Source organism: Pteronotus mesoamericanus, unplaced genomic scaffold (assembly GCF_021234165.1).
Source record: "Pteronotus mesoamericanus isolate MK-2021 breed Mesoamerican mustached bat unplaced genomic scaffold, CSHL_Meso_final contig_226, whole genome shotgun sequence".
In the NCBI taxonomy this organism is placed as follows: Eukaryota; Metazoa; Chordata; class Mammalia; order Chiroptera; family Mormoopidae; genus Pteronotus; species Pteronotus mesoamericanus.
The window spans coordinates 894,378-966,466 of record NW_026555093.1 but is presented as its reverse complement, the minus strand read 5'-3'; the positions used below and the strand labels follow the sequence as shown (position 1 = coordinate 966,466).

Sequence of the window (72,089 nt, the reverse complement as noted above, 5' to 3'; positions counted from 1 at the left end):
AGGGGCAGGGGATGGAGCTGGATTAATAAACCTCTCTGATTAGAGCCAAAATGAACATCGATCCATGATTTGGGCACCTTTGTGACCCTCTTTCTGCAACACCAGACGTCCCCCATGCTCATGCGGGCTGTACATGCACTGGCTATTGACTTCATGTAAAGAATTTACAGAATAAGACGCTTTCAGCAAAACCTCATCTGTGCCACACCTGCAGGTTCTAGGCAAGGAATGGCTGACATGAAAATGGGTGTTCTTCAGGGTATGGGATCTGATGATTTCCCAAATGGCTGATAAATGAGAGGGAAATTGTGATAGACATCTGCTGAGCCAGCCCTGAGGGTGAGTTTAGGACTGGCTGTTTGGCAGGACCTGGGGAGCGCTTTGGTCATATTTTACTCTGTTCATTCACTCTTTTACCAAAGACAATCAATGAATGCTTACTCTGTGCCAGGATGCTGATCCACTCACTGAGACGGACAGCACAGGGGACTGTACCTTTGGGAGGACAACAGGAATTCAACTTTAAGCACGCTAAGTCTGAGGCATCCTCACTCTTCCTCATTCCCTGTATCTAATTAGTACAAAATGTCACTTCTGCATCCTGGATATTTTTAAAATCCATCCACTTCAGTTTGCCACCCCCTGCCCTGCTATTCCAGATTTCAAGCCAGAATCCTTCTTTTTCAGTGATTTTTACATTTTAATTTTAAAAGACCCAAATCATTGCTTGGCCCTCAGCCCTCATGGGAAAACCACCACTCCTACCACACAACAGCAGCAGCAGCAACAACATACAACAGCCTAATGAGCTTTGTATGATACACAGTCTAAGAGATGAACTTTCTTTTTTCCTCTCTTTTTCAAGTTGCTTTAAAAATTTTATTTTGAGATATAATTCACATGCCATAAAACTGACCAATTTTAAGTGTACACAGCAAGGATTTTTCGTGAATTTGAGCGGTGCAACCATCACCACAATTTTAGATATTTTCATCACCTCAATTATATGTCTCTCTTATGTACCTGCAGTTAATCCCCATAACCATCCCCAGCCCCTGGCAACAACTAATCTGCTTTCTGTTCCTATGCTTATTCTAGACATTTCCTATAAATTGAATCATACAGTATGCGGTCTTCTGTGACTTGCTTTTTTTACTCATGATGTTTTCAAGGCTCATGCATGTCGTAGTACGCATCAGTACTTTTGATGGCTAAATAATGTTCAGCCATATGTATATATCACATTTTGTTTATCCGTTCATCAGTTGATGGATATTTGGGTTTTTTTCAATCTTCTGGTTACTGTGAATAAGTGCTGTAGTGAACATTTGTGGGCAAGTTTTTGTTTTAACACCCATTTTCAGTTCTTTTGAATATATAGCTAGGAGTTGAATTGCTGGGTCATATTATAAGTATATGTTTATTCCTTTCCCAAATTATTTTCCAAATCGTCTGCACCATTTCACATTTATATATTTATATGAGCCACCAGCAATATGTGAAAGTTCTCATCTCTCCACATCCTCGCCAACACTTTTCTTTTTAAAAAAAATTATAGCTACCCATGTAGGTGTATAGTAATATCTCATTGTGGTTTGGATTTTCATTTCCCTAATCGTTAATGATATTAAACATTTCATCTGCTTTTTGGTCATTTTTATGTGTTTTTTGAAGAAATGACAAATATTTTACACATTTTTCAATTAAGTTGTTTCCCTTTTTATTATTGAAATGTAAGAGTTCTTTATATACTTTGGATACAAGTTCTTTATCAGGTATATAATTTTAAAATATTTTTCCCAGTCTGAAGCTTGTCTTTTAATTTGGGTTTTTTAATTGAAGTGACATTAGTTTATATTATTTAAATTTCAGGTGTACAACATTGTAATTCAGTATCTGTATGCACTATAGCATGATCAACACTAAAGTCTAGTTTCCATCTATCACCATGCATTTGAACCCCTTTACCCATTTTACTCTCTTCCCATGTCCCTTTCCCACTAGTCACTACCAATCTGTTGTCTGTATCTATGAGTTTGTTTTGTTTGTTTCTTTTTCTTTAATAGCCCACATGTGAATGAAATTATATGATTTTTATCCATTTCTGTCTGACTTGTTTCACTTAGCATAAACCCATCAAGGTCCATCCATGTTGTTGCAAATGGCAATATTTCATCTTTTCATGTCTGAGTAGTATTCCATTGTATAAATATATATTATATATTCATTATCCATTCATCAGTAAATGGACACATAAGTTGCTTCCATATCTTGGCTATTGTAAATAATGCTGCAGTGAACATAGGGGTGCATATATATTTCCCACTTGACAAATGTGTAGTGCACTTGAGTCATGCACTACACATTTGGTTAACAACAGACTACACATTCAAAGGTGGTCCCATGATTTTATAATGGAACTGAAAAATTCCTAGTGATATTGTAGCCATTGTAATGTCATAGTGCAATGCATTATTCACATGTTTATTGTGATGCTGATGTGAAGAAACCTATTGTACTGCCAGTCATATAAAATTATAGCACACAGAATATGTACAGTACATAATTTTGATAACAAAAACTATGTAACTGGTTTATGTATTTACTATATTATACGTTTTATTATTATTTTAGAGTATATGTTTTCTACTTATAAAAAAAGTTTGCTGTAAATTGGTATACCTTGTTAATCCGGCAGCAACCTCATATATGTTGCATTTACTACATCTCTTGATTGCATCATTTTGTCTTGTGCTTGATTTATTCTTGTGTTATTTTGTACAGTAACATACTGTAAAGGTTTGTAGCTTAGGACCAATAGACTGTAATACTTAGCCTAAGTGTATAGTAGGCTATACCATCTAGGTTTCTATAAATACACTCTAAGATGATCACACAACAATGAAATTGCCTAATGACACACTTCAATTTTTATTTTTTAATTTTAAAATTACAGTTGAGATACAATGTTATATTAGTTTCACATGTACAGCATAGTGGTTAGACATATAACGTACAAGGTAATCCCAATAAGGCTAGTACCCATCTAAGATCATAGTTTTAATAGTTTTAAATACTGTTAAACTAACTTTACAAAAGTTAGTTTAAAATAACTTTAAAACTAAGATAATAGTTTTAAAATATTACTGACTAAATTCCCATGCTCATAACTGTTGTTTTTTTAAAAATGTTATTTATTTACTTTAAGAGAGGGGAAGGGAGGGAAAAAGAGAGAAACAACAATGTACAGCTGCCTCCCCTAAACTCCCCACAAGGGGCCCAGCGCACAACCCAGGCATGTGCCCTGACTGGGAATCCAACTAGCAACCACCTGGTTGCAGACCAGGGCTCAGTCAACTGAGCTACAACAGCCAGGGCCTATGACTATTTTTATAACTTGCAATTTCTCCTTCTGTTTTTATTTTATTTTTTAATTTTTTTAATTAATTAATTTCTTTTTTCAAATACATTTGTCTCTGCCTACCCCCCACCACTTTCCCTTGCCCCCACCCTCCCTCCCTCCCTCACTCCTTCAACTCTTAACCTTTGGTTTTGTCCATGAGTCCTTGCTATATGTTCCTTGACTTTCCCGTTCCCTTCCTTTTCCCCCACCCCCCTCCCTCCTTCCCTCTTGTCTCTGTTGGTTTCTTTTCCTTTCAGTGTTGCTGGTCTTATTTTCCTTGCATCTTGCATTTGTATGGTTGGTTAGGTTCCACTTATAGGTGAGATCATATGGTATTTGTCTTTTGCCCCCTGGCTTATTTTGCTTAGATAATGCTCTTGAGTTCCAGCCATGCTGTTGTGAAGTTTAGTAATTCTTTTTTTCTTTCTGCTGCGTAGTATTCCATTGTGTATATGTACCATGACTTTTTGATCCAATCACCTACTGATGGGCACTTAGGTTGCTTCCAACACTTGGCGATTGTAAATTGTGCTGCTATGAACATTGGGGTGCATAGGTTCTTTTGAATTGGCATTTTGGTGTTCTTAGGGTATAGTCCCAGCAGGGGAATCACTGGATCAAAAGGCAGTTCCCTTTTCAGCTTTTTGAGGAAATTCCACACTGCTTTCCACAGTGGCTGCACCAGTCTGCATTCCCACCAACAGTGGACTAGGGTTCCCTTTTCTCCACAGCCTCGCCAGCACCTGTTGTTTGTGGATCTGTTTATGATGGCCATTCTGACCGGTGTGAGGTGGTACCTCATGGTGGTTTTGATCTGCATTTCTCTGATGGCTAGTGATGCTGAGCATCCTTTCAAATGTCTCTGGGCCCTCTGTATCTCCTCCTTGGAAAAGCGTCTGCCCAGGTCCTTTGCCCATTTTTTGACTGGATCGTTTGTCTTCTTGGAGTAGAGTCGAGTGAGTTCTTTATATATCTGGGAGATCAAACTTCTATCTGATGTATCATTAGCAAATATATTTTCCCATAGGGTTGGCTCCCTTTTCATTTTGCTGATGTTTTCTTTAGCCGTGCAGAAGCTTCTTATTTTGATGAGGTCCCACTTGTTTATTCTTTCCTTTATGTCCCTTGCTTTAGGAGACATATCAGTGAAAAAGTTGCTGCGTGGGATATCTGAGAGTTTCCTGCCAATGTTCTCCTCTAGGACTTTGATGGTGTTGTGATGTATATTTAAGTCTTTTATCCTTTAAGTCTTTGTGTATAGCGTCAGCTGATGATCCAATTTCAATTTTTTGCATGTAGCCGTCCAGCTCTCCCAACACCATTTGTTGAAGAGGCTATTATTGCTCCATTTTACGCTTCTGCCCCCTTTGTCAAATATTAGATGCCCATAGACCTGGGCTTCTTTCTGGGCTTTCTATTCTGTTCCACTGGTCTATGGGTCTGTTCTTCTGCCAGTACCAGATTGTTTTGAGTATAGTGGATTTGTAATACAGTTTGATGTCCGGTATTGTGATCCCTCCTACTTTGTATTTCTTTCTCAAAATGGCTGCGGCTATTCGGGGTCGTTTATGGTTCCCTATAAATTTTTGAAATGTCTGTTCTATTTCTGTGAAATACGTGTTTGGTGTCTTAATAGGGATTGCGTTGAATCTATAAATTGCTTTGGGTAGTATGGACATTTTGATGATATTAATTCTTCCAATCCATGAGCACGGTATATGCTTCCATTGATTTGTGTCTTCCTTAATTTCTTTCTTCAATGTTGTATAGTTTTCTGCGTACAGGTATTTTACCTCTTTGGTGAAATTTATGCTTAGGTACTTTATTTTTCTTCTTGCTATATCGAATGGTATTTCTTTTTCTGATTTCTTCTTCTTCTATTGCGTTGCTGGTGTACAAAAATGCCTTTGATTTCTGAATATTGACATTGTATCCTGCTGTTTTGCCAAATTCACTTATAAGGTTGAGTATCTTTTTGGTAGAGTCTACAGGGTTCTCTATGTACACTATCATGTCATCTGCAAACAATGATAGCTTTACTTCCTCCTTTCCTATTTGGATGCCTTTTATTTCTTTTTCTTGTCTGACCGCTGTGGCTAGGACTTCCAATACGATGTTGAAAAGAAGCGGTGAAAACGGACATCCTTGTCGTGTTCCGGATCTTAGGGGGAAAGCTTTTAGTTTTTGCCTGTTGAGTATGATGTTGGCTGTAGGTTTTTCATATTTGGCCTTTATTATGTTGAGGAATGCCCCATTTATTTCCATTTTGCTGAGTGTCTTGATCATAAATGGGTGCTGTACCTTATTGAATGCTTTTTCTGCATCTGTCGAGATGATCATGTGGTTTTTGTCTTTTCTTTTATTTACGTAATGTATTACGATTATTGACTTGCATATATTGAACCATCCCTGCATCCCTGGGATGAATCCCACTTTATCGTGGTGGATAATCTTTTTAATGTATTGCTGGATGCGATTTGCCAATATTTTGTTGAGGATTTTACCATCTATGTTCATCAGCGATATTGGCCTGTAGTTTTCTTTCTTCGTAGGGTCTTTATCTGGTTTTGGGATCAGGGTGATGCTGGCCTCAGAAAAAGTGTTGGGGAATATTCCCTTTTCTCTGATTTTTTTTTTTTTTACTATTCTGAGAAGGATAGGGGTTAGCTCTTCCTTAAATGTTTTGTAAAATTCTCCTGTGAAACCATCCAGGCCCAGGCTTCTGTGTGCCGGGAGTTTCTTGATTCCTGCTTCAATTTCCCCAGCTGTTATTGGTCTGTTCAAGCTTTCTATTTCTTCCTCCTTCAGTGTTGGAAGATTATACTTTTCTAAAAATTTGTCCATTTCATCAAGTTTTTCAAATTTCTTGGCATATAATTATTCATAGTAGTTTCTGAAAGTCCTTTGTATTTCTGTGGTATCAGTTGCTATTTCTCCTCTTTCATTTCTGATATTATTAATTTGGGTCCTCTCCCTTTTTTTCTTGATGAGTCTGCTTAAAGGCTTGTCAATTTTATTTATCTTTTCAAAGAACCAGCTCCTGGATTGGTTGATGCTTTGAATGTTCTTTTCGTCTCTATGTCATTCAGTTCTGCTCTGATCTTGACTATTTCCTTCCTTCTACTTGCTCTGGGATTTATTTGTTGTTGTTTCTCCAGTTCTTGAAGTTGCAGTGTTAGGTCTTTTATTTGAAATGTTTCTATCTTTTTAAGGTACGCCTGTATTGCTATGAACTTCCCTCTCAGGACCGCCTTTGCTGTGTCCCATAGGTTTTGGACTGTTGTCTGTTCATTTTCATTTGTTTCGAGAAATTTTTTTATTTCTTCTCTTATCTTAGTATTGACCCATTCATTGTTTAATAGTCCTCTGTTCAGTCTCCATGAGTTTGCAAGTTTTTGAAGTTTCTCTTTGAGGTTGATTTCCAGTTTCAATCCCTTGTGGTCCAAGAAAAAGCTTGGTATTATTTCAATTTTCCTGAATTTCCTGAGGTTTGCTTTCTTTCCTATCATGTGGTCTATCTTTGAAAAACTGCCATGAGCATTTAAAAAGAATGTGTATTTTTCTTCTTTGGGATGTAAGGTTGTGTACATGTCAGTTAATTTTCTTTGATTCAGTGTGTCATTCAGCTCCACAATATCTTTATTAATGTTTTGTTTAGAAAATCTGTCCATTTTTGACAGTGGGGTGTTGAAATCCCCTACTATCAATGTGTTGCTGTCTATATATTTTTTGAAGTCGTCCAACAATTTCCTTATATAGTTGGGGGCTCCTATATTGGGAGCATATAAGTTTACAATGTTGATGTCTTCTTGATCGATTCTTCCTTTAAGGATTATAAAGTGCCCCTCTGCGTCTCTTTTTATGGCCTTTCTTTTCAAATCTACTTTGTCTGATACAAGTATGGCAACCCCGGCCTTTTTCTCTTGCACATTTGCTTGAAATATTTTTTCCATCCCTTCACTTTCAATCTGTGTAGATCTTTTAATCTGAGGTGGGTCTCTTATAGGCAGCATATGTGTGTCATCTTTTCTTATCCGTTCAGCTTCCCTGTGTCTCTTGATTGGGGCATTTAGTCCATTTACATTGAGAGGTATTACTAATAGAAATTTATTCATTTTTTTCTCTTTGTACCTGTGTTTTTCTCTTTGTCACTCTTTTATTTCATCTTCTTAAACCAGTCCCTTTAGCATATCTTGGAGTGCTCGTTTGGTAGAGATGTATTCTTTTAGCCTTCTTTGTCTGGGAAACTCCATATTTCCCCTTGTATTTTAATTGAGAGCCTTGCTGGGTAGAGCAGCCTTGGTTGTGGGCCCTTGCTTTTCATGACTTGGAATATTTGTTGCCATTCCCTTCTGGCTTGTAGTGTTTCTGTTGAGAAGTCAGCTCCTAGGCGTATTGGGGCCCCCTTGTATGTTACTTTCTCCTTCACCCTTGCTGCCTTGAGGATTCTTTCTTTGTCTTTGATAGTTGTCATTTTAATGTGTCTTGGAGTGGACCTCCTTGAGTCCCTCTTGAGTGGGGTCCTCTGTGCCTCCTTGATCCATGAGACCCTTTCTCTCCTCACATTAGGGAAATTTTCCATCATTACTTTTTCGAGGAGGTTCTCCATCCCTTGCTCCTCTTCTTCTCCTTCTGGTATCCCTATTATACGGATATTATTGCGTTTCAGGTTGTCCTGCATTTCCCTAAATGCCTCTTCATTCTTTTTGAGTGTTTTTTCCATTTCTTGTTCTTTCTGGGACCTTTTTTCTACCTTATCCTCCATTTCACTTATTCGACCCTCGGCTTCATCCAGCCTGCTTTGGATTCCTTCTACTGTGTTCTTCAATTCAGAAATGGTATTCTTCATATCCTCTTGTGTCTTCTTGATAGTTTCTGTGTCCTTTTTCAGGCTGATATAGTTTGCTGTAAGGTCCTGATAGTTTCTCTGCAGTTTCTCATAGTTCTCTTTGAGCTGGCTGAGCTCATTGAGCTTCCTTAGCACCATTGTTTTCAATTCAGTATCTGATAGTTCCCTTGCCTCTATTTCATTTAGCTCTCTCTGTGAGGAGTCCCCTTTTCCACTCATTTGGGGGGAACTTCTTTTTCTTCCCATTTTTGTGAGAGTCTGTTAAGTAATTTACTTACTTATTTATTTATTTTTGCTTCTGCTTCCATTGAGCCATCTAGATTTCCTGACTTTGTGGATTAAACTTCTATGGTAGTAGGTGGGTCTTTTTATTTATTTTTTTCCTGTTACTTTTGTTTCTGGGCCTGCCTCTGATGATGTCAGTTGTTGACCCTATATGACCTTGGGTTGTTTGTTTGAGCCTCCCAGGAGTCTACTGTCTGTGTCTGACTCCTGGTTTCGGCAGCTGTGTGACCCCTTCAGCCAGGGATCCACTATTTCTGTGGATCGCTCTGCACTCTCCTGTCGGCTCCTTGATCGCGCTTCCCAGCCCGGCAGGGTCCCCCGCCTGCTTGTGTTCGTGCATGCATACCCCAGCCCAGGGGGCTTCTTTGCGACCTCGCGTACTCCTCTCACCCCCCTGGCCAGTGGGCACCCCGGCACTGGTTCGTTTAGGATCTTCTATTGTGTGCTTTCCCCGCTTTTGGCTCTTCAGAGGCATTGCCTGCCCTCACCAAATAGAGACTATGGAAATGGGAGGAAGCCAGCTCCAGGACTCTCCGGTTAATCCTGTCTCCAGTCTCTCCTCCTGGGACTCTGGGCAGCTCAGTGACCCCTTCCGCCTGTGATCCAATATTTCTGCAGACTGCTCTGCACTCATTGCCCACGCGGGTCGATTTACACCTTCCCTCACCCATTTGCGCACTCCCTCGCAGGCCCCATCGGTGCCAACCTGTGGGAGGACTTGCCAGCCGCGCGAGCCCTCGCCAGCCGGCACAGGTCCACACACACGCTCGCCAACCGTCCCCGGCCTCTCGGCGCAGGTGTGCGTGCCTGCACTGGGTGGTTTTGGGCTCTCTCTTGTGTGCTTTTCGGCTTTTGGCTCTTTGGGGTTGTGTCCTTTTCCCACACAATGGAGACCAGGGAAAGGAGAAGGAGTCGGGACTCCCTGGTTCCTCCTCCCGTTCTTTCCCCAACGCCTCCATTTCCAGTCTCTCCTCAGGGGTCTCTGGGCAGTTCTGTGACCCCTTCGGCCAAGGATCCACCGCCTGTGTGGACTGCATTTCAATCGCAGGCAGTCTGGTTCCTGCGTGCCCCTCTTCTGCCTCTTTGGGGTCGCGCCTTGCCTGCCCAGAATGGAGACTTCGGAAAGGGGAGGGAGTCAGGACTCCCCGGTTCCTCCTCCCGTTCTTTCCCCAACGCCTCCGTCTCCAGTCTCTCCTCAAGGCTCTCCTAGCCAGTCTGCACTCAGCCCCCCAGCTCACACACACACAAGCTGTGTGCAGAGCGCACAAAAGGCAGGTTAATTGATTCCCTTATGCCTGAGCGAGATGGTAGCTGTAAAGTGGGAGGTGCGTTATCTCCACCTGCCGCCGGGTCAGTTCTCTTTACAAAGTTTTCCTCACCAATCTTTTCCCAGGCACCAGCCCACCCTGCTGCCACCTCTACCCAGAGATCAAGGAGGGTGGCTGCCACTGCAATTTTTGCGTTGGCCCTTTAATGTTTTTTTGCATCCCCAGCCACCTGTCTCTGGCTGAGAGCGCCCCTAAGTTTTTTTGGGTTTCGTTTTGTCTGTATTTTCCTGGTTTTAGTTGGTGTAGTTTAAAGGTCCGTGTTTATGATTCAGACCCCGTTCTTCTCGGGGGGAGCTAACTGGCTGTTTCAATGTCCCTCTGTCCCAGTGTCCGTGGGCACCCAGCCCACCCTCTCGAGCCTCCACCACACTTCTCACCCGTTGGGATGTGTGAGAGTCGAATCCACTGTCCGCGCCTCCAAGGCTCCTTTTCCGCTATTGTTCCATTGTTTTCTTGGTGATTACTCCACTATTTAGTCGCAATTCCAGTTTGGTCTTGGGAGGAGGAAGTCAGCGTGACTCCCATTCACTCCTCCGCCATCTCTCTCCTCCCATATCTTATTTTATTTTTCAATTATAGTTTACATTCAATATTTTGTATTAGTTTTAAGTGTACAACATGGCGATTAGATAATCATATACTTTATAAAGTGTGCCTCGATATTTCTAATACCCATCTATTAGTAATAACTAATGCATTGTTATTACAATATTATTGACTATATTCCTTATGCCTTAAATCCCCATGAAAATTTTGTAACTACCCATTTGAACTTCTTAATCCATTTTCCTTTTTCACCCAGTCCCCCAATCCCCCTGCCATCCAGCAACCATCAGTCTGTTCTCTTTGTGAGTCTGTTTCAATTTTGTTTGTCATTTATTTTGTTCTTTAGATTCCACATATAACTGAAATTTTTTGGTATTTGTCTTTCCCTGACTGCCTTATTTCACTTTGCTTAATACCCTCTAGGTCTATCCATGCTGTCTCAAACAGTAAGATTTCATTCTTTTTTATGGCTGAGTAATATTCCGTTGTATACACAAGGGTAGGAAAAAGTAGGTTTACAGTTGTGAGTATACAAAATAGAATTTATTCTTGTATTATTTATTTATTTATTTTTCCATACTGACAACTATAAACCTACTTTTGCTAACTTCTGTATGTACTACATCTTTTTTTATCTACTTGTCTATTGATGGGTACTTGGGTTTGATTCTTAGCTTGGCTATTGTATTGTAAGTAATACTTCAATGTACATAGGGGTGCATGTATACTTTCAAATCAGTGTTTTGGGTTTCTTCAGATATATACCCAGAATTGGAATTGCTGGGTTATAAGACAGTTTCATTTTTAATTTTTTGAGGAACCTCCATACTGTTTTCCATAGTGGCACCACCAATCTGCATTCTTACCAAGAGTGCACGAAGGTCCTCTTTTTGTTCACATCTTCACCAACACTTGTTGTTTGTTGATTTATTGATGGTAGCAATTCTGACAGTTGTGAGGTGATATATCATTGTGGCTTTAACTTGCATTTCTCTGATAATTAGGGACATTGAATAGCTTTTCACATGTCTATTGGCCCTCTGTATGTCTTCTTTAGAGGTACCTATTGAGGCCCTTTGCCTGTTTTCTAATTGTATTATTTGGGGGTGGGGTTTGGTGTTGAATTGTATGAGTTCTTTATAAATATTGGATATTAATCCCTTATCAAACATATTACTGGCAAAAAAATTCTCCCATTTAGTAGGTTGTCTTTTCATTTTATTGATAGTTTCCTTTACTGTGAAAAACGTTTTAGCTTGATGTAGTCCCTTTTGTTGTTTTTTTTTTCCTTTTGTTTCCCTTTCCCAAGGAGATATATCAAAAAAAAATATTATTAGGAGATATCTCTGAGATCTTACTGCCTATGTTTTCTTCTAGGAGTTTTATGCTTTTGAGTCTTACATTTAAGTCTTTAATCCATTTTGAGTTTATCTTGTAAAGGTGTAAGAAGGTGGTCTAGTTTCATTTTTTTTGCATGTATTTGTCCAATTTTCCCAACACCATTTATTGAACAAACTGCCTATGCCCCATTGTATGTTCTTGCTTCCTCTGTCAAATATTAATTGACTTAAAGCCATGGGCTTATTCTGGGCTCTCTATCCTGCTTCATTGATCTCTATGTCTGTTTTAATGCCAGTACAATGCTGTTTTGATTATTATGGTCTTGTGGTATAGTTTGACATCAGGTAGCATGATACCTGCAACTTTGTCCTTCTAGCTTAAGATTGCAGTGGGTATTCAGGGTATTGTGTGGTTCTATATAATTTTTTGGAATATTTATTCTAGTTCTGTGAAATATGCCATTGGTATTTTGATAGGAATTGCCTTCAAACTATACGTTGTTTTGGGTTGTATGGACATTTTAACAATATTAATTTTTTTTAATCTGTGAGCATGGTATATGCTTCCATTTTTTTGTATCTTCTTCAATTTCTTTCTTCAGTGTCTTATAATTTTATGAGGACAGGTCTTTTACCTCCTTGGTTAAATTTATTCCTAGGTATTTTTTTAAAAGATTATTTATTTATTTTTAGAAAGAGGAGGAGAGAAAAATCAATGTGTGCTTGCTTCTTGCTCGCCCCTTACTGGGGACCTGGCCTGCAACCCAGGCGTGTGCTCTGATTGGGAATCAAACCAGTGACCCTCTGATTCACAGGCCGGTCAGTGCTCAATCCACTGAGCCACACCAAGGAGGGCTATTCCTAGGTAGTTTTTGATGGGATTGTAAATGGGATTGTTTTCTTAATTTATCTTTCTGGTAGTTCATTATTGGTGTATAAGATGCAACCAATTTCTGGATATTTATTTTGTATTCTGCTCCTTTACTTAGTTCATTTATCAGTTCTAGTCATTTTATGGTGGAATTTTTAGGGTTCTCTATATACAGTATCACATCATCTGCAAATAATGACAGTTTTACTTCTTTACTTCTTCCTTTCCAATTTGGATGCCTTTTATATCTTCTCCTTATCTAATTGCTGTGGTTATGGCTTCCAGTACTATGTGGAATAATTGCAGTGAAAGTGGGCATCCCTGTCTTGTTCCTGATCTTAATGGAAATGCTTTTAGTTTTTCCCCATTGAGTATGAGGTTAGCTTTGGGTTTGTCCTGTGGCCTTTATTATGTTGTCTCTATTCCCACTTTGCTGAAAGTTGTTAAAATAAATGGATGATGGAATTTGTCAACTGCTATTTCTGCATCCTTTGATATGATCATATGATTTTTATCCTTCGTTTTATTTATGTGGTGTATCACATTAATTGGTTTGTGAATACTGGACCAACCTTGCATCCCAGGAATTAATCCCACTCGATCATAGTGTATAATCCTTTTAATATATTGCTGGATCCAGTTTGCTAGTATTTGGTTGAGAATTTTTTGATTTATGTTCATCAGGGATATTGGCTTATCATTTTCTTTCTTGGTGGTGTCTTTATCTGGTTTTTGAATTAGGATAATGCTGGCCTCAAAAATTAGTTTGGGAGTCATCTCTCCTCTTGAATTTTTTTGGAATAGTTTGAGAAATAGGTGTTAGTTCTCCTTCGAATGTATCACAAAATTCACTTGTTGTAATCAGTCTTTAAGACTTCCTGTTTCTTCTTGATTCAGTTTTGAGAGATTGTGTGTTTTCAGGAATATATCCATTTTTTCCAGATTGTCCAATTTGTTGGCATAACCCATTCATTGTTTAGGAACGAATTAATAGCCTCCATGCGCTTGCATCATTTTTAGGTTTTTTAAATAATTTATTTCTATTTTCATACCATTGTGGTCAAAGATATTGACATGATTTTAATCTAAATATACTGAGACTTGTTTAGTGTCCTAACATGGTCTATCCTAGAAAATGTTCCATGTGCACTTGAAAAGAATGTATATTCTGATACTTTGGGGTGAAGTGCTCTGAAGATATAAATTAAATCCATGTGATAAAGGGTGTAATATAAGACTGTTGTATCCTTGTTGATTTTCTCTCTGTAAGACCTGTCTGTTGATGTCAATGGGGTGTTAAAATCCCTTACTATGACTGTATTACTGTCAGTCTCTCCATTTATTTCCATCAGTGTATTTAGGTTCTGCTATGTTGGGTGCATAAATGTTTACAAATGTTATATCCACTTTTTGGATTGATCCCTTTTTCATTATGTAGTGTCCTTCTTTTCTTATTGTAGCCTTTGTTTCAAAGTCTGTAAGTATAAGGAGGCCTGTGTAAGAATTGCTACCCCAGCTTTTTTTCCTTTTCTATTTGCATGAAATATCTTTTTTCCATCCCTTTGCTTTTAGTTTCTGTGCGTTTTTCTTTCTGAATAGACAGCATATATATGGGTCTTGTTTTCTTATCCATTCAGCTTCCTTATGTCTTTTGATCACAGCATTTAAACCATTTACATTTAAAATGATTTTTGATGGGTACAAATTTATTGTAATTTTATTCTTTATTAGTATGTCCCTCTTTTTTTTTTTTCTTTCTTCTTCTTAAAGAAGGCCCTTTAACATTTCTTGAAATACTGATTTGGTGGTAATGAACTGTTTTAGCTTTTTCTTGTCTGGGAAGCTCTTTATTTGTCCATCACTTTTAAATGATAGCCTTGCTGGGTAAAGTGGTCTTGATTGTATGTCCTTGTTGTCATTACTTTGAGTGTTTTGTGCCATTAACTTCTGGTATAGAGAAATCAGTTGACAGTCTTATGGGAGCTCCCTTGTAGATAACTGTCTTTCTCTTGCTGCTTTTAGTATTCTCTCTTTGGCTTTAACCTTTGCCATTTTCATTATGATGTATCTTGATGTGGTCCTCTTTGGGTTCATCTTATGTGGGACTCTGCACTTCTTGGACTTGTAGGTCTTTTTTCCTTCACCAAGTTAGAAAAGTTTTCGGTCATTATTTCTTCAAATGGGTTCTAAATCCCTTTATCTATCTCTTTTTCTTCTAGTACCCATAAGATGCAGATGTTATGTTTCATATTGTCCCAATGATCCCTTAAACTATCCTCATTTTTAATTCTTTCTTTCTTTTTGCTACTCTGATTGTGTATTTTCTGTTACCTTGTCTTCCTAATTACTGATTTAATCTTCTGCTTCATGTAACCTAGTGTTTATTCCTCATGGTATATTTTTAATTTCAGATATTATATTCTTCATTTCTGAGTGTTCCTTTTTTATGGTTTCTATGTCCTTTTTCATGCTGTAAAAGATCTCACTAAGTTTCTCGAGCATCCTTTTAATCATTGTTTTGAATCCTATATCTGGTAGTTTACTTGCCTCCATTTTATTTAGGGTTTTGTACTTGTTTTTGTTTTTGTTTTGTTTTGTTTTTTGAGATTTCTCCTATTCTTTCACTTGGGGCATGTTTCTTTGTCTCCCCATTTTGGTGGCCTCCCTGCATTTACTTCTGTGTATTAGGTAGATCTGCTATGTCTCCCAGTCTTGGTAGGGTGGCCTTATGTAGTAGGTATCCTGTGGGACCCAGGGGCATAGTCTTCTTGAAAGCTGAGTTGGGTACTCCAGCAGGGATGTCCCTTGTATTGGTTATGTGAGCTCTTGTGTTTTATTTGAATCTTGATTGCTGTAGACCCATTTATGCATGAGGTCAACCCTCAGGTTGGCTGACTGAGGACCGAATTTGCCTGCAGTGTACAACCTGCTGGCAAGTGCTGACCACATGAAAAAGAATTCACCTCAGCAGAATCTGGTGCCTACCAAGATCTCCCTTTGAATTTGCTGCTTGTGGAGCTAATTGGATTCTTCTCTAATATTGTCTGAAGCTTGCCACTGGGTGTGTTGGTTCTGGGGTCTTTTGGAAGGTACTACAGTGCAGGCCATGCACTGCCTGTGACTGGCCCTGGGCAACCTGTTTGGAGCTACAAAGTGATCCACAGTTTCTGGCTGCCTCTGCTAGTCCTTGGTGTGCATAGGAAGGGCCTGTGTCACACCAAGATCAGCTTGCATGAGCACAGAGCCCAGGGGCAGCAAAAGGTGTAAGGCACCCTGAGATCTGCTTTCACTTGCCTCCACTTGCCTGCTGCCTGTTAGGCTAATTCACTGAAAGAGCCTCTGAGGGTACTCAAGTTATGTGAGGTAGGTTCTCAGTGAGTCACCAAGTACGGGTGAGTGGTATTCACCAGATTGATACATATTCAAACTTGGTGCCAGTACTGGGTCTGAGGCCATTCAGCAAACGTCTCCAGGTACACCAAAGCTAGCTGCTACCCCCCAGGTGAACACAGACCTTTGTGATGGGGTAGAGTTTCAGGGAGTCATCAGGATGAGGCCAGCAGAGTTTATCAAGCCCAAACAGACCAAAATTTGGCCATGTGAAGGTAAGACTCTGCACAAGTTTGGCATGCAAAGGAAAAATGGCCCCTGTCCAGGAGCCACACAAGTCAATTTTTCTGGGATTCTGGTCTGACCTCCTGGAGAATTGGAGCTTGGCAGGACAGGGCCACCAGAAGCTGGGAGGGTAGGGATAATAGATGTCCTGTAAAGGAGTGGTGCTGCTCAGGCTTTTGGAAGGTGGGAGGCATGGTCCCCTTATCATAGCCACACAACTCAATATCTGACACCCCCTGAGTCCACCCAGACCTCTACACCCTGGGCCCAGGCAGCCGACTCCTTCCCGGGGTATTCTCTGCAGAGCAGGTCCACAATGAGTCAGAAAGGTGGGGTATTGCATTTCCCCAGGCTGATGCCATTTGGAGGGAAGTACTGGACCCAAGAAAGATGGCATCTTTGGTGTGGGAGGGGGAATCAGCACAGTGGCCCTGATGGCTGTCCCTTCAGCTCTCCCCAGAGTCACACAACCCAGCCTCTTCTCACATAACTCTCCTCCACTCTGAGCCACCTTCCCTCTGCTGGAGCCCGGGGTGACTGGCTGTGAACAAGATTTTGTGTGCACCTGGGTTTCCAGCAGACTCCTATCTCTCACTGGGGGACAGAATCCTTGCTGATTTTCACAGCCAGATGTTATGTGGACTCCATTTCTCAGTTCTGGTACTCTGGACTGGGGAGCCCAGTGTGGGGTTGAGACCCATTGCTCCTCAAAAGGGACCTTCGCAGCTGAAATATCCCTTCGGATTCTCAGCCACTGCATGTGGCTGCAGGTCCAGCTCTTTTTGCATCTCTATCCTTTCTACCAGTCTCAATGTGGCTTCTTCTTTAAATCTTTGGTTATAAAACTTTTGTTCACCTATTCTTAAGTTATTCATGTTAATTGTTCTATATTTTAGTTTTAATTTCAGTTTGGTCCTGGGAGGTGGTAAGAGTAACTTCCACCCACTCCATTGCCACCTTGGATCTCAGTTCATCATTTCTATTAGAGTAAAAACCTAAGGTTTTATTTTGTTTGTTTGTTTTAGCATAGAAGGCCCTATGTGATCTGCTTTACCCACCCCCACCTTTCTGACATCATCTCCTATTAGCATACCCTTTTATTACTCAGCTCCAGTCACACTGCTTTTTATGCTGTTCTTTGGCCACAACAGATACAATCCCAGCCTGGCACCTTTGCACTGGCCCACTTTACACCAGATACCCTCACGACTAACTACCTCTTTATTCAAATGTTATATTTCTCAGTGAAGTCTACCCTGACCACCCTGTTTAAAAGTCCTGCTACTTACAACACATCCCTTTATTTTGCTGTTTTTACCACAGCTATTATTGCCTTCTAATATACTATACAATTTTACTTTTAGTATATTTATCTTTAACTGTCTACTTCTTTCCCACTAGAAGATAAACATGAAAACAGTTTTTGTCTCTTTTGTTCACTGATATATCCCAAGGGCCTAAATAAGTGCTCTGGCAGAAAGTTTGCACCTAATAAGTATTACTTAAATGAATTAACTAGCTAAGGACTTAATAAGGTTATCAGGTAAAGTTTCTTCAATGAATTTATATTTAATCTGGGTGCTGAAAACTGAATAGGAAGAATGAGAGGGACAACATAGTAGGCAGAGGAAACCACATAAGTGAAGGCCTAAAGGCAGTGAGGCAAGATCAATGAAGCTAACTTTGTAAAGCCTTGAGTGCCATTGTAAAGAAATGACTTAATCCTTTTGCCTGCCTTCAAGAAACTCTCATCAAATGGGAAGAGAAAAGTAAACAGCCAATTATTATATGTGCTGGGAGGCTACTAATAAGAGTATGCACAAAGAGCTCTGAAAACACTGAGTAGGCAGCTACTAAGTCTTCTTAGGGGAGCTAGGAACATTTTACAAAGAAGGTGACATTAGACCTAGGTCTCAGGCAGGAGAGTGACATGATGAAAGTGTTTTAAGAAGATTAATCTGGCAATGGTATGGAAAGTGGATAAGAATATGGATGGACTGGAGGCAAAGAAACCATCTAGTCTATGGCAGTAGTCCAGGTGTGAAGTGATGAAGGCATCTACAGAAATGGATAGAGGAGGACAAATCTGAGAGACATTTGGAAGGGAAAAATGACAGGAGCTAAATGGACTCTTGGCTTTACGCCTTTCAAGAGGTAATGCTTCTTCCTTAGTAATACCATGAAAAGATTCAGATTGACCTATTATGTAATGGCCTACTCTGACTAGAATTTCTAGCTATGGCTGGCCTCCAAAAGTTTGTTATTGTGATTGATACTTGTTTGGACCCTAATTTGCATTAAGATGGCTTTAGACTCTTAAGGTTGGGAAGCTTTCAAAAACATAATTTTAACTATGAAACAACAAATTATTTTATTAAAAGAGAAATAAGGGAAACCATGGAGATACAAAGGAAGCTTTACAGTGAGTTCATAGTTCCATTTTTCTAAAGTATATAAAATATGGATAAGAAGGATTGCTATAACAGGTGGCATATGCATAAAGGATTAGTATTTGGAAAAGTAAGGCCTCAAATTACCTCTGCCTTGTATAGATACTTAGTACAGAGCCAAGGAGAACAATATTTTAACTCTGTTCTCAGAAAGGAAAAAAAGTACATGTGTCCTGGCATGGACAAGTTATAACTCATGATATTGTTGAATGACTTTCAATGATCGAAGGAATTAAAAATATTGCCATTTGGGAAAACAAGGATGGACCTTGAAGGTATTATGCTAAGTGAAATAAATCAGACAGAAAAGGACAAAACTCATATGATTTCACTGATATGTGGCATATACAACAAACAAAAACAAACAATCAAAACAAAATAAAAACAAACTCATAGATATGGACAACAGATTGATGGTTACCAAAAGGGAGGCCATATAATAGTGGAAAATGGGTAAAGGGAGTCAAATATATGATGATAGGTGGAAACTGTACTTATATTGAAGAGCACACTATAGGGTACACAGGTGTCAAATTATAATGTTGTACACTTGAAACATATAATGTTATAAACCAAGGTCACCTCAATAATAAAAAAGAAATGTCTTTAGTTTATCCTTAATTTGATTGGTAGTTTGGCATGATATAAAATTATTGGTTACAACTAAAATATAGAAGTTTTAAAGCAAAAAACAGGCTGGATTCATGTAATTATATCACTACTTATAACAAAGAAAAAGAATGAAGAGTTTCTGAGCGAGTAAATAGAAAATTACAAAGTTATTAACACACATTCCACACAAATCTAATTTTTATTTCTAACAAGATTACCAGAAGTAGTTTATGGAAATATGGGAGACATAAGGTATATGTTGAAGGGATGAATGGCTGAAATTACATCAAGATTTTAACAAGTCATATGACACGCTTATGAACAAGAATTATGAACACATCCTGATGGGTTAGATAATTAAAACAATTATATATTAATTAAGTTATCATACTCGAGGGATGATTAACAGACCGTAGGCAAAGGGAGTTTTTGATAGGCTGTTTCAAACCTTACATTTAGTTTTACCTACTCGATATTTTTATTACTGCCCTGGCTGAAGTGACTCTGGATTGAGCACAAGCATATGATCCAAACTGTCACTGGTTCGATTCATGGTCAGAGCACATACATAGGTTGCAGGCCAAGTCCCTGGTTGGGAACATGTGAGAGGCAACCGATAGATGTTCTCCTGCACATCGATGTTTCGCTCCTTTTCTTTCTCCCTTCCTTCCCCTCTCTCTTAAAATAAATAAAATATTTTTATTACTGAAGTAAAGATTTAGAATAAATATCTTACCAGATTCAAAGAGGCTACGAAGCAGGATGGAAAGTTATTCAATCAAATTCCCACATGTTCTTTGGGGGTTCTGCTAGGTACTGGAAACCATGCTAGATGTTAGAATATAAAAATCAATGATACATAGGTCTTCCTATTGAGAAGCATCCAAGTATTTGTAGGAGATAAGACATAAAAGCATATAATTTCAGCAAAATGTATTAAGGAGATAGAGATATAACAGAGTATTATGAGGAAACAAAACAAAGCTATTACCATATTTTGATGTGTATAATGTGCACCCATGTCTTTGGCACAAACTTACAGGATAAAATATATTTTTTTGATCAGCAACAGTTTAATGAAGCCATAGCATTTACAGGATTCTCAAAAGGGTACAATATAAAATCTGTCATAAAAATTAGTAAGTGAATGTGAGGTAGAATACACTTTAATACTGGTACAATTGCAATAGCAGCTTTACAAATATTTATACTATTTCTTTTTTAATTTTATTTATTTTAAGTATATTTTATTGATTATGCTATTACAGTTATCTCATTTTTCCCTCCCCTTTTCCCCCCTCTGCTCTGCACCTCCCTTCCCACCCCCGTTCCCCCCTGGCCTTAATTGATGTCCATGGGTTGTACATGTAAGATCATCGGCGTCTCCATTTCCTATACTATTCTTAATCTACCCCTATCTATTTTGTACCTACCAATTATGTTTCTTATTCCTTGTACCTTTTCACCCATTCTCCTCCCTCCCCCTCCCTGCTGATAAACCTCCATGTGATCTCCATTTCTGTGATTCTGTTCCTGTTCTGGTTTTTTGCTCAGTTTGTTTTTGTTTTTGTTTTTTTAGGTTCAGTTGTTGATAGTTGTGAGTTTATCATTTTATTGTTCATACTTTTGATTGTCTTATTCTTAGATAAGTTCCTTTAATATTTCATATAATAAGGGCTTGGTGATGAATTCCTTTAACTTGACCTTTTGTGGGAAGCACTTTATCTTCCCTTCCATTCTAAAGGATAGCTTTGCTGGGTAGAGTAATCTTGGATGTAGGTCCTTGCCTTTTATGACTTTGAATACTTTTTTCCAGCTCCTTCTTGCCTGTAAAGTTTCTTTTGAGAAATCAGCTGATAATCTTATGGGAACTCCTTTGTGGGTAACTGTCTCCTTTTCTCTTGCTGCTTTTAAGATTCTCTCCTTATCTTTAATCTTGGGTAATTTAATTAAGATGTGTCCTGGTGTGTTCCTCCTTGGGTCCAACTTCGAGATTCTCTGAGCTTCCTGGACTTCCTGGAAATCTATTTCCTTCACCAGATTGGGGAAGTTTTCCTTCATGATTCTTTCAAATAAGTTTTCAATTTATTGCTCTTCCTCTTCTCTTTCTGGCACCCCTATGACTTGGATGTTGGAATGTTTGAAATTGTCCCAGAGGTTCCTAAGCCTCCCTTCATTTTTTTTTTAAATTCTTGTTTCTTCATTCTGTTCCAATTGAATGTTTATTTCTTCCTTTTGTTCCAAATTGTTGATTTGAGTCCTGGTTTCCTTCCCTTCACTTTTGGTTCCCTATATATTTTTCTTTATTTCACTTTGAAAAGCCATGATTTCTTCCTCCATTTTGTGTCCATAGTCAATCATTTCTGTAAGCATCCCAATTACCAGTGTTTTGAACTCTGCATCTGATAGGTTGGCTACCTCCTCATCGCTTAGTTCATTTTTGGAATCTTGATCTGTTCTTTCATTTGGGCCATATTTCTTTGTCTCAGTGGACCTGTTACATTGTAAGGGGTAGAGCCTTAGGTATTCACCAGGGCACAACAACACACTTTGCTGTGTTGTGACACTGTATGTGGGGGAGGGGTCAGAGAGGGAACAATGCCACTTACTTGACTCTCATCCCACTTTCAATCTCTTCTCCCCCTTTCCACAAGCAAATTGGGCCCTTCTGGTGCTGATTCGCGGGTGAGTGGATTTGTGCACATTTTAGGACCCCATGTATCTCTCCAACAGACTCTCCTGTGAGGCGGGAAGTTTCTCCCACTGCCGCAACATGCACAGGTTTTTGTTTTTTATTGCTGTTCAAGCACAGTTGTGTCCATTTCTCCAACATGACTTTCCCCTGCCCCACCCACCCACACTACCCACCCTCAATTTTACCCACCTTTAGGATGGTCTGAGGTCCTTAACACATGTTCCTTGATGACTCTCCCCCTTCTTTTCCCCATTATCCCCCTCTTTCCTACCATTTAAATACTGTCAGTTCTTTTTTTTCTCTTTATTTTTTAAATTATTTTTTATTCTTGTTCAAGTAGAGTTGTCTCCATTTTCCTGCCACCACTTTCCTCCACCCAACCTACTCCCACCTCCCACCCTCAATCCTTCCCCACGTTGGCTTTCTCCATGGGTCCTTTATAAATGTTCCTTGACTTGACCCTTCCCCTTTTCTCCTGTTACAACCCGCCCCCATCCCCTCTGACTTCTATAAGTTTGTTTTTTATTTCAATGTTGCCAATTATATTTTCCTTCTTTGTTTGCTTTGTTGATTAGGATTTACTTATAGGTGAGATGATAGGCTATTTGCCTTTTACCACCTGTCTTATTTTGCTTAGCATAATGCTCTCCAGTTCCATGCATGCTGTCGCAAAGTGTAGGAGGTCCTTCTTTCTTTCTGCTGTGTAGTATTTCATTGTATAAATGTACAACACTTTTTATATCCACTCATTTACTGATGGGCACTTAGGTTATTTCCAGCACTTAGCTATTCCAAATTGTGCTGCTATGACCATTGGGGTACATAAGTTCTTTTGAATTGGTACTTCAGGATTTGTAGGGTATAATCTCAGTAGTGGAATTGCTAGATCAAAAGGCAATTCCACTTTTAGTTTTCTGAGGAAATTCTATGCTGTTTTCCGCATTGACTTCACTAGCCTGCATTCCCACCAACAGTGTAATAGTGTTCCCTTTTCTCCACAACCTCACCAGCACTTCTTTCTTGATTTGTTTATGAGGGCCATTCTGACTGGTGTGAAGTAGTATGTCATTGTGGTTTTAATTTGCATTTCTCTGATGGCTAGTGATGCTGAGCATCCTTTCATACGTTTATGGGCCCTATGTACATCCTCCTTGGAGAAGTGTCTGTTCAGGTCCTTTGTCCATTTTTGAATAGGGTTGTTTCTCTTCCTGAAGTGCAGTTCTGTGAGTTCTTTATATATTATGGAGATCAAAGCCTTGTCCGAGGTATCATTTGCAAATATATTTTCCCATATGGTTGGCTCCCTTTTAATTTTACTTATGCTTTCTTTAGCTGTACAGAAGCTCTTATTTTAGATAAGGTCCCATCTATTTATTCTTTCCTTTATGTCCTTTGTTCTAGGGGACATATCAGTGAAAATATTGCTCCGTGGAATATCTGAGAATTTCCTGCCTATGTTATCCTCTAGGACTTTTATGGTGTCGCAACTTACATTTAAGTCGTTTATGACTCGAGATTTTTTTGTGTGTGGTGTAAGTTGGTGGTTGAATTTCACCAACTTACCAATTTCACCAGTTTTTTTGACATACCTGTCCAGATCTCCCAACACCATTTGTTGAAGAGGCTATCTTTACTCCATTTTATGCTCCTGCCACCTTTGTTGAATATTAATTAACCATAGAGACATGGGTTTATTTCTGGGCTCTCTATTCTGTTCCATTGGTCTATGTGTCTGTTTTTATGTCAGTCCCAGATTGTTTTGATTACAGTGACCTTGCAATATAGTTTGATGTCAAGTATTGTGGCCCATCCTACTTTGTTCTTCTTTCTCAAAATTGCTGTGACTATTTGGCGTTCTTTACAGTTCCATATATATTTTTGACACATTTGTTCTATATCTGTGAAATATGTCATTGGTATATTAATGGGAATCCATTAAATCTATTAGTTGCTTCGGGTAGTATGGACATTTTGATGATGTTAATTCTTCCAGTCCATGAACATGGTATATGCTTCCATTTATTTGTGTCTTCCTCAATTTTGTTCTTCAGTGTTCTGTAGTTTTCTAAGTACAGGTCTTTTACCTCCTAGGTAAGGTTTATTCCTAGGTACTTTATTTTTCTCGTTGCAATAGAAAATGTGATTTTATTCATTATTTATGATTCCACTATTTGGTTGTTTGTGTACAAAACTGCCTTCAAATTCTGAATATTGAGTTTGTGTCCTGCAGTTTTTCCAAATTCCCTTATTAGGTCGAGTAGTTGTGGGTGGAGTCTGTAGAGCTTTCTATGCACACTATCTTATCATCTGCAAACAGTGACAGTTTTACTTCCTCCTTTCCTCTTTGGATGCTTTTTATTGCTTTTTCTTGTCTGATTGCTGTGGCAAGGAGTTTCAATTCTCTGTTGAATACAAGTGGTGGGAACAGGCATCCATGTCTTCTTCCTGATCTTAGTGGGGAAGCTTTTAGTTTTTGCCCATTGAGTATAATGTTGGCTGTAGGTTTTTCATGTATGGCCTTTATTATGTTGAGGTATGTCCCCTTTATTCCCATTTTGCTGAGTGTTTTTATCACAAGTCAGTGCTGTACCTTATCAAATGCTTTTTCACCATCTATTGATATGATCATGTGATTTTTGTCTTTCCTTTTGTTTATGGGATGTATTACACTTATTGATTTCTGAAGATTGTACCATCCTTGCATCCCTGCGATGAATCCCACTTGATCATGGTGCATGATCTTTTTAATGTATTGCTGGATGCGGTTTGCCAATATTTTGTTGAGGATCTTAGCATTTACGTTCATCGGTGATATTGGCCTGTAGTTTTCTTTCTCTGTTGTGACTTTGTCTGGTTTTGGAATTAGGATAATACTGGCCTCATAAAAAGAGTTTGGGAGTCTTCCCTCTTCTGGGATATTTTGGAATAGTCTGAGAAGGACAGGAGGAGTCAGCTCTTCCTTCAATGTTTGTAGAATTCTCCTATAAAAACTTTCGGTCCAGGGCTTTTCTGTGATGGGAGTGTTTTGATTACTGCTTTGATTACACCAACTTTTACCGATCTGTTCAGGCTTTCTGCCTCTTCTTCATTCAGTTTGGGAAGATTATATTTTTCTAGAAATTTGTCCATTTCACCCAGGTTTTGAAATTTCGTGGCACATAGTTGTTCGTTAATTTCTTACAACCCTTTGTATTTCTGTGGCATCTGCTGTAATCTCTCCTCTTTCATTTCTGATTGTATTTATTTGGTCCTCTCGCTCTTTTTCTTGATGAGTCTGCTTAAAGGCTTGCCAATTTTTTTTAAAGATTGCTATTCATTTATTTTTAGAGAGGTGAAGGGAGGGAGAAAGAGAGGGAGAGAAACATCAATGTGTGGTTGCCTCTCGCTCGCCCCCCTACCTGGGACATGGCCCACAACCCAGGCATGTGCCTTCAACTGGGAACCAAACCGGTGACCCTTTGGTTCGCAGGCTGGTGCTCAATACACAGAGCCACACCAGCCTGGGCAGGCTTGTCGATTTTGTTTATCTTTTCAGTGAACCAGATCCTGGATTTAATGATCCTTTGAATTGTTCTTTTACTCTCTATGTCATTTAATTCTGCTCTGATCTTGGTTACTTCCTTCCTTCTACATGCTCTGGGCATGTTGGTTGTTGTTCCTCCAGTTCTTGTACATGTAGATGTAGATATAGCGTTAGCTTGTTTATTTGAAATGTTTCTATCTTTTTTAGGAAGGCCCGTATCTCTATGAACTTCCCTCTCAGGACTGCCTTTGCTGTGTCCCATAAGTTTTGGACTGTTGTGTGTTCATTTTCATTTATTTCCAGAAACTTTTTGACTTCTTCCTTGGTCTCATTATCAGCCCATTCATTGTTTCATAGCATGCTATTCAATTTCCATGACTTTGAATGTTTTTGAGTTTTTTCCTTGAGAGTGGTTTCTTGTTTCAGGGCCTTTTTGTCAGAGAAAATGCTGGTTATGATTTCAGTTTTCCTGAATTTGTTGAGGCTTGTTTTGTGTCCTATCATGTCATCTCTCTTTGAGATTCTTTCATTCCAATGTGAAAAGAATAGGTATTTTGCTTCTTTGGGATGAAAGGTTCTAAATATATATCAGTTAAGTCTGCTTGATCTAGGGCATTGTTCAATGCCGCAATTCATGTTGATATTTTGTTTTGAAATCCATCCATTGTTGACAGTGGGGCATTGAAATCCCCTACTATCACTGTGTTGCTGTCAATATCTTTCTTGAAGTCCTCCAAGATTTTCCTTATACATTTGGGTGCTCCTATGGTGGGTGCATATAGATTTACAATGTTTATGTCTCCTTGATTGATTCTTCTCTTGAGTATTATGAAGTGTCCTTCAGTGTCTCTTTTTATGGCTTCTGTTTTGAAGTCATTTTTTTCTGATATAAGTATTGTTACAACAGCTTTTTTCTCCTGTCCATTTGCTTGGGATATTTTTTTCCAACCCTTTACTTTCAGTCTATGTAGGTCTTCTGTTCTGAGGTGGGTCTCTTGTAGGCAGCATATGTGCGGGTCATGTTTTCTTATCCATTCAGCTACCTATGTCTTTTGACTGGAGTATTCAATACATTAACATTTAAGGTTAATATTGGTAGGTACTTATTCATTCCCCCACTCCCCGTACCTGATGTTCCTCTCTCTCACCCTTCTTCTTCTTCCTCTTCTTCTTCCTCTTCCTCCACCTACTCCTCCACTTCTTCTACTTCTTTCTTCTTCTTCTTCTTCTTCTTCTTCTTCTTCTTCTTCTTCTTCTTCTTCTTCTTCTTCTTCTTCTCCTTCTTCTTCTCCTCCTCCTCCTTCTTCTTCTTCTTCTCCTTCTTCTCCTTCTTCTCCTTCTTCTTCTCCTTCTTCTTCTTCTTCTTCTTCTTCTTCTTCTTCTTCTTCTTCTCTCTCTCTCTTCTCCCTTCGTCTCCTCCTCCTCCTCTGTATCCTCCTCCTCCTCTGTCTCCTCTTCCTCCTCCGTCTCCGTCTCCGTCTCCTCCTCCTCCTCCTCCTCCTCCTCCTCCTCCTTCTTGTCTCTTTAGCAATTCTTGCTGTGCTGGTTTGGTGGAGGTGTATTCTTTCAGCCTTCTTTTGTCTGGGGTACTCCTTATTTCACCTTCCATTTTAATTGAGAGCCCTAGCTGGGTTCAGTAGTCTTGCTGGCAGGTCTTTGCTTTTCTTTACTTGGAATGTTTCTTGCCATTCCCTTGGGGCTTGTAGTGTTTTTGTTGAGAAACCAGCTGCTAGCCTTATCGGAGTTCCCTTGTATGTTACTTCTTGTTCCTCCCTTGATGCTTTTGAGATTCCCTGTCTTTAAAACTTGGCATTTAAATGATGATGTGTCTTGGAGTGGGTCTCTTTGAGTTGATCTTGATTGGGACCCTGTGTGCTTGCTGAACTTGCATGGTTTTTCCCCTCTCCAGGTTCGGGATGTTTCCTATCATTATTTTTTCAAACAAGGTTCCTTTCCCGTGCTCCATTTCCTCTCCTTCTGGTATTCCTATGATTCGAATGTTGTTACGTTTCCTGTTGTCCTGCATTTCCCTTAAGCTATCTTCATATTTCTTGAGTCTTTTTTCATGCTGCTAGCTCTACCTGGGTATTTCTTCCTACTTTGTCTTCCAGGTCACAAGTTCGGTCCTCTGCTTCATCCAGCCTGCTTGTAATTCCTTCTGTTGTGTTTTTTTTTAAATTTCAGAAATTGTATTCTTCATTTCTTCTTGGTTCTCGTTTATAGTTTCTATTTCCTTTTTCATACTGTTGTAGTTCTCACTCAGTTCCTTGTAATTGTCTATGAGTTCCTTGAGCATCCTTATAACCATTCTCCGTATACTATTCTTAACCTTCCCCTGTCTATTTTGTACTTATCAATTTATTTATTATTTATTTATTATTTATTTATTTATATCCACTCTCACTACTTCTTTTTTTTTATTGTTGTTGAAGAACAGTTGTCTCCATTTTCCCACCACCACGTTCCTCCACCCCACCTCCTACCCTCAATCCTACCCGCCTTGGCTTTGCCCATGGGTCCTTTATACATGTTTCTTGATAGCCCTTCTCCTTCTTTTCCCCCGTTATCACCCTCCTCACTCCCTTCTGGTTAATGTCCAATTCTCCCATTCACCTCCTTCACCCTCCCAGCTGATAATCCTCCAAGTGATCTCCATACCTATGATTCTGTTCCTGTTCTGGTTGTTTGCTTAGTTAGTTTTTTTTTTTTTCAGATTCAGTTGTTGGTAGTTGTGCATTTGTTCCCTTTCTAATGTTCATACTTTTGATCTTCTTTTTCTTAAATAGGTCCCTTTAACATGTCATGTGATAACAAGCTTGGAGATGATGAACTTCTTTAGCTTTACCTTGTCTGCAAAGCTCTTTATATGTCCTTTGATTCTAAATGATAGCTTTGGTGGAGAGGGTCATCTAGGTTGTAGGTCCTTGTTTTTCATCTTTTTGAATACTTCTTGCCAATCCCTTCTAGCCTGCAAAGCAGCAATTTTGAGAAATGAGCTGATAGTCTTATGGGAACTCTTTTGTAGGTAACTGCCTCCTTTTCTCTTGCTGCTTTTAAAATTCTCTCATCTTTAATCTTGGGTAATTTGACGATGATGCATCTTAGTGTGTTCCTCCTTGGGTCCAACTTCTTTGGGACTCTCTGCGCTTCCTGGACTTGCACGTCTAGTTCCTCATTAGATTGGGGAAGTTTTCCTTCGTTATTTTTTCAGATAAGTTTTCAAAGTTTTTGCTCTTCTTCTTCTTGTGGCATCCTTATGATTTGGATGTTGGCATGTTTGGAGATGTCCCAGAGTCTTCTAGTACTAGCCTTGTTGTTGTTTTTTTTTTTCTTTTTCTTTTTCTTTTTTTTTAATTCTTGTTTCTTCCTTCTGTTCTGGTTGAATGTTTATTTCTTCCTTATGTTCCAAATTGTTGATTTGAATCCCGGCTTCCTTCCCATCACTGTTGGCTCCCTATAGATTTTTCTTTATTTCACTTAGTTTAACCTTCATTTCTTCCTTTATGTTGTTACTGCTCTCAATGAGTCCTTTGACAATCTGGATCACTAGTGTTTTGAACTCCGCGTCTGCTAGGTTGGCTATCTCCATTTCATTTAGTTCTTTTTCTGGAGTTTTGTTCTGTTCTTTCTTTTGGTCTGTATTTCTTTGTCTCCTCAATTTGGCAGCCTCCCTGTGTTTGTTTCTGTGTATTAGGTAGAGCTGCTTTGACTCCCTGTAAAAGGCACCTGTAAATTGTGTGGAGCAGAGCCTTAGGTAATCAGGGTAGGGCAAACTGCTTCACTGCTTTGTGGCTCTGTGCAGGGGGAGGGCTCAGAGAGGGGACTATGCCACTGCCTGGCTTCTGGTAGTTTGCCCAGCACTCTCCCCATTTTCAGTCACTTCATCCACATGCACTGTATGCCACCAGCATGCTTCCAGCTGTTGCCCTGGTGTTGAATCCCAGAGAGGGTGGGTTTGTGAAACTTTCAAGACTGTGGAGGCCCTCTAAGCAAAGTTCCCAGAAAATCCAGCAGTTTCTTCCACTGCTCCAACCCCCACTGCTTTTTTTCAGCCAGAAGTTATGGGGATTTATCTTCTTGGTGCTGGAACCCGGGGCTGCGTGGTTGGGCCTGGGGCTGGGGTCGCTCACTCCCTAGGTATCCCTCCCGATTTTTGTCCACCACACGAGAATGTGGGGCCACCTGTGCCTGTACCGCTGCCGCCGCCACCACCGCCTCTCCGTGTCACACCACATCTCCTTGCTTTTCTGCCCCGTCTCTGCATCTCTGCCCCTCCTACCCATCTGGACGAATGTGGTGTCTTTAAATCCCTGGTTGTCGGGCTTCCATACAGTTAGATTATCTGACAGTTTTGGGTGTTATTTGTTTTGAGGTTTAGTTGTAATTCTTTTTGTGGTTGCAGGAGGAGGTGAAGCATGTCTACCTATGCCTCCATCTTGACCAGAAGTTTTGCAGTTTCTCTTTTTTTTTATTATTGACACTATTACAGATGTCCTCCATTTCCCCTCCTCCACCCAGTCCCACCCCTGCCTTTTTGCATTGTCTATTAGTGCCTATGTCTGGCAGTTTTGCTGGAAGCAGCCCCAGAATTTTCAGGTGAGTTGATAATTTCTGATGTTCTCCCTTCTTTTCACACTGGGACAGTCTCTATCCTTACTCACCACACATTTAGTCATTGCTATTATTAGTTATTACATTAGGTTATTTAGGTATTACTTATTACTAATGTGGAACAAGTATAGAAAGCATTAGTATTTTCAGACATCATCTGATCCGCGCCACCAAAGAGGAAGGGGCTATGTTGAGACAAAGTATTCCTAAAGCGCAGACAATGGAGCTAATTTTGGAGTGAAATGTAAGGATAAGAAAAGTAATGTTAGAAGAGGGAAGACTATGAGAGGAAAATTTATTCTTATTATAAACCCAAGAAATTGACTTGAAAAAACCCAGTTTTCCCAAGTGTTTCTTGCTGTTCTGGGGACATGTGGGTATTATGTTTATTTGCAAGAGGAAGGTGTATGGTGTCAGAGAACTGGTAAAGCAAGAAAGGATAGTCAAGAAAAAACAGCCTAGAAAGTCTTCTGAGAGAGATGCCAAATACCTCTTCTTCCCATGGGCCTAAGTATTGTTTGGCTTTTGTGAATGTTTCTTGGGCAAGTCTCTTCCTGCTGAAAATATCCCCAGAGCTCAGGCTATAGAAAAATATTTCAGAGAAATAAATGGATTCAAGGCCAAATAGTTTCTTAGAGAACAGAAAGATGGAGTCTTCACCAGTAGAGCAAAGTAGATCTTCTACACAATTACTTCAATGGTTTAGTCCAGATGTCTTGTCAGTGGGGGACAAATAGCAGATTTTATCTGATTTGAAAGATTTTATGCCTACATAAACAAAATTTACTGCAGTATATCTTTCCAGTTGGTTTATGTAGCCACAGCTCTTGACAGTCCTTCCCTCTGCTTCCCTCCAGAGGACTCTCGGGGACATTACATAAAGTGACCCTGGTGAACATCAGCCCTTGCCTATGTGTCAGGAAAATGTATTCTTTCCTTACAGGACAGATAGGGAAACTGTGGTTGAAAGAAAGGCAGATATAGGGATGAGTAAAAGTAACTTAAATTACCAGCCATCATTACCTAAAAGATAAATCATAAGTAAGGATACAAAACAATAACAACAATAAGACAAATAATACAAATAAATACTACAGTAATTAATAAGTAATAACACAAGAGTAAACTCTCACGTACTCACAACTCTAAACCTACTTTTGCCCACCCTTGTGTTTGATCATTGAAACAAGTAAGTGGAAAAGCCAGCATGATGATTTGGATCATCCACAATATCACTCAGAGCTTATGGGACCACTGAATTGTTAACTGTTTTTCAGTTCATTCTGAAGCAAGACCCAGGCCCATGCTTTAATGTTGGAAACTTATAGTTCCTGCTAATTAAGTGAGTCAATAGTTTAAATGCCAAGTTTACTGCTATTAACTATTTTCTTTTGTTTTGTTTTGAGGATTGCATTTTTGTTGTTATTGAAAGTTTAAGAAGGTTTCTGTTCCAACTCTAGAAGATATGATGATACTCAAAGTCACTAGAGTCCACAGCCAAATTCATACTATTATTCTTTTCTCTTTATAGAGGAGGAACTCAAGGCACGGAGAAGTTAAGTAATTGTGGGAGGAAGAAAGGTAGAGGTCAGTGCTTGGGTCCTCGTACCAAGCAGCAGATGTGGGGAGGGGGTCATCAAGGTGTAGAAAACAAGAGATGAGTTGAGGGGTCTGCAACTAAGAAGTTTAGAAATAGGTCAGGAACTGCAGAGCACAAAGGGTGGACTTTATCAGTTCAGGACAGAGAATGTGAGGACCTGAGGGCTGCTGTCTCTTCTGACAGTGGAGATGTTTAGGTCTTATGAGTTCAGAATTGCTGGTTTCCTTGGCTGCACTGGACTCCACCTTCTCCCTCAGGCCTTACCTGCTGTGCAGGTCATAGATGAACTTTTTTTCCCATAAATTCTCAGTGAAAGGCTACATTGTGCTCTGGAGCAGATTTTAGGTAGGGTGTGCGATTCTGTGAACTCATATACATACCTTTCTTATTAAGTCATATGTTTATACCTCTTCCTATTAGGTCATATATCAAAAATGGCTTGAATGACATGTGATTTCTAGAATATCTATATTATATATGCTGATTCTCTACAGAGTACACATATTCTTTTCATTGGGACAGGTACAGTGGTGTAGAGTGTAACATGGAAATAATAAGCTAAATGTACGAAAAAGAGTTGGAGATGAAACAAATGGTGTTGGGAGATCAGGGCAGTACACGCAAAAAAATAAAAATGAAACTTGGCCACCAATTTACACCATACACAAAAATAAACTCCAGGGGGATAAAAGACTTAAATATAAGTCGTGACACCATAAAAGTCCTAGAGGAGAACATAGACAGGAAATTTTCAGATGTTCCATGAAGCAGTATTTTCACCGATGTGTCCCCTAGAGCAAGGGACATAAAGGAAAGCATAAAGAAGTGGGACTACATCAAAATGAAAAGCTTCTGCATAGTTAAAGAAAACACCACCAAAGTGAAAAGGGAACCAACCATATGGGAAAATACATTTCCAGGTGATAAGTCAGACAAGGGCTTGATCTCCAAATTATATAAAGAACAGACACAACTCCACTCCAGGAAGACAAACAATGCAATTAAAAAGTAAACCCAGGACCTGAACAGACACTTCTCCAAGGAGAACATACACAGGGCCCAGAGACATAGGAAAGCATGCACAGCATCACTAGCCATCAGAGAGATGCAAATTGAGACCCCAATGAGATACCACCTCACGCCAGTCAGAATGGCCACCATAAGCAAACCAACAAACAACAAGTGCTGGCGAGGTTGCGGAGAAAAGGGAACCCTAGTACACTCTTGGTAGGAATGCAGACTGGTGCAGCCACTGTGGAAAACAGTGTGGAATTTCCTCAGAAAATCAAAGATGGAACTGCCTTTTGACTCGGCAGTTTCACTGCTGGGCTTATACCCTAAGAATCCCAAAACAACAATTTGAAAGAACCTATGCACTCTCATGTTCATAGCGGCGTTATGTACAATAGCGAAGTGTGGAAGTAACCTAAGTGCCCATTAGTAAATCAGTGGATCAAAAAAACTGTGGTACATTTACACAATGGAATACTACACAGCAGAAAGAAAGAAGGAACTGGTACCCTTTGCAGAGCGTGGATGGAACTGGAGAGTATTATGTATGCTAAGTGAAATAAACCAGGTGGTAAAAGAGAAATATCATATGATCTCACCCATAAGTGGAACCTCATCAACATAATGAACAAATGAGCACAATAGAACCAGAGTAATGGAAATAAATAACAAACTGACAGTGATCAGAAAGGAGGGTGGAGGAAGAGAATGTGAGAAAGGAGGGGAAACGGAAGTCAAGCAACATGATTAGAGGACTCATGGGCAGGGACAACGGGGTGGGGATTGACTGTGTGAGAAGAGGCTGTGAGGGAAGGGAAGGTGATAGCAAAGGGAGGAAAATGGGGACCACTGGAAATGAACATCAATAAAGAAATAAAAAAATTTAAAGCTTCAACGTGGCTGAAGAAAACCTAAGCAAAATGGAAAGGGAACCGACTGTATGGGGAATATATTGCCAATGTTACCTTGATCTAGGGTTTAATCTCCAAAATATATAAAGAACCCACACAACCCCACACCAGGAAGACAAACAATCCAATTAGAAAATGGGCAAAGGGCCTGAACAAGCACTCCTCCAAGGAGGGCATACAGAGGGCCCAGAGACATAGGAAAGGATGCTCATCATCATTAGCCATCAGAGAGATGCAGATCAAAACCACAATGAGATACCACTTCACACTGATCAGAATGGCCATCATAAACAAATCAACAAACAGGTGCTGGCGAGGCTGAGGAGAAAAGGGAATCCTAGTGTGCTGTTGGTGGGAATGCAGACTGGTGCAGGCACTGTGGAAAACAGTATGGAATTTCCTCAAAAATATTAAAGATAGAACTACCTTTTGACCAGGCAATTCCACTGCTGGAATTATACCCTAAGAATACTGAAACAGCAATTCAAAAGAACATATGCACCCCAATGTCCATAGAAGCGTTATTTACAATAGCCAAGTGCTGGAAGTAACCTAAGTGCCCATCAGTAACTGAGTGGATCAAGAAACTGTGGTACATTTACACAGTGGAATACTATGCAGCAGAAAGAAAGAAGGAGCTCCTACCCTTCACGACAGCATGGATGGAACTGGGTAGTATTATGCTAAGTGATATAATCCAGGTGGTGAAAGACAAATACCGTATGATCTCACCTATAAGTGGAACCTAATGAACAAACCCAAGAAGTGACAAAATAGAACCAGATACATGGAAATAAGGAGTAAATTGACAGTGGTGGGAGGGGTGCAAGGAGGGGGACCACGAGGGGGGAAGAAAAGTAAAGTTTAAGTAAAGGAACATATATATAGGACCCATGGACATGGACAATGGCAGGTATTGAATGTAGGAGGGGGTGGTCCGGGCAGGGCAGAGTAATGTGAGAGAAAGTTGGACAACTGTAACTGAACATTAGTAAAAAATTGTTGAAGATGAGAGGTTCTTCGTGAATCCAAGGACAGAAGGCAACTCTAAAGTCAAATACCCCTAGATGTGAGTTCTAGTTTCATAACTAGAATTTGTTTTTCTCTAATCACTTTCATCTTTTTGTTGATTCCCTGTATTCTATAAGCTTTTTTTTTCAGGCTACCCCTCCTTGTAATTTATAGGATTTTCATAATGATGACCTCTCTGTTGCTTCTGTTGGTTTAATCTGTAGTAGTCATAGTCTGTTTTTTTTTTCTTACCTTCTTTCTCTAATCCCTTTACTTCCTAGATTCTTACCTTCCTAATTTGTTCCATTTTTAATTTGTGCATTCTTCAGCAGCTCAGGAACTTTTTATTCCCAGCTTGAAATTTGATCATTTCTTCTGTTTGAATGGCAAGCTTTTCCTGAGGAACATCGAGCATCAACATGTTAGCTTTCTATTGTCTGTCAAATATTTTCCAATTCATCAACAATTTGATTTTATACATTATTCTTAAATTATTTAAGACTCAGTTTCTTCATTCATAAAGTGGGGAGTATACAAATTTTATTCATGCATCTCCTTTTCATCTAAGATTTTTCTCTTTTTTATGTCCTAATACTGTTGCAAAACTCATCTTTTTTAATTTAAAAAATTTTAACTTACATTTTACATTCAATATTATTTTGTATTAGTTTCAGGTTTACAGCATAGTGGTTAGACAATCATATACTTTACAAAGTGTTCCCCCCTGATATTTCCAGATCCCACTTGGCATCATTCATAGTTGTTAAAAAATTATTGACTATTTTCCTATGTTGGATTTTACATCCCCGTGACTACTCTGTAAGCACCAATCTGTACTTCTCAATCCCTTCACCCTTTTCACCCAGTACCCCCAATCCTCCTCCCCTCTGGCAGTTATCAGTCAGTTAGCTTTATCTATGAGTGTTTCTGGCAAACAGGTCTCTTTTTCCAAAACAATCTCAGAAAATGTATTCTGTATTTTATAGATTATTTTTAAAGGTATAAGCTCATTTGCATTAACTAGCTGCTCTTCCTTTGTTTTTTAATTAATATATTTTATTGTTCAATAACCGTTGTCCAAATCTTTCCCCTGTTGTTCTCCCCTGCCATGCCCACCCCCACTCCCTCAGTCATCCCCGCCTTGTCCATTATCATGGGTTCTTTACACCTGTCACCTGATGAGACAGTTCTCTTCTTCTATTTCCTTTCTTCCCCCACCCCTTTGGCCAATGTCAGTTTGTTCTTAATTTCCATGTGTCTGGTTCTATTTTGTTTGTTTGTTTGTTTTGTTCCTTAGGTTCCTCTTATAGGTGACATCATATGGTATTTGTCTTTTGCCACCTGAATTATCACACTTAGCATAATACTCTCCAGTTCCATCCATGCTGTCGCAAAGGGTAGGGGTTTCTTCTTTCTTTCTGTTGCTTAGCATTCCATTGTGTAAATGTACCACAGCTTTTTGATACATTCATTTACTGATGGGCACTTAGACTGTTTCCAGCAATTGGCTATTGCAAATAAAGCTGCTATGAACATTGGTATGCATAGGGTTTTTTTTTTTTTTTTGAATTGGTGTTTCAGGATTCTTAGGGTACAATCCCACCAGTTGGGTCACTGTGTCAAAAGGCAGTTCCATCTTTAGTTTTTGGAGGAAATTCCATACTGTTTTCCACAGTGGCTGCATTCCCATCAGAAGTGGACAAGGGTTCCCTTTTCTCCACATCCTTGTCAGCAGTTGTTTCTTAATTTCTTAATGGTGGCCATTCTCACTGGTGTGAAGTGGTGTCTCGTGGTTTTAATTAGCATCTCTCTGATGGCTAATGATGTTGAGCATCCTTTCATATGTCTGTGGGCTCATTGTATGCCCTACTTGGAGAAGTGCTTGTTTAGGCCCTTTGCCCATTTTCTAATTGGATTGTTTGTCTTCCTGGTGTGGGGTCATGTGGGTTCTTCATATATTTTGGAGATCAAAGCCTTGTCCGAAGTATCATTGGCAAATATGTTTTCCCATACAGCTAGTTCCCTTTTCATTTTGCTGATGTTTTCTTTAGTCATGCAAAATTAGCATCAAACTTTTTATTTGACGTAGTCCCATTTGTTTATTCTTTTCTGTATATACCTTGCCCTAGGAGATATATCAGCGCAGATACTGCTGTGTGGGATCTGTAACATTTTACTGCCTATGTATTCCTCTAGGAATTTTTAAGGTGTCAAAACTTATATTTAAGTCTTTTACACATCTTCAGTTTATTTTGGTGTATGATGGAAGTTCATGATCGAGTTTCAATTTTTTTAATGTACCTGTCCAGATATCGAAGCACCATTTATTGAAGAAGGTATTTTTACTCCATTTTTGCTCCTTTTCCCTCAGTCAAATAGTAATTGACCATAGAGCCATGGGATTATTTCTTAGCTCTCTGTTCTGTTCCATTGATCCATGGGTCTTCTGATGCCAGTACCAGACTGTTTTGATTACAGTGGCCTTGTAATATTAGTTGTGATATTAATTGATTGTGATCCCTCCTACTTTGTTCTTCTTTCTCAAAATTGCTGTGGGTATTCAGGGTCATTTATAGTTCCATATAAATTTTCATATATTTTTATATATCTGTGAAATATACCATTGCTATTTTAACAGGGATTGTGTTGAATCTATAGATTGCTTTGGGTAGCGTGGACATCCTAATGATGTTAGTTCTTCCAAGCCATGAATATGGTATATGCTTCCTTTTGTTTGTTTCTCCCTTAAATTATTTTTTCAGTGTTCTGAGGTTTTATGAGTACAAGTCTTTTACCTCCTTGTTAAGGTTTCTTCCTAGGTACTTTCTTTTTCTTGTTGCTGTATCAAGTGGGATTTTTTTTTCTAGTTTCTGTTTCTGATATTTTATTATTAGTGTACAAAAATGCCTTCAATTTATGCATATTGTCTTTCTATCCAGCTGTTTTGCCAAATTCATTTATTAGGTCAAGTAGTTTTTTGGTGGAGCCTATGGGGGGTTCTTTGTACACTATCATGTCATCTGCAGTGACACTTTTACTTCCTCCTTTCCAATTTGGATGTCTTTTATTTCTTTCTCTTGTCTGATTGCTATGGCTAGAACTTCCAACATTATGTTGAATAGAAGTGGTGAAAGCGGACACCCTTGTCTTGTTCCTGATCTTGGTGGGAATGCTTTTATTTTTTGCCCATTGAGTATGAGGTTGACTGTAGATTTCTCATATAAGGACTTAATTATGTTGAGGTATGTTCCCTCTATTTTCACTTTGCTGAGTGTTTTTAATTGTAAGTGGGTTCTGTACCTTATCAAATGCTTTTTCAGCATCTCTTGATAGGACCATGTGATTTTGGCCTTTCCTTTTGTTTATGTGATATATTGTTTTTTAAAAAATCGTGTTTATTCTATTACACTTGTCTTATTTTTTTTTTGCCTTTTGCCGTCCTCTACCCATCCACCCCACAGTGAATTCCCACACCGTTGTCCATGTCCATGCTCATTCATACATGTTCTTTGTCTAGTCCCTTCCCCTTCTTTCCACCATTGCCCTCCTTCCCCTTCCCCTCTGGTCACTTTCGGTCTGCTCCATGTTTCCATGCCTGCAGTTTATTTTGTTCGTTAGTTTATTTTGTTGAATAGATTCCCCTTATAGGTGAGATCATATGGTATTTGTCTTTCACGGATGGACTTATTTCACTTTGCATAATATTCTCCAGTTCCAACCATGTTGTTGCAAAAGGTAGGAGTTCCTTCATTTTTCAAAAAAAAATGCACATTGATTTTATTTATTCACTTTTTAAATGCCAAAATCCATCATAGAATATTAAAAATTTAAGTCCAATATGAAGCCTCAGCAATTAAAACATAACACCAGCACAGAAATAATCAAGTAGGTTAATGAAATAAAATGAGCATTCTAGAAACAAATGTGTATCTCTGTTTAACAATGTAATATAGGATTAAGTTGATATTTCAAATCAATGGAGAAAATAAGGCTTATTCAACAAATAAGGTGTGTGGACCACTATTGTTTGAAATAAAACAAATATAGAGCCCTATTTCACACATTATACAAAAAATATTCAGGTGAGTTAAAAAATCAATATGTAAAATCTAAGGAGTTTTAGGAGAAAATACAAAATAATATTTTTCTTACCCTGAAGTAACATATTCAAAACCAGAAGCTACAAAGTGAAATACTGAGAATATGACTGTATTAAACATTTAAGACTATACGGTAATATACATATAAAAAATTTAAAGGACAAATGGTAGAATAGGAAAGTATTTGCAACACATCTGAGATAGGGTTAATATTTTTTTTTTTGGGAAAAAATTCTGCAAAGATGTAATCAAAAAAAGGAATAAAGAAAAATAATCATACACAGCTTTTTAAAAATAAGAGAAATAGGCAAGAAATATACAAAAACAGGTTTAGTTCCAACAAATAATAAAGTACCAACTAAAACTACACCTCATTGTCCCAATCAGATTAATAAGTATTAAAAATATTGGCAATATCAGGTATTGGTGACTGTGAAAGGAACTTTGTAGCCTTAGACTCTTTTACTTCATCTTCCTAAAGCAGTTCCTTTAGCATATCTTGCAATGCTGGTTTGGGGGAGGTGTATTCCTTTACCTTCTTTTGTCTGGGAAACTCCTTATTTCCCCTTCCACTTTAATTGAGAGCCTTACTGGGTAGAGCAGTCTTGGCAGCAGGTCTTTGCTCTTCATGACTTGGAATATTTCTTGCCATTCCCTTCTGGCTTGTAGGGTTTCTGTTGAGAAGTCAGCTGCTAACCGTACCGGGTCTCCCTTGTGTGTTACTACCTCTTTCTCCCTTGCTTGCTTTAGGAGTCTCTGTGTGTCTTTGATATTTGCCATTTTAATGATGATGTGTCTTGGAAAGGGCCTCATTGGGTTCCTCTTGCATGGGACCCTCTGTGCTTCCTGGACTTGCGTGACTTTTTCTCTCCTCCAATTAGGGAAGATTTCCATCGTTGCTTTTTCAAACAGGTTCTCTATCCCTTGCTCGCCTTCTCCTTCTGGTATCCCTATGATACGGATATTATTATGTTTCAGGTTGTCCTGCATTTCCCCAAATGCCTCTTCATTTTTTGGAGTCTTTGTCCATTTTCTTGCTCTTTCTGGGAGGTTTTTTCTTCCTTGCCTCCAGCTCGCTGATTCGGTCCTCTGTTTCTTCGAGCCTGCTTTTGATTCCTTCTACTGTGTTCTTCCATTCAGAAATTGTACTCTTCATTTCGTCTTGTCTCTTATTGATATATTCTATGTCTTTTTTCATGCTGATATAGTTTGCAGTAAGTCCCTCGTAGTTTCCCTGTAGTTTTTGGTAATTCTCTCTGAGCTCACTGAGCTCATTGAGCTTCCTTAGAAACGTTGTTTGGAACTCAATGTCTGATAGTTTACTTGCCTCTATTTCATTTAGCTCTCTTTCTGGGGATTCCTCCTTTCCCTCTGATTGGGGGTGTTTGTCTTCCCATTATTTGTGAGACTCTCCTTTTTTTGCCTCTGCTTCTTAAATTGGTCTGTCTTCATTTCCTGACTTTGCGGTGTGAACTTCTGTGGTAGGGGACTACTGTTTTTTATTTCTGGACCTGCCTCTGATGATGTTGGATGCTGGCCCTGTCTAACCTTAGGCAGTCTGTTTGAGACTTCCAGGAATCTACGGTCTGTGGCTGTCTCCTTCAGCTGTCAATCTAGTCACTCTGCACTCAGCAATCAGGCTGAGGCAACACGGGGCGGGTCAGAGTCCCTCCAAGGGGTGGGGTTATTGGGTCCTCTCAAGCTGCTTCTGCTCAGGGGAGAGGTCTGCCTGAGCCAGATGGCTGCTGCTGTATGGGGGAGGAATCAGCACTGGGATCATGCCGGCTACTCTCTCCATTCTCTCCAAATCCTCCATCTCCTGTCTCTCCTCCAGTGTCTCTAGACCCCTCTGCGCCCTCCTTTAGCCAGGGGTCTAGTATCTGTGGCTGCCACTCTGTACTCAGCAGTCAGGCTTTAGAACCACAGGGTGGGGCCCAGGCCTTCCTAGGAGCAGGGCTATTGGGTCCTCTCATGTAGTTGCCACTCAGGGAAGTTGTCTTCCTTAGCTAGATGGCTGCTGCTGTATGGGGAATGAGTCAGCACTGGAATCCTGCCGGCTGCTCTCTCAGTTCTCTCCCCAAAGCCTCCTTCCCAGTCTCTCCTCAGGCATCTCTAGTCCACAGGCATGTCTAGTCTAGGACACAGGGGTAAGTGGCTGCAAATAAAAATCTATGCGTTGGCCCTTTAAAAGTCTCTTTGTGTCTCCAGTTGCCCATCTCTGGCAGAGAGCAACCCTGCTGCTTTGCGCAGCTGGCTGTTCTCTGTGTAATTTTTGGGCTCTGGTGCTGTAGGCTGGAGATCCCCGCTTATGGTTTAGACCCCGCTCTTCACAGGGGGATCCAACTGGCCATTTCAATATCCTTCTGGTGCTGCCGCCCAAAGGTGCCCCGCCCACCTTCTCGAGTATCTTCCACACTCCTTAGCAGTTTGGTTGTGCTAAAGCTGATTCTTCTGTCTGTCCAAAGTTATAAGGCTCCTCTCTCGCTATTGTTCAGTTGTTTGTTCCAGGTGATTTCTCCACAATTTAGTTGTAATTCCAGGTTGGTCCTGGGAGGCGGTCAGTGTGACTTCCATTCACTCCCCCGCCATCTTGATTTTCCTATGCGATGTATTACGTTTATTGATTTGCGGATATTGTACCATCCTTGTATTCCTGGGATGAATCGCACTTGACCATGCTGTATGATCGTTTGAATGTATCACTGGATCTGGTTTGCCAATATTTTGTTGAGGATTTTAGCATCTGTGTTCATCAGGAGTATTGGCCTTTAGTTTTCTTTCTTTATTGTGTCTTTATCTGGTTTTGGATTTAGTATAATACTCGCCTCAAAAAGAGAATTTGGGAGTCTTTGCTGTTCTTTAATTTTTTGGAATAGTTTGAGAAGGATAGGAGTTAGCTCTTCCCTTGATGTTTTGTAAAATTCTCCTGTGAAGCCATCCAGTGCAGGGCTTTTGTGTGCTGGGAGTTGTTTGAGTATTTCTTCAACTTCAGTAGCTGTCATCAGTCTATTCAGGCTTTCTGCTTCTTCTTGATTCAGTTTTGGAAGATTACATGTTTCTAGAAATTTGTCCATCTCACCCAGGTTGTCAAACTTCTTGCCATATAGTTGTTTGTAGTAATTTCTGACAATCCTTTGTACTTCTTTGGCACGGTTGCCATTTCTCCTCTTTCGTTTCTGATTTTATTTATTTGTGTCCTCTCTCTTTTTTCTTCTTGATAGTCTGCTTAAAGGCTTGTCAGTTTTGTTTATCTTTTCAAAAAATTAGCTCCTGGTTTTATTGATCCTTTGCATTGTTCTTTTAGTCTCTATGCCATTTAATTCTGCTCCGATCTTGATTGTTTCCTTCCTTCTACTCTCTCCGGGCTTTGTTTGTTGTTGTTCCTCTCGTTCTTGTAGATGTAGGGTTAGGTTGTTTATTTGAAATGTTTCTTTTTAGGTAGGTCTGTATCGTTATGAACTTCTCTCTCAGGACTGCCTTCACTGTGTCCCATAGGTTTTGGTCTGTTGTGTGAGCATCATTAATTTTTTATGTAAGCTTCACGTTTGTCCTTTTTTCCTCTTGGCTTTCCTTGGGGAAATATTGGAGTTTCTCCAGATTAATTGTCTTTTGCTAAAGTGAATTAAGTACCTTTAGTTCCGCTCTATGTCTGCTTGTGCCTTAGTGTACTCTCTTTTTGATATCTACATTAATATCATACTCTAGCTTGAATAGGATTCTGCTTGATATGGCTGCTTTCTCCTCTTCTCTCCGCCAGATTCTCTGGCATTACCAGATTAGCCAGCTACGTGGTGGCAGGTTGATTATACTGGACCACTTCTTTTCGGGAAGGTGCAGTGTTTTATCCTCCCTGGCATAGACACTAACTCCGAATATGTATATCTCTTCCCTACACACAATGCTTCTGTCCAAACTACCATCCATGGACTTACAAAATGCCTTATCCACCGTCATTGTATTCCACCAGCACCGCTTCTTATGAAGGAACTCCCTTCACAGCAAATGAAGTGCAACAATGGGCCCGCATTCATAGAATTTACTGGTCTTTCCATACTCCCCACCACCCTGAAGCAACTGGCTTGCTAGATCAGTGGAATGGCCGTATGAAGATTCATTTACAGGGCCCGCTAGTTGGCAATACCTTGCAAGGCTAGAGCAAGTTTCTCCACAAGAACATTTTTCCAACAGCCAGGATTCATGGGTCCAGGAATCAAGGGGTAAAAATGGGATTAGCACCACTCACTGTTACTTTTAGTGACCCAGAAGCAAAATTTTTGTTCCCTGTCCCTGAAGCCTTATGCTCAGCTGGCTTAAAAATAGTTCCAGAGGGATAAATATTTCAATTAGTAGACACAGCAATGACTCCATTGAACTGGAAGTTAAGACTTCCACTTGGCTACTTTGAGCTTCTCATGCCTGTGAATCACAGGCAGAAAAGTTACTGCCCGGGCTGGTGTGGCTCAATGGATTGAGTGCTGGCCTGTGACCCAAGGGGTCACGGGTTTGATTCCCAGCTAGGACACATACCTGGGTTGCGGGCCAGGTCCCCAGTAGTGGGGCTCATGAGAGGCAACCACACATTGTTTCTCTCCCTCTCTTTCTCCCTCCCTTCCTCTCTCTCTAAAAATAAAAGAAAAGGGAGTTACTGTGGTGGCTGGGGCGATTAGTCCTGACTGCCAAGGGGAAGTCGGACTACTCTTCCACAGTAATTAATGGAGGTAAGGACTGCCATGTCTGGAGTGTAGAAGATCCCTTAGGGTATCTCTTAGTATTACTTACCATGCCCTGTGGTTAAAACCAATGGAAAACTACAATAACCAAATCGGGGCAGGAGTATTATACTAATGTTCCATACTCTTGAGGAATGCTGTTTGGGTTACCCCACCAGGTAAAGAACCACAGTTGAGGTACTGGCTGAGATCAAATGTAATATAGAACAGATAGTGAAAGAGGGTAATTATCAATATCAGCTATGACCATGTGACCAGTTACAGAAATGTAATTGTCATGACTATTCCTTCTTTATTTTGTTATCATTTGTGAATGCGTTTGTGCGTATAAAAATCTGTTTTCTTCCCTTTCTTATCCTGCTAGCACATAAGATGTATTGACTTTATATCATAGTATTTAAGTATTGTTAACTTTACGTCATAGTATTTAAGTTTCTGGATGTCAAGGAGAAGAGTAAACATTACCCAAGGAGTTTAAATTTTCAACTTGGTAAAGGGCTATTGCATTTTTGGTTGTACACAGGGTAATTGTATCATGTTAGGCCAAAGTAGGACCTCATTATTTTCTTTTTTAGGAATTTTAGTATGTTTTAGGGAGCTGTATCTGGGTGCTAAGTTGATAAAGGGTATACCTGTGATGATCACTTTCATGTGTGAACTTGGCCACAGTACCCAGATACTCGGTGAAACATTTTTCTAGATGTTTCTGAGGGTATATTTTAGTTGAGATTAAAATTTAAATCAGTGGACTTTGAGTAAAGCAGATGACCCTCTAAACATCTGTGGGCCTCATCAAATCCATTAAAAGCCTTAATAGAAAAAGAATGGACAACTGTGTGGGGACTGACTGTGGGAGGGGGCGGTAGGCTGGGTGGAGGAGGGCATATGGGGAAAAATTGGGACAACTGGAATGGAATGAACAAGAATGAAAAAGAAAAAAAGAAAAAAAGAAAAAAAAAGAATGACCTCCTTGGAAGAAGAGGAAATTTGGCCTGCAGATGCCTCTGGACTCCAACTGCACCTCTTTTCTGGGTCTCTAACCTACCCTGCCGATGTTGGACTTTCCAAGCTTCCAATCACATGAGATTGGAAAGACAGACAGATACAGATATATACATATATAGTGTGTATATACGGGGAGAGTTTCTGTTTGTTTTGTATGTCTGGAGAACTCTGATTGATACTGCTCATATACCCAGTACCAGGGTCTCTGGTAATTCCTGCCCCGCCCTGCCCACCTCCTCAATGCAAGGAGTTTGGACGAGATCCCTAAAGGGGATATTTCTTAAGCCCAAATCAAATACTATCACCAGTCACATTACATTATTCCTCAGCATTCCTGTCATGAGACAGTAAGGCAGCAGGCCAGGCGTACACCCCAGGGTGAGAGGAGTGTACCAAAAAAAGCAAAAGCACAAAGGAGCATGCACCCTTACCACTTTTTCAGTAAACTGGGCTAGGCTTTTAGGGCTCCAAAGGACCCTTCCTGGCAGCCAAGTGTGAGCGCAGGTATGATGGCTTAATCTGTATCAAATAGGAGTGTCCTGTACTTTCTTACCTATTGCTTCCACACTGTTGAAATAGAAGTAGAAAAGAATACCCCAAAAGTCCCTCCCATTTTGAGGCAAACTCATAGTGACAACTGTCCCCATGCCCCCGAAAAATGCAAAATAAAGGTCTATCCCCAAACTGTGTCCTTAAATCTCATCCCAAAAGATTGGTACTGTATACAACTTCAGCCCAAAGGGTGCATTTCCCCAAAGCTGATTGATTGAGAATCAGATTATACTCTGAGGAGTTATTGTTATCACTGTCAAAACTGTAAAGAAAATAAAATTGAATTTAAAAAACGGCTTAATCAGTTTGCATGTAGCATCTGGACCAAAAAAGCCTTGAAAATTTAGTATTTTTAAATAGGAGGCCATTGTGTATGATCATATGCACGATCACACAACACCAAAGAACCGTACTGATTTTACATTGTTAAGTAAGAGTTACAGAAAGATTCCTACTACAAATAAAAGATTACGGGTACCTCTCAGAATAGAACCAGATATGTGAATTCCAATGCATACCTGGCACATTTGCATTGCAGGGACCCCCATTTCCCTCCAAACACACTCCCAACCCGACATTGCACCAGGCACATTTGCTTTGCAGCTATCTAAGTAAATGATCTCTGTGGACTCATTGTCCGGGATATTGTATACTAGGTACACTGTCAATTTCAAATGAATGAATACATCTTGGAACTGAAAAAGAATGATTTGTTTCTGCTTTCTGCATCCTGACAAGTATCTAAGTGATTCCCATGTTATAGCTGAAGTAAATATAAACTACAAATCATGATTATTGGAATGGTTTTATCATGGATTTAGGGCTGTAACAACAATGTACGGAATCCCATGAATACGTACGGGGTGGATAAAACAAAGGAGAAATTGGGTCATCACATAGATATAGAAATACTCCAAGAAATTAACCACGATTAAAACAACAACAACAACAACATAGCTTAAGCATTCAGACAGAAGTACAAAACAGAACCCTGACAATGAAATGAAGATTGTGGGGCGGGGCGCGGTGGTGGCGCATGGCAAGGCAACTTGGGTGGAAGAGGAAAGGGATAAAAGGATTCTCATTTTTATGTTGCAGTTTCGGGGAAGAGAGCCAATTGCTCTGCTCCAATCCTAGTATAGTTTCTTCTCCCACTATTACGGAAATAAGCCTCGGGTAATTTTCAGTCAACTAAATTCCTGTGGTGGGAAGAGGAAAAAGCTAAACAAAGGTAGAATCACTGGGATCAATGTCTTTTTTTTTTCCCCTCCAAAGGCAAAGGTGGATGTGTGAAGCTGGTAACAGGCAAAGACACTTGGTTAAGAACCCCTGTCCTGAGGGGGGAGATGGTTTCTTGCAGAACGAGATGCAGGAGGTGGTTCTGCTCGGCACTCAACAGTGGCCACATCTCCACCTGCAGCGATTTGATGGCTTCCGTGTCCTTCTCGTGGGTAGCCGTGACCAAGGACTGGAGCAGCAGAAAGAGCTCCTCTGGAAGCTGGCCACTGGCCTCCTGCCCGTGGCTGTCGAAAGCCTCCCAGAAGTACACGTCCAAGGTGTGGGCATGCTCCGGGAGGAGTTTGGCGGGTGGTGGCCGCAAGAGCAGCAGCAGCAACACACGGGACACCTGGCAGCAGACCACCATCTCCCAGAAGGCGCCTAGCAAGGCACCTGAGGGCGTGGCCACAAAGCAGGCAGTCGGAGGGCACAGTGTGGCGGGCTGGACCCTGGCCGCGCCGCGGCGGAGCTGGGGCCCAGGCAGCTGCACCTGGAGCCTGCAGCAGGAATGGCGGTGGCGGCTGAAACGGTTGGCTGCCGTGTTTCTGCGCCAGGCGCTGCAGGCGTGTGAAGACCTCCGAGGCGCCATTTTAGTCACGCGCCAACAGCTGGCAGGAGGCGGCATCGCCAAGCGCCTGAGGCGCGGCCAGGGGCAGGTGGAGCGGCTGTAGCTGGGTGGCGCGCTGGAAGGGGACGGCAGCGGCAGCCGGCTGACCCAAGTCGCACAGGGCGGCCGCCAGCTCCAGGCAGAGGGTGGCGGCAGCCGGCTGGCCCAACTCAAGGTGCAGGCGCACCGCGGCACCCAGGGCGCTGGCAGCTGCCTGCAGCGGCTCCCCGTAGGCGGCGGAGCAGACGAGGCGCTGGCGCGCGTCGCGCTCCTGCCGCAGGAAGAGGCGGGCGGCCTCGGTGAGCGCCAGAGCTTCCCCGGGCCCGTGGAAGAGCGCCTGATGGCAGCGCGCATCCGCCAGCTGGCACCAAGCCGCATAAGGCAGGCACTGCTGAGCGCGCAGCTTGTGGCCCAGCTGTCTGAATAGCTCGGCAGTCTCTGCCACGTTCGGCTTCCGCAGGAACCGCTTCTTCAGCTTGTTCAACACCTGGCGATACCGGGCGATACCTGGCCAAGTAGTGCCCGGCATCAGGCCCCGGGGCCGAAAAGCCACCCAGGCTAGCAGCGGATGCGGCCATGTTCCCAGCTCGAGTGCTTCCGCTGGGTGGACTTTGCGGGTGCAGGATGCTAACTGCGACGTGACCTGCGTCCTGCTTGGGTCGGCTGCCCGTGAGCGCTTGCGCAGGAACCCGCAATGGAGCCCCGCGCCCCCTCCTGGCCGTGTGTTAAGTAAATCTCAGGTTCCTGGGGCCAGGCCTTGCCTGCTGCAAAGTGCACAAACAAATCACGGGTCCTGGGGCAGGGTCTAGCCAAGCGCCCTCTGTTGCAAGGTGACAGCTTGTTACCCCGGTTGCTATGGTATCTCCCAGCATGCCTCAGACAACAGGATCGAAACTAAACTCGTGATCCCGCGGGACCATCATTCCGATTTCGCAACTTTCTTGATTGCCCCCACCCCGACTCCTCAGTCTTCCTGTCAAAGCCCTTTGTTCACTCCTCCATCCCGCACCCGGGTTGGCATGGCACATTCACCCTTAGTCATGGCCTTGCACTCCACTCCAATGGACACCATCCTCCGGGGAACTTTGATGGGCTCTGACTTGCTCAGAGGCAATGGGAGAGTCTCCCATACCCCATCCCCACACCCACCTTAGCCAGCCTCTCCCACCCGGGGCCATGCCAGGAGAGGCTGCTCCTCTCATCATCCCCGACTCCACCCTCACACCCTGGCAGACCCCACCCCCGCCCCTCCCCCACCCCTCCAATGAGTTTGTCCCACAACCACCATGCAGACAAAGTGACTGAAGCAGGCACGTGGGTTTCTTAAAAGTTTAAACAGTTTATTTTCAACGACATTGCCCAAGGCACCAGACAGGCCCCGGCTGCTTGGGCTGTGAGCAGGCCTGGCGCCCTAGGCTTGAGGCCCGGGGAACCCTCGTCCTGATGGGCAGCTACTCCCAGTCCGGGGCCACCAGGGAAATGGTGGTGCTCCCAAAGAAGCCACTGAGCAGTGCGTTGTTGTGGATGGCCATGTCCACGAGCTGTGGGGTGATGCGCCGGCAGCCGTTTCTCTGGGCCTCGTTGCCCGCCAGCTCCAGGACCGTGGCGATCAGATATTGCAGGACGGCTGCGAGGAACACAGGCGCGGAAGAGCTTAGACGCAGGGCATAGTGGCGTTCCCGCAGGAGGCGCTCCAAGTGGCTCACGGAGAAAAGCAGCTCAGCTCTGGCGTCGGGGGTGCGGTTCCGCCTCTGGTGACCGTGACCGTGACCGGACGACCGTCTACGGTTCCTTCGACCAGGCATGCTGGGCGCTGGGCCTAGCTCTGCAGTGCGCTGTGGAGTGCTGCGGTGCGGTGCGGTGCGGTGCGGTGCGGTGCGGTGCGGTGCGGTGCGGTGCGGTGAGATGCGGTGAGATCTGCCAGTTGGTCCCAACCTCTCTAGACAGCCATTCCGCAGGCCCCTACTCCGTATCCTAGCAACCACGGAGCGGCCGCTCGTTGGCAGGGCACGCGCTGTGCGACACATAAGTTCCACGAGGTCACTGCTTTCCCATTGGCCCCGGCGGGCCTGGGCGTGGGCCTGCAAAGAAATGGCGCTGGCAGCACCCTGCCCACGCGGCGCACTGGACCCTCACCTTGAGGGAGCTCTCTCTTTCCACTGGACAGGAGCGTTGTACAGAAAAAGCAACAAAGGTGCATGATCCGGTGGCACCAGGTATACACTTGTGGTGTTGGGCGGCCATCACAACTGTCTACTTCCAAAACGTTGGAACCACGCCAAAAAGAGCCCCCTGTACCCATCAGGCAGTCATTCCCCACTGCCCCGCTCCGCTTCCCCTGGCCAACAACCTCTCCTCTCCCCGAGAACCCAGGCAAACAGGTACCTGCTTCCCGTTCACAGAGGTTTGCCTGTTTTGGAGAGATGCAACCATACAATAAATAGGTGGCATTTTGTGTCTGGCTGCTTTCACTTAGCATAATATTCTCATTATGGTTCACTCACATGATAGCATGCATCAACACTTGAATTATGCTAAGTCCATTGTATGGGTGGACTACATGTTGTGCATCCATTCGTCAGTTGATGAACATTTGGGTAATTTTCCCCTTCTGGCTGTTGTGACTAGCGCTGCGGTAAACATTCCTGTACAGGGTTCTGTTTTCAGTTCTTCTGGGTATGGGAGTGGACTTGCCAGGCCACATGGTAATTCTATGTTTAACTTGCTGAGGAACCACTCAACTGACTTCCACAATAGCCGTACCATTTTGCACTCCCAACAAGAGTGTGTGAAGGTCCCAGTTTCCCCACATTCTCACCAAAACTTGTTACTTTCCTTTTGTTTTGCTTACAATAGCCATCCTAGTGGGTGGAAAGTGGTATCTCATGGCTTTTGTTTGCATTTCCCTAATGGCTAATAACGTTGGGCATCTTTTCATGTGTCTCTCGGCCATTTGGACATCTGCTTTGGAGGTAGCAGATGTACTTTCAAGTCCTTTGCTCATTCCTAAAACTGGGTTGCTTGTCTTTCTGTTGTGAGAGTTCTTTATGCATGCTGGAAAATAGGCCATTATGAGACATATGATTTGCAAATGTTTCTCCCATCCTATAGATTGTCCTTTCACTTTCTAGGTAGACCTTTTGATGCAGAAGTTTTTAATGTGGCCCTGGCTGGCGTGGCTCAGTGGACTGAGTGCCGGCCTACAAACCAAACAGCTGCCTGTTCAATTCCCAGTCTAGGGCACATGCCTGGGTTGCGGGCCAGGTCCCCGGTAGGGGGCGCGCGAGAGGCAACCACACATTAATGTTTCTCTCCCTCTCCTTCTCCCTCCATTCCCCTTTCTCTAAAAACAAATCAATAAAATCTTCAAAAAAAGAAAAAGAGGAGCTTAAAAAAAAAGTTTTTACCTTGCATGGCATACAATTTATCTTTTTTTTCTTTGTCTTGTGTGGCCGTGCTTTTGCTCTCATAATTTGTAACTGCTGCCCAATCCAAGGTCATGGGGATTTGCACCTATGTTTTATTCCAAGAGTTTTATAGTCCCCGTCTTTACATTTAGGTCTGTGATCCATCAGAGTTAATATCTGTGCATGGTGTGAGATTGGGGTCCATAGTCATCCTTATGTCTGTGGATATCCAGTTGCCCCAGGACTCTTTGTTGAAGAGATTTTTCATTCATCCGTTGAATAGCATTGGCACCCTTATTGAAAATCAACTATTTATTGATATATGGGATTATGTCTGACTCCAAATTCTAAAACATTGACCTATAATCATTATGCCAGTGCCACACTTTTTAGGATTGCTGTAGCTTTGCAGTAAGCATTGAAATTGGGAAGTGAGAGTCTTCCAACTTTGTTCTTCATTTTTGAGATTGTTTTGGCTGTCTGCATCCCTTGCATTTCCATGTGAATGTTGGGATCTCCTTGTCGATTTTGACAAAGAATCCAGGTTAGATTGTAACAGGCATGGCATTGAATCTGTATATTGCCTTGGGGATTATGGTCACCTTAACGATATTAAATGCTCAATCTACTAACACAGGATGACCTTCCATTTATTTCAGTCCTCTTTAGTTTCCTTCAGCTGTGTTTTTCAGTTTTCAGAGTACAAGCCTTACACGTCTTTTGTTAAGTTTATTCCTCAGTATTTTATTCTTTTTGATGACACTGTAAAAGGAATTATTTTCTTAACCTCAGTTTTTGGACTGTTCCATGCTAGCATATAGAAATACAACCGATGATTGCACGTTTGGGATCCTGCAACTTTGCTGAGCTCTTATTGCATATTTGAATAGGTTGCTGTGTTTCTGGTGTATTCTTTAGTGTTGTATATGTGTGTACACACACACACACACACACACACACACACACACACACACAAACATGTCATCTGTGAACAGAGATAGTTTTACTTGTTCCTTTCCAATTGGGGTGCCTTTTATTTATTTCCCCTGCCTATTTGGTCTGACTAGAACTTTGAGTACAATGTTGCATAGAAGTGTTAAGAACAAACATTCTTTTCTTCTTCCTGATGCTAAGGGGAAAGCACTGAGTCTTTTTTTTTTTAAAGCTTTTATTTATTTATTTTTAGAGAGGGGAGGAGGGGGAGAAAGAGAGGGAGAGAAACATCAATGTGCAGTTGCCTCTTGAGTTCCCCCTGCTGGGGACCTGGCCTGCAACCAAGGCATGTGCCCTGACTGGGAATTGAACCGGCGACCTTTTGGTTCACAGGCTGGCACTCAATCCACTGAGCCACACCGGCCAGGGCTGCCCCAGTCTTTCACCCTTATGAATGATGCTATCTGTGGGTTTTTCATAGGTGCTCTTTATCATGTTGAGGAAGTTCCCTTCTATTCCTATTTTGTTGAGTTAATTTTCACGAGAGGGTGTTGGATTTTGTCAAATGCTTCCCTTCCCTCAATATCTATGAGTTGATCATGAGGTCTCCCATCCCCCTGCGTTCTATTAGTATGGTGTATTACATTGATTGATTTTCATATGTTACATTCACGGTCATTGTGTATAGTGAATGGTCCATAAACCTTCTGTTGAAAGCGTAGGTGTGGATCAGGAACACTGCTTGAGGGTAAGTGTGTGTGTGCATGTGCGTGTGCGTGTGTGTGTGCGAAGGGATCTGTAGCCTGATGAAAGGCCAAAGCATTTGGGGGAACCTGCAGGATGGTAGGCTGCCCATGGGAAAGTGGTGGTTGAAGTGGCTGGAGGAGAGGCTGGCAGGAGCCAAGACTCAGAGGTTCTGGTAAGCTCTGCTCAGGTTTTGGAATACCTTGTAGGCTATTGTGAGCCCACTGTGGTCATTAAGCTCTGGAGTGGCATGGCCTGATTTGTTTCTGTTAAGATCATTCCGGCAGCCGTGTGGAGATAGAATAGAGAGGATTGAAATTGGAGTTAGAAAGTTGCTGCAGCATCTCAGTCAAGAAATGTGTGTGTGTTGAACTTCTTGAGAAACCATCAAACTCTTAGCCCGCTCCTAGGGTTTTGGCTTATTTCCCCAACTTAGCACAATACACTGGAAAATGTAAATGATTGGTAGCCTTCCTACTGCTGGTGAAATCTAACAGTTGCAATTTGGGGTTTCTGCTCACAAAGGTATTTACTTGATTTTTTCCTACATATCCCACTAGCCCATTTTTTTCAAGTTAGAGGATATTAAGTCTCATTTGTGAAATTTAACTTATTCTCATTCCCCCCCCCCAGTATTGCTTCTGGGGCATGGGGGCAGAATACAAAGTATAGTAAACAAAGCATTCCCTTACAAGAATCTTTTTTTTAATTCATTTGAGGACACTTTCCTTCTTTTCTCCCTCCAATCCTTCCTCCGTCGCTCCCTTACTCCCTCCCTTTTCTTTTCCTTCTGCCTTTTTCCATTTCTTATTCATCAAGAATCTCCCCTATTCTACTCTCTCTTTGCTACACCATCTTTTACAAAGAAATCTCTTTTGGCTTTGGATAGGTATTTTCTCCTGGGATATATTCTGGTTTACTTGTAGTTAATTAGTTTTAGACAAATTTTAGATTTCTAGTCTTTCATATGCAGGACACCAATGGATCTGAGATTATCAGGGTCCTTGCAGTTTTGTCGTTTCATCAAGTCTAAAGTTAACCATCATCTCCAACTTCATCTCAAATAATACAAAAACTATGCTAAAAGTCAACGTTGTCCAACACTTAGTTGTGACTTTGTCAGTTACCCTGTTTTAAACAGTTTATTCTTTTTAGACTCATAGCCAGGGCTACTAATTTCTTTGTTCACCATTGCTCTGTTGCATCTTGCTTCTTTCTTCTGTGTTCAGTTTCCCTATATTGGAAGAACATCTTTAAAGGTATTCTTTTAGAGAGGCTTTGTGAGTAGTCAACCCCCTCAACTGTTGTTTGAAAAAAATATCTTTACTTCACCCTCGCCTTTGATCGGTACTTTAGTTGGGTTTGACATTCCTTGCTATTTTTTTTCTCCTGGCTGCTTTAGTAATATGAGTTTCATTTTATTGTGGCTGGTGAGAAATCTTTTGTCAGTTTATTATCAATTAAATAGTACTGTGTCTTTTCTTTCAAGTTTGCTTTTAAGATCTTCCCCCTTTTCTTTGTGGGCCTATGGTTTTCCCATGATTTGTTTTTGTTGTTTCTGTGTGTGGCTTGTGCTTTCAAAGGATGAGGAATCATGTCTTTTTTCATATTTGGAAAATTTCCAGCCAGTATCCCTCTGAATGTTGGTTTACACCTTCTCCCTATTCTCCTGTTTGTCATTCCACTTAGCTATCTTTGGACCTTTGCATTTCCCCCCCATATTTCTTAATCTTTTATACATTTGCTATCTGTCCTAGTTGCGTTCTGAATAATTTCTTTAGGTCTGTCTTCCAGTTCACCAAAGCAGATAAATCTGCTTTTAAACCCATTCCCTGAGCTTTCGATGTTACTGGATATGTTATTTTGCATTTCTAGAAGTTCCATTTGGTTCTTTTAAGAAAAATAAACAACAGCCTCCTCTTTTTTCTTTTCTTTTTAAACATATTTTATTTTTATTGTATTTTTCCCATTACCCTTTATCCCCCTTATACACTCTTCCACCTCCACCCATCCCTTCCTCCTCACCACCGGCAAGCACCACACTGTTGTCCGTGTCTGTGAGTTCTTTCTCCTTTTTGCGTGATCCCTCCACCCCCCCCCCCACACACACCCCCCTGACAGCTGTCAGCCTGCTCTCTATCTGTGAGTTTGTCTCTATTTTGCTTGTTAGTTCAGTTTGTTCATTAGATTCCACATATGAGTGAAATCATATGGCATTTATTTGTCCTTTTCTGACTGGCTTATTTCACTTAGCGTAATGTTTTCCAGGTCCATTTTATGCTGTTGCAAAGGGTAAATTTTTTCTTCTTTATGGCCACGTAGTATTCCAATGAGTCTCTTCTTACTTCCACAGAATCTTGTTCTTTCTTATTTTTTCCTAAGTATCTTAAACAAACTTATTTGATACTCTCTGTTGGTTCCATTATCTGAAGCTCTTGGTGGTCTAATCCTGCTCATCATTGCTGACAATCACAGAAGGTTTGTTCCTTATGTGCTTTACAAATTTGATTGTGATTTTAGGGATTTCTCGGCAGAGCTTCATCTGTGGGACGTGTGTGAGGTCTGAACTGAGGATGTGTCTCTCCAGAGAGGTATGTTTGCTTCTGCCAGGATACCCGTGGTATCTCTGGATGGTATTTTTTTTTTTTGCATTAATTCGTGTGTTTGGAGTTTCCTTGTGTGAACAGGAGGTATTAATTCCACCCCTAGACCAGCATGAGAATAGCCCTAGAATTGCAAATTATCAGGGGAAGCATTTCATTATCTTCCACCAGAACCCACGAAGAGACCAAACTCCCTTTTTATCTCCCCATGGTGAAGGCAGATTTTTTTTTTCAGTGTATCCTTTAATCGACTGTGTGGCCTTTGTCAGGTGCCAAGGCTTTTCTCCTTTCCCTGGTGGTCATTAAGTCTTACTTGCCTAATGGAAATTCAAATACCCATTGATCTGCTATTTAAATTCTTTGTTTTTTGACACCCGAGAGTCACCTTCCATGACAAACTCATCATGTACATCAAAGGCGATATTTATTAAAGTTTATCCAGCCTTTTAAGGCACTTTGTAGCAGGAGGGCTTTCACTAGTATGCACTATTTCCAGAAATGGAGATTACATTCCTCTTTATAACTCACACAGCACTGAGAAGCTCCCACTAAAGTTCTGGAAGAGGACTGTGATGATGGGCAACGTCTTTCATGAATAGGCCTAATGTATTTACAAAATAGAAGAGGCAGCTTGTTGAGGCAGAAAAAGCCCCCGAGTTAAGTGATGTGGGTTACAGGACTGACTCTGTCACTTGCTAAGTCTCAGTTTCTTCATCTGTAGAAATGGGGCAGTGGTACCAGTTCATATTAATATAAATAACCTCTGCTGCAAAAGACTGGCTTAGGTATGCTTGTTCTGAGCTTCCACAGACCCCTTGTCATTACCTGTTGTTACAATTGTCTGTGAATAAGTCTGTCTCCCATGGTGAAAGGTGAGCTCCTTGAGGGCAGAAATTGTACTTGTCTCACCCTACCATGTACAGCAGAGTAGTCAGTGAATGAAAAACATTGGAAACTTGCATATTTTTAATCTGTTCTCTTAAGTTGTTACATTTCTAAAAGAATAACTCCCGTTTTACAATTATTGGTAGGCTACCAGCACAGCACAAATCTATTTTTATTGTATATAAATTTTATGTATAGAAGTTCCAAATGGATAAGAGTTTGTTGATTCATTCACCATATTACATAAGAACTAATTTTGGAAACTTGTTGGACTGGCATAGCAGAGTATTTCAGTAAATTTTGCTCCTCTTGTTATTCAGTTGATGATGTGTCCCTAAGGCATGTTTTTCCTCAATAATAAGCCTTTACCTGTGTGCATCACAACTTTAAATATTTGTTCAAAGACATTTTCATGTGCGCTGACTCATATGCTTCTCACAACAACCCCATGAGATAGGCAGCGAAGGTATTGTTGCTGCCAATTGACAGATGAAGAAACCAATGTTCAGAGGCGTTAATTGAGTCGCCACACACCAGACCAAAAGCAAGTTTGTGGCAGAACTGGGCCTAGGATGACACCGAGCTCCTCATTTCCCAGTCTAGTGGGTTTTTGTTGTTGTTGTTTTGTTTTGTACACAATCCATTAGTTTAACCCGGTTGCATTTTGTGAGGTTGCCTCAATGACATTTTTGTATCTCATCTTATTCCTGTTTTCCAGCTGCCCCTCTCTCTACTTCCCTTGGCATACTCTGTGCTCCACCGGGGCCTCTCTCTCCCTTCCCTGAACATGTCCTCTTGCAATTCCCTGCCCCTGGATCTTTGCATCTGTTTCCACCTCTTGGTGGGCATCCACAATCCCCTGACACCACAGGATGAAGCCTATGTGAATCAGCCATGCTAGATGAGATGTCCCTGTCCTTGAACCCACGGAGTAGTCTACGCCTTATTCTACAGTCATTTTCATACTTTTAAAATTCACTTTACTCCAGTTCCTTTGTTCTGTGCTCCCACAGCCTCCTGTGCTCCGGTCTCTGTTCTCATATTGCCTTATGTTGTAGGTCTGCTTTCACCCCATGACTGTGAGCCCTCCTAGAGGACTGGCATCTTGTCTGGTTCATCTTCTCTTGAACATCCTGGAACGCAGTAGTTTCTCCAAAAAGTGTTGGGTGAATGAATGGGTGGATGAATGAATGGTACCTAGCAGGATGCATTAGATATGCCAGTGTGAAATAATAATGGTTGAACTGAGTCTCCACCCAAATCTTATTTCTTCTCATCCTATCACAGTGGGGGCCAAAAGTATTCTTAATTCTGCTTCAAGCTATCACTTCCATTCATGCCTTTGATTCTATCCCATCCTGCTTTCCCAGGTACCTCACTCCATCAATTACCGTCTCTCTCCAAAATCTCTAGTCACTACACCTTTTTTGACTGGCCCCTTTCCCTGAAGTAACAAACATATTCAGATCTCCCTTCCCATTATAAAGATAAGTATCTTCAACTAGATGGGTCTCCTCCTCTTTCTCCACCTTGCAGTATCAAACTATGAGCCTCATTGTAGAGTAATCCAGCTGGACCCTTTTGGGGAACCCTTGAGTGTCAATATCCTTATATACTTTTCCCTTCGGTTGGTCAGATGGCCCACAGAGGACTCTTGAAGTTGTCAGAATTTTAGGGTCACATTCAGAGAAGACCGGGAGTTTATAGCTTCCGGGACACATACCTCCACTTAAACCCTGTGTTTTCAATATGGAGTTCCGGCCCTCCACTGGGCTTGGGAACTCCCAGTCCAGAGTCCCTCTGCTTTACCCTCTCCAGGGAATGACACTCCAGCCTTCTGTCAGGTCAAGAAAAGGCCAGACCCTCGGTGCAGTCAGGTCTGGACTGCAGGAGGGAATTTGGAAGTGCTTCTTCTACTTTTTAAACAGTTTTCAAACAACCCTCCTTATGTTGGTGCCCATCCCCTTCATCTCCACTTCCAGAGTTACCTTTTGCAGCCTTTGAAGATTCTTCTTAGGGGTGGAAGGGCGGTAGTAAATCAGGATGATTTTTGGCTTTTCCTACTTAGGGCTTAGGATTCCTCGTTTGTGGTCTTCTTGGGTCTGCCAGGTCAATTACTACTGAACCATCTGTTTCTCAGCATTGAAAATGTAGTTGTCTTCTTTCCTGCTTTTTCAGTCTTTTCAAATATAATTTTATGGTAATTTCAGCGGGGTTCTGGAAGGTGGTAAAGTTATATGTAGAAGTATGTGTTCCACCTTAACTATACATCATGGTGGGCATGGAGGTCTGCCTGCCTGCCTCATTCACCCTACGCAGCCCTGTTACCAAGCCACTCACCCTAAAGTAGCCTGGACTCAGACTGTCTCATCAGGCTCTCTGATTCATTCTGTGACCATTTTTCCCTTTCAGCTCTCAGCCCCAAGACCATGTACTCCAAACCAACTTCCTATCCATAAACGTCCAGGCCATACTTGAAGTTCACATGACTTGCCAATACGTCTGCACTACACAACCTGTCTACCCTCTCTGACCTCTAGCATTTCCACATACTTTTCCAAGTCTGACCCCCATAACTTTATTCCTTCTCTCTAAGTATGATGCTGATTTCTTTCAGACTCAGGCTAGCCCTGGTCCCTTCTATTCATTCAAATAATTATATTGGTGACAGTGATAATTACTAAGTAATGAACATTTATTATGTAATGCTAACTATGGTAAACACTTTATACACATGACCTCATCTCATTCTTCATCACAGCTTTAAGCGTTATGCGATAGATGCCATTTATTAGTCCCATTTTGTAAATGAAGAAACAGAGGCTCAAAGAGGGAGAGTGGTTTCCCGAAATTCACCCGGCTGGTAAGAAACAGAGATGGAATTCAAGGCCTGGTCAGCCCAAGCCCATGCTCTTCTTATGACACTGTATTGCCTCAGTCAAGGCATCAGAGAGGGAGAGCTAGAAGGCATAAGGTTAGCGCCTGAATTGGAGAGAGTGGCCACCATCGATGGAACAAAAGGTAGGCCATGAAGAAAGATGGGGCTAACAAAGAAAATCCTTCACTAACTTCACAGATTTGAATTGCATTGACCCAGTGATCTTCACTTGTGCACGGGATAATTTACCATGCTTATCTACCCACACAGGCGGTAAGTTAGTGCACCACTATTAATCAATATGATACACACCAACACAGCTTAAGACGATTTATCACAATTGTAAAAGATGCCTGATTATTTTTTTTCCAGAAAGGAAGTTTGAATTCCGTTAATCAAGCTAAGACTTTATACTGCTTCATAGCCTGGCACAAAAGTGAGCTGTCATAACAATAAGCCTGAATCATGAAGAAAGCATGCAGTCATATTTTGAAAACACAATATAGGGAATTAGAGAGGAGTAAGATCCACATAGGAAAGATTTACATTGACTTTCCATTCAAGATGGTACAATGAGTCCATGCTATGGAAAGCTTGCCACTCCAAACACATGGCAATGATGGACAAAATATGAGAAGGTAAAATCAAAAAGGAACACGCAAGACAGAAAATAATCATTGTCTCTCTGTTGAACTGGCAGTCTTGCTGGACTGGAAGCAAATACTGGTAGCAAAAAAGTTAATTTCCTGCAGGGTATAAGAGTCCAAATGTACTCTGAGCAAGGTGGAGGACAAAAGCCAGGCTTACTGCTTAAAGCCAAGGACTAACATTGAACTCACCAACCCCTGAATGTATATCTGACAAAAAAAGAACTACTACCAACTCTGTCAGGGTCGTTGGCTCTGGTGAGCTGCAGTCCTAAGGAGGTGAGGATGTAGACATGGCCTGACCTCACAAGTAGGAGCTGAGCTAAGTCACCGGCTGGTTCTGGGAGTGGATCTCCAATATGCCCGAGAGCTCTCTGGAACAGTGATATAAATATGTCTTGTAAAATAGTTCTGATCCTAACAACTGACTGGTATTTTGCAAGAGTGCAGTAAGAAGAAAAAAAATGCTGAAAAGGTTGACTTCCTTCTATCATAAAGCTTCTCCTTTTGCAACAGGTAAAATTAGAGAAGTTGGAAAACACTTTTTAGAAAGTGGGGATTTTGTGGATGTTTACAAACTGTAAAACTAATCTAGGTGTTCTAATGGGGGGTTTTAATGGAATTCCCATCCGCCTGAAGGCTTTACCTTCAGCATTCCAACCAAACTCTCTCAGGAAGGATCAGAGAGAACCCAGAAAACCTCCCCTACGTTTCTGACTGCGGGAAGAGACTAGCAGCCACTACTGAAATCAATCCAGAGACATCCCCTATAATCCTTTCAAAACAAAAGACTTAATAAGTAGAGGTAAATTCATCAAAATCTGTTTCCTGAAAGCACTGGTAGAATCTCATCATAGATGGTGTAAAACCACGGAGTCAACCACTGAAATACCACCAGACCCACCTTTTCTATCTTCACTAAGTTACAAAAGCCTTAATCTACAGAGAGAACTTTAATAGTGTAGCCTGGGAACAGTGGTGGATATCAATGCAAGTGGTGGGGAAAAGGAAGAAGAGGAAGGTCTACCCATGGAAGAAGCAGTTGTGAAGGCCATATCCCCAGATGCAGGTGCACAGTTCCTGTGAAAGCCTGGGGTTTAGTCAAAACATTAGAAAATACCCTCTCCACTATATCTCATCACCACAATAATAAACAACAAAGAAAGGTAACGGTGGAATATAGCTGAGACAGCTGTGAAAGACAAACGCTTTCTAGGAGTAGCACAAACAGGAGACCCAAAGCCAAGCAAAAAGATAAGAGGAGTATGAAGTCTCTGGTGCCTTTATTGGCAACTAACTTTACTTCTGGTGACAAGAGCAATAACAAATTCCAAACACAGCTCAACTCCTGACTAGATTGACACAAATCCCTTCATCAAACACCTAACAGAATGAAAATGTGCTCTTCTCAAGACATATTTAAAACTTTACCCAAGGATCAATTTTCCTACACAGCATTAGGCTTTCAACAAAGAGTTATGAGGAATATAAAAAGGCAAGAAAAAAAAAGACAGCTTGAAAAAACAATAAGCGTCAGAATCAGATTTACATATGAAACGTGTACTAGCCTGCTCAAGCTGCCATAACAAAATACCAAATCTGGGTGGCTTAAACAACAAAATTTATTTTCTCACAATCCTGAAGGCTGAAAGTTCAAGATCAAGGTATCAGCAAGGTTGATTTCACCTGCCACCTCTTTCGTTGGCTTACAGATGGCCACTTTCTCATTGTGTCCTCACATGGTCTTTTCTCTGTGCATGCACATCTCTGGTGTCACTTTCTCTTATTGTAAGGAAATCAGCCTCATTGTATTAGGGCCCCATTTTTATGGCTCCCTTTAACTTTAATTACCTCTTAAATGCCCTATTTCCAATTACAGTCACACTGAGGGGTTAGGATTTCAACATTTGGATTTGGGGGGAATGCAATTTACTCCATAACAAGATAGATGTTACAACTATCAGACAGAAAATTTTAAATAACTATCATTTATATATTAAAATAAAGTACTTAGAAATAAACTTAACCAAGGAAGTAAATGACCTGTACTCAGAAAACGACAGAACACTGAAGAAAGAAACTGAGGAAGATACAAGTAAGTGGAAGCATATACCATGTTCATGGATTGGAAAAATCAACGGCATTACAATGTCCACGCTACCCAAAGCAATCTATAGATTCGATACAGTTTCAATTAAGATACCAATGGCATATTTCACAGATCTAGAACAGATATTACAAAAATTTATATGGAACCAAAACTGACCCTGAATAGCCTCAGCAATCCAGAGAAAGAAGAACAAAGTTGGAAGGATCACAATACCTGATATCAAACTATACTACAGGGCCACTGTAATCAAAACAGTCTGGTACTGGCATAAGATCAGATACATAGATCAATGGAACAGAATAGAGAGCCCAGAAATAAACCCAGGTCTTTATGGTCAATCAATATTTGACAAAGGAGGCAAGGAAATACAATGGAGTAAAGACAGTCTCTTCAATAAATGGTATTGGGAGAACTGGACTAGTACATGCAAAAAAAAAAAAAAAAAAAAAAAAAAAAAGGAAACCAGACCACCATCTTACACCATACACCAAAATAAACAAAAAAATGGATAAAAGACTTAACTATAAGTCATGACACCATAAAAATCCTAGAGGAAAACAGAGGTAGTAAAATTTCAGATATCTCGTGCAGCAATATTTTTGCCGCTATATCTCATAGGGCAAGGGAAATAAAGGAAAAATAAACAAATGGGACTACATCAAATTAAAAAGCTTCTGCACGGGTAAAGAAACCATCATCAAAATGAAAAGGGGACGTACTGCATGGAAAAACACAATTGCCAATGAAACCTCAGACAAGGGTTTGATCTCCAAAATATATAAAGAACTCACACGGCCGCACACCAGAAAGACACACAATCCAATTGAAAAAATGGGCAGAAGTACCTGAACAGGCACTTCTCCAATGAGGACACGCACAGGGCCCATAGACATATGAAAGAATGCTCAACATCATTAGCCGTCAGAGAGATAGATGCAAATTAAAACCACATTGAGATATCACCTCACACCTGTCAGAATGGCCATCATTAATAAATCAACAAACAACAAGTGCTGGTGAGGATGTGGAGAAAAGGGAACCCTAGTGCACTCTTGGTAGGAATGCAGACTGGTGCAGGCACTGTGGAAAACAATATGGAATTTCCTTTAAAAAATTAAAAATGGAACTACCTTATGACCCAGCGATTCCATTGCTGGCAATATACACTAAGAATCCCGAAACACCAATTAGAAAGAATTTACACACACCCACGTTCATAGCAGCACTATTCACAATAGCCATGATTTGGACATAGGCTAAGTGCCCATCAGTAGATGAGTGGACCAAAAAACTATGTTACATTTACACAACGGAATGCTATGCAGCGGAAAGAAAGAATTCATACATTTTCCAACATCATGGATAAAACTGGAGACTATTGTGCTAAGTGAGATGAGCCCGTCAGGGAAGGACAAATACCATCTGGTCTTACTCATAAGAGGAAACTAATGAACAAGATAAACTAATGAATGAAATAGAACCAGAGACATAGCATCATGGATCAGACTGAGATCTATAAGAGGGGAGGCAGGAGGTAGGGACTGACTGAAAGAAGGTGAACAGTTTAGTCAGGGAATGTATATGAAGGATGCATGGACATGGACAACAGTGAGGGGACAGATTATGGAAATGGAGGTCGGATGGGTAGAGGGACGTGAAGTTGGGAAAAGTGGGACAACTGTAATGGCATAAACAATAAATTATTTTTTAAAAAAAGATATAATAGAGCCCTGGCCAGAGTCACTCGGTTGGAGCTTTGTCCCATATCCAAAAGATTGTGGATTTGATTCTTAGGGCACATACATATCGAGGTTGCAGGTTTGTTCATGGTTCAGACATGGGCATGTGCAAACCCAGTCTCGACATGTACGATACCTAAGCAATGATCCCCAATCCAGGTATGTAAGTAAGAAAGGCTACCATAATCCTTCTCCATCGCATCAATGGTCCTCTCTTCCCCTTCCTCTCTCTCTAAAAACAATGGAAAAAAATGTCCTTGGGGGAGGATAAAATAAAATTTTTGTAAAGATATAATAGAAAAGGTATACAAACAAAAGAAAAAGTAGGTGATTTCAGAAGAGAGATAGTAATTATAAGAAATAATCATCATGGGATAACGAGATCCAAGGTGGCAGAAGAGTAAGTGGGATCTACACTAATATCTACCCAGGACCAATCTGGAATTACAACTGAGAAATCATATAGAATAAATAACTGAACAATAGCAGTAGAGAAGCCTTATAGTCACAGAAAGACAAAAGAAACAGCCTCACCACAATGTGACTGGAGCATATAGAAGACATGAGAGGGCAGGCTGAGCTCCCACAGCAGCGGTTGAAGTACTGGAGGAATATTGCTGCAGCCAGGGGTTCCCCATGAGAAGTGTGGGGTCTAACCCACAAGGCAGGCTCTCCAGCCTACAGCACCAGAGCCTGGAAAGAACCCAAATAACATCCAGCTGCGAATAGCAGCAGGGTTTCTCTTTGCTGGGGACAGATGGCTGGAGTCACAGAGAGCTTTTCAAAGGGCCAATGCATAAAATTTCATTTTCAGTCACTTACCCTGGGCTCTGGCAAAGGTGGAGGGGCAGAGTGGACTAGAGACACTGGAGTAGAGGCTGGGGATGGTGGGTTTGGGGAGAGAACTGAGAGAGTAGCCACCAGGATCCCAGTGCTGAGTCATCCCCCATACAGCAGGAGCGATCTTGCTGAGGCAGACCACTCCTTTCCTAATGGCATCAGCATGTGGGGAAGCAATAGCCTTGATCCCAGGAGGGACTCTGCCCAACCCTGTTGTGCTTATGCCTGATGGCTGAGTGCAGAGTGAGTAGATTAACAACTGAAGGAGTCAGCCATAGGCTGTGGATCCCTGGTAGCCTTGAACAGGCTGCCTAAGGCCAGACTGCAACACCATATGATATCACCACAGGTGGATCCAGAAAGAAAAAACAGTGGTAAATACTCAATGCTACCAAGACAAATTCCCTCATGATCTTCATAATTTGTGATATTTTCTTTCCTGCATACCTTTTTAACATTCATTTCTTGTCAAGTTTGTGCATATTAAGTCACTGGATTTTATATTAGAGTTTATTTCAAATTGCATATTTTGCTCCTCCTTTCTCTTACCCTATTGTACCTTCTTCTTATTTTCATTTTAAATTTTGTTTTCTCTCTTGCAATAACTTTTTTCCATTTCACACTCTTACTATTTCTCCCTTCTCTAGACTTTCAAAACCATTTTTCTTGTCATTGGTTATCTCACATTGTTTTTCCTGCTATTAAAATACCCTTGTTCTCTCTCTGCCTTTATCAATCTTTGCTCATTGGTTATGGATAGTGTATCATAATTGCATTTCTGCAATTTTATCTCTAGATCTTCACTATTTTGGTATTTCAAATCTCAAATTTTACCATTTCCTTTCCTACTCCAACTTTCTTCCTCCTGCCTTTTCTTTTTTTCATCTCAAATTTTAATTTTTCCCTTTCTCAGCCTGGTTTTCATTCCTCGCTCTTAGTATTCATTCTCCCTCTATCATCTCAAAATCACTTCCCTTTCCTCTAGACATCCCTTAAGCTTTTCTTTCTTTTTTTTCTCTCTTATTCCAATCCCACCTATGTTAATCTTAGCTCATTTGTTGTTAATAGTGCTGTGGTGGATCCAATTTGGTTCCTATTTTTTATTTATTTACTTATTTTTCTTTTCCTTTTCCTCTCTCACTATATTTTTTAAATTTCTGTTTAAACCTAATACTTTATGCTTCCATTCTCTTCCTCCATTCCACCTTCTTCATTCCATTTTTCTATTTATGGTGTAAATTTTACCTTCTCTCTTTGCCTTGCTTGGATCCTTTACTCTTATTATTGCTCCTCCCTCTACTATCTAAAAAATCAATGTTCTTTCAGTTAGTCATCTCATATTCATTTCCCCTTTCTTATAGTCTTAATCTCTGTACATGCTTAATAATACTAGATCTTGTGCTGTTGATAGTGTTATTATGGGTGGGAGTTATTTTTGCAGGTGTGGTTTTGTTTCATGGGCTATATGGTTCTTTTCTGGCAGTACCTGCACAACAGCATGCAAGATGTTGTGGATAAAGTGACTCTCCATCAGTCAGCCAAAGGGAAGGTCCCACCAAAGAATGATGAAAAAAGATGCTGAAAAAGCATTTGATAAAATCCAGCACCCATTTGATAAAAACACTCAGCAAAGTGGAAATAGAGAGAGCATACCTAAACATAATAAAGACCATATATATAAGAAACCTATTGCCAGCATCATACTCAATGGGCAAAAACTGAAAGTGTTTCCCTTAAGATCAGGAAGGAGACAAGGGTGTCTACTTTTTCCACTCCTATTTAACATAGTATTGGAAATCTTAGCTAATGTGACCACACAAGCACAAGAAATAAAAGGCATTCAAATTGGAAAGCAGGAAGTAAAACTGTCATTATTAGCAGATGACATGATAATATACATAGAAAACCCTATTGGCGTATCCCTATGATGCTGTTATTGGTACGTTTTGTGTTGTACCAAAGCTCCCTTAAGCTATCTTGATTCTTTTTAAGTCTTTTTTTTCCATTGTGTTGCTCTGATTGGATGTTTTTTTCTACTTTGTCTTCCAGATCACTGATTTGACCCTCTGTTTCATCTGCTCTGCTTTTAATTCCTGTGTATTCTTCATTTCAGTTATCCTATTCCTCATTTCTACCTAGTTCTCATTCCTCTCTATGTCCTCTTTCATGTTGATGTAATTCCCACTAAGATTATTGAGCCTCCTTATAAACATTATGTGGAACTCTAATTCCGATCATTTAATTTAGCTCCTTTTTTCTGGAAATTCCTTCTTTCCTTTCCATTATTGGTTGTTTCTTTGTTTCCCCATTTTCCCTTAATGCAGTTTATGTGAGCTCTTCTGTTGCATTTGGCTTTTAATTTTTGGTGGCCCACTTGTTGATGGGCTTTCTGCTATGGCTGGCTGACTGAATCTCAGCCCACACCATATCTTTAATGCTGTTGTACAGGTGCTGACTGAACGCAACAAAACAACACAGAAAACACAAGCAGAAATACCCTCTAACAACAACAGCAATAACAACCACAAATGAACAAAGATTAATGAAGGTGGAAGGAGAATAAGAATATTATAAGAAAGAAAAAAGGAACGAGATGACTAAAGGAAAAAAAAAATTATTGTGAGAGGGTGGAGGGAGGAGAAATAATAAGAATAAAGATTCAATGAGAGAAATCACCACAAAAAGTTCAATAAAAGAAAAAATAAAATTTAAAATGAAAATAAGAAAGGGAAGGAAGAAGGCAAAATGGAGTAAGAAAAGGGAAGTCAAATATGAGATTTGAAATAAAAAAAGAGTAAAAAAAGAACAAAATTGAAGAAAAAGAAAAATGTTTAAAAGCTATGCAAAAGAAAAAATAACATATATAATGAAAAATAATGATGTGGAATTCGTCTCAGCAGAGTTTGGAGCTTTCCTACTGGGTTCCCTTTATGGATATGACTCTAGGGTTTTCTTTTTTTTTTAATTTCTTTTTTTAATGTTCTAATAGAGTTGTCTCCATTTTACCACCATCACTTTCCCCTACCCCCCCACCCCACCTCCCACCCTCAATCCTTCCCCACTTTGGCTTTCTCCATGGGTACTTTATACTTGTTCCTTCATTTGACCTTTCCCTTTCTTTTCCCCATTACCCCCATCACTCCTTCCCTCTTGTTACTGTCAGTTTATTTTTTCTATCAATGTTGCTGGTTATATTTGTCTTGCTTGTTGCTTTGTTGATTAGGTCCCACGGATAAGTGAGAACATATGGTATTTGTCTTTCACCCCCTGGCTTATTTCACTTAGCATAATGCTCTCCAGTTCCATCCATGCTACCAAAAAGCAATTTATTAATTCAATACAATCCCTATTAAAATACCAATGACATATTTCACTGATCTAGAACTAACATTTCAAAAATTTATATGGAACATTGTTACCCTGAATAGCATCAGCAATTTTGAGAAAGGAGAACAAAGTAAGAGGGACCACAATACCTGGCCACTGTAATCAAAAGAGTCTGGTATTGGCAACGAATGTGCACCGGTGGACCTGAGCAGAAGGAGCACCTGGCACTCAGGCAGACATGGAGGGCGAGGCACAGTTTAGGGGTAGGGAAGGGTGTGGGGTGAGTTTCGCCTCAGGAGAGGAGAGGAGAGCAGAGCAGGACAGGAGAGGCTTTGAGGGACGTAGAAGAGAGAGGGAAGATTCAGACCTAGAGCAGCCTGCTGGCCATGGAGACTGAAGAGAAGATGGACTGCCTTCAGGGGTTCTTAGAACATCACAAAATGACCCTGGACCAATTGAATGAACAGCGGGGGCAGGACCGGTATACTGACATCACCCTGATTGTCGATGGTCACCATTTTAAGGCCCACAAGGCTGTTTTGGCTGCTTGCAGTAAGTTCTTCTACAAATTATTTCAGAAGTTTACTCAGGAAACTTTGGTGGAGATAGAAGGTGTTAGTAAAATGGCCTTTAGTCGTTTAATTGAGTTCACATATACAGCAAAATTAATGATACAAGAAGAAGAAGCCAGTGATGTGAGGATAGCAGTGGAATTTCTGCAAATGCTGGAAGCTATCAAAGCTCTTGAAGTCAGGAACAAAGAGAACTCCACTCCACTGGAGGAAACTAACATAGGAAAAAGTGAGGCCAAAAAAGAAGATTGCAGAAACTTCAAATGTCATCACTGAGTCATTGCCATCTGTGGAATCAGGACCCATTAAAATTGAGGTGGAGATCATGGGAGGCACCACTGAAGTGGAAGAGGAAGTCATGAAGACGCTAGAGGAGGGCGTGGCTTCTGCCAAGCAGTCCGTGGAGTATGTTCAGAGTGCGGCTCCTTTTGATGATTCTGCTCTGGCTCTGTCGGCAGATATTACCAGCAAGTACTGTCAAGGTGACAGGAAAGGGCAGATGAAAGAAGATGGCTGTGCATCTCTCCCTACAAGCAAAAAGGTAGAAGGAACACATGAAATCACACTCTACTGAGAGTTTTAAGTGTGAAATATGCAATAAAAGGTATCTTAGGGAGGGCGCATGGAAACAGCACCTCAATTGTTACCACCTTGAGGAAGGTGGGGTCAGTAAGAAGCAAAGAACTGGGAAAAAATTCACATATGTCAGTATTGTGAGAAACAGTTTGACCACTTTGGACATTTTAAATATCATCTTAAAAAACATACAGGTGAAAAACCTTTTGAATGTCCAAATTGACATGAATGATTTCTAGAAATAGCACCCTCAAATGTCATCTGACTGCATGCCAAACTGGAGCAGGGGCAAAAAAGGGAAGAAAGAAGCTTTACGAATGTCAGGTCTGTAACAGTGTATTTAACAGCTGGAACCAGTTCAAAGATCACTTGGTAATACACATTGGAGATAAACCCAACCATTGTACCTTATGTGACTTGTGGTTTATGCAAAGAAATGAATTAAGGAGGCATCTCAATGAATCCCATAATATTTCTGAGCATCTGGTAATAGAGGAAGTTCTTTCAGTAGAAACTTGTGTGCAAATTGAACCTGTGATGTCTATGACTATTATAGAACAAGTAGAGAAAGTACATGAGTTACCACTGCTTCTGGTTCAGGTGGACTCAGCACAAGTGACTGTGGAACAAGTGCATCCCAATCTGCTCCATGACAGCCAAGTGCACAACTCGCATGTGAGGGATCTTCCGGAGCAGGTCCAGGTGAGTTACCTAGAAGTGGGTTGAATCCAGATGGAAGAAAGTACTGAAGTCCATGTGGAGGAGCTGCATGTATAATGGGTAAGTCAGGTGCTCCTGGAAGTCAACACTGAGCTTCTAGAAACAGCCTTGGTTCAAGTGACCCTTGACTTCATGAATCTGGAGGAGAGAGAGCTGAGCCAAGATAACGCTGCAGAGGGGGCTGGAGAAGATCCTGAAGATGCCGCTAGGTTTAGAGACTAGGCCAGTGGTGGATTCTCAAGCTGAAAGTACAGGAAATGAGAGCAGAACACCTGGGCCAGTTTTAGAATGAATAACAAATGAGTATATTTTTAAACATATATGTTGGGTTTTTGGACTGATGTTGGGCAGCGTGACTGTCCTTGAGCTAACAGACAGGTGGATCAAAGTTAAACTCTTCCCTGTTGTGCTGAACTGTTTCTATTGAAACAGCCTGATTTCCCCTCCTAGCTAATGCAACAGAGGAGGGATGTTTCCTGTAAGTGAATGCGAAGTTTTGAGAAGTATATTTCTGGAAACTTAAATGGATTATATTCTTATACAGTTGGGTACGAATGTATCTATTTTCATTATGGTAAGGGCTCCCCCTTCTCTTTCCCAGGTTGTGTTCTTCCTCAGTTTCTACATATCATAAGATCAAACATAAAATCATTAGAGTACAAGCATTTGTATTCTAATGCATGTTAGAAAATTGAATATGTAGGAACACAGGCTGCATGAAAAAAAGTGCATTGTTACTGTGCAGTTAATTACTGGCTTCTGGCTTTCTTCAGTTTGAACAACATTCTTGTCTACCTTGATAGTCACAGATGTCAACTCTGCAAAAGACACAGAGTGTTGGTGGTGGCAAAAGTTCCAGAATGGAAAGAACAATCCACACCCATGTGCCTTTTCAAAACCAACTAAATTTCTATAAAGCATCTCTGGTTCTTTCAAAGTGTGTGTCGTAAGGGGTGATGTAGATGATGCTGTATAGTACTTTATAATTTTGCTTATAATGGCAACTACCAATTCTTTTTCACTTAAGTTAGGTTGAGAACTTCATTTAATGGCAGCCAAAGGACCATTTTCAGTTGGGAAAAATTCATTTATATCTGTGGTAAATTTCATTTTGGTTGGAAAAATTGCAGTATTATTTTACCACCAGATTAAAAAAAAAAACATGAGCATCATTTAAAAATTAATGTATTTAAAATAAAGTACAGAGAAAAACATGTATATAAGATATCAGGCTTCTTTTTTCTTTTTCTTTTTTTTTTAGCGAATCTTTTTCCCCAACCTTAATGTAAAGGTCTTGTGCTATAAATTTTAAAGCCATACAAATAAAAGTGCTAAACTGTGGACTTAAAAGTAGGTGTGTAAATATTTTTAATCAGTATAACTTAGAAAATAAAATAACAACCACAGGGAAAAAAAAGAGTCTGGTACTGGAATAAGAACACACACATAGATCAAAAGAACAGAATAAGGAGCCCAGAAATAAACACATGTCTCTGTGGTCAGTTAATATTTGACATAGGAGGCAAGGGAATACAATGGAGTAAAAATAGCCTAAAAATAGTAAAAATTCCCAGGAACAATCTGAAATTACAAATAAATTGTGGAGAAATCACCCAGAAAAAGCAGCTGAACAATAGCGAGAGAGAAGACTTATACCCTTGGACAGAAGAATCAGCTTTAGCACAATGTGACTGGTAAGGAGTGTGGTGGAGACTTAAGGCTGGCTGGGTGCCACAGGCAGCAGCACCAGAGGTATATTTAAGCAGTAAGTCGGATCTCCCTGAGAAGAGTGGGGTCTAAACAATAAGCAGGGATCTGCAGCCTGCAGTACCGGAGCTTAAAAAGTACACATTTAACAGCCAGCACTCTGCCAGAGATGGGTGGCTGGAGATGCAAAGACCGGCTTAAAGGTCCAATGCATAAATTTTTATTTGCAGCCACTTACCCATGTCTTCAACAAACACAGGGGCAGAGTGGGCTAGAGATGTCTGAGGAGAGACTGGGGAAGGAGGCTTTGGGGAGAGAACTGAGGGAATAGCCAGCAGGATACCAGTGCTGACTCCTCCCCCATACAGCAGCAGGCATCTTGCTCAGGCAAACCACACCCCTCAGTGGCAGCAGAGATAGAGAAAACAATAGCCCCAAACCCCAGGAGGGACTGTGCCCTGGCCTTGTGGTGCTAAAGCCTGAATGCTAAGTACAGAGTGGCAGCCATGTATAGTAGCTCCCTGGCTGAAGGGGTCACAGAGTGGAGAAGAGACACTTCAGGAGATATGGGAGATTGAGGCTTTGGGGAGATAACTGAGAGAGTACCAGTGGGATCCTGATGCTGAGGATCATCCCCCATATGGCAGCAACCATCATGCTAAGGAAGACCACTTCCCTGAGCAGCAGCAGCTTGAGAGGAAACAATAGTCCCACACCAAGGAGTGGCTCGACCCCTCCCTGTGGTGCCTAACCAGCCAGCTGAGTGCAGTGAATAGATTAACAATCGAAAGAGATAGAAAGTAGATTACTCGAAGTCTCCAACAGACTGCCTAAAGTCAGGTGGGGTCAACACCTGAAATCATCAGAGGCAAATCTAGAAAGAAAAAACTGCAGTAAATACTAGATGCTCCCGAGATGAAATCCACTGTGGTCTTCTCCATGATTTGTGATATTGTCTTTATTACATAGCCTTTTAACATTTACTTTGGGTCCATCAAGTTTGTGAATATGCAGTCATTAGTTAGGTTTTATACAAATAGTTTATTTCTCTTCTTATAATAGTCTTAATCTCTTTACAGTGTTATTAATACAGGATCATTTGCTGCTGATAGTAAGGTTGCAGGGGGGTTATTCTTGCGGATGTGAGTTTGTTTCCTAGGAATTGTGGTTTTCTTCAGCTGCACTGGCACAAAAACACACGGCATGGTGGGTAGAGTAATTCTCAGTCAGACAGCTAGAGGGCAGCACCCACCAAAAAAAAAAAAAAGACCAAACAACAATCAAAACCCATTAACTTCCAGAGAGTCAACATAAATGGCATAAAAGGCATCCAAGAGCAGCAAGTTCAGGAAATCAAGGAGACTGCACCACTGAATCTCACAGGTTGCTTACCATATAAGTTCCCACCACAAAAACAGGATGTGAAGACTGATCAATTTAAGAAATAGAGCAAAAAAGAAGAGTCTCG

At 40.9% G+C, this 72,089-nt stretch overlaps 2 protein-coding genes and 1 pseudogene across 2 annotated transcripts; 1 reads left to right on the top strand and 2 right to left on the bottom strand.

The window, feature by feature from the left end:
• Positions 1 to 45,805: 45,805 nt before the first annotated feature.
• Positions 45,806 to 47,806, bottom strand: LOC129069559 (40-kDa huntingtin-associated protein-like). Its single transcript, XM_054572229.1, is given in 3 exon segments — positions 45,806 to 46,768; positions 46,803 to 47,423; positions 47,425 to 47,806. Coding segments are annotated over 3 exon segments (1,182 nt in total). The 5' UTR covers positions 47,512 to 47,806; the 3' UTR covers positions 45,806 to 46,294.
• Positions 47,807 to 48,384: 578 nt separating this feature from the next.
• On the bottom strand, positions 48,385 to 48,738 carry LOC129069558 (histone H2A-Bbd type 2/3-like). The gene has a single exon (XM_054572228.1). The coding sequence runs from the start codon at positions 48,736 to 48,738 to the stop codon at positions 48,385 to 48,387; it is 354 nt and encodes a 117-aa protein (XP_054428203.1).
• An 18,694-nt stretch (positions 48,739 to 67,432) lies between these two features.
• On the top strand, positions 67,433 to 69,206 carry LOC129069557 (zinc finger protein 131-like; annotated as a pseudogene).
• The last annotated feature ends 2,883 nt before the right edge of the window (positions 69,207 to 72,089 follow it).

Coding starts and splice junctions, on each gene's coding strand:
- LOC129069558 (XM_054572228.1), bottom strand. CDS start 48,738: ATGCCTGGTCGAAGGAACCGTAGACGGTCGTCCGGTCACGGTCACGGT.